This window comes from Peromyscus maniculatus, chromosome 18 (assembly GCF_049852395.1).
Source record: "Peromyscus maniculatus bairdii isolate BWxNUB_F1_BW_parent chromosome 18, HU_Pman_BW_mat_3.1, whole genome shotgun sequence".
Classification (NCBI taxonomy): domain Eukaryota; kingdom Metazoa; phylum Chordata; class Mammalia; order Rodentia; family Cricetidae; genus Peromyscus; species Peromyscus maniculatus.
Window position 1 is genome coordinate 21,166,960 of NC_134869.1, and position 72,089 is coordinate 21,239,048.

General features: G+C 44.6%; 1 long non-coding RNA gene across 2 annotated transcripts; it reads left to right on the forward strand.

Moving 5' to 3' along the window:
- The first annotated feature begins 5,332 nt into the window (after window positions 1-5,332).
- LOC143269424 (uncharacterized) lies at window positions 5,333-45,975 on the forward strand. Of its 2 annotated transcripts, XR_013045846.1 has the most exons (4): window positions 5,333-5,971; window positions 38,364-38,865; window positions 39,349-39,488; window positions 44,715-45,975. It is a non-coding gene; the product is annotated as an uncharacterized LOC143269424 (long non-coding RNA). The 2 variants fall into 2 exon arrangements; XR_013045845.1 differs by having other exon boundaries at window positions 5,336-5,971; window positions 39,349-45,975.
- Window positions 45,976-72,089: the final 26,114 nt, after the last annotated feature.

Genomic DNA, 72,089 nt, shown 5'->3' on the forward strand with positions numbered 1-72,089 from the left:
TGGGCCCTCAGACCCCAGTCAGCTCAGAATGTACAAGGAATGTGTGATTCCCAAAACCTGTCTGGAAAGGATTGTGCAACATCTCTTCTTCTTCCCCAAAGATCCTGGATGTTGAAAATTGCAGGGCTAGCCAGGGGCAGCGGTAGATGTTGGGGGCTCTTACATCTACGCTGATGCTTTTTGTATTTCCAGAAGGTCTTCTCTGTGGGAGAGTCCAACGGAGACATCCCTAGGAAGGCAGAAGATGCCCTTGGGGTGTTCCACATCCGTTCAGTGTGCAGAACTTTTGTAATAACTGGCTGCGGACGCGGTGTTAAAAAGCCGTGAGCAATTCGCAGAGTAGGATAATTACTCTTCCATAGGACTCACAGTCCGAGGGGGAAGTACTTAGTCCCAGGAGCTCTGTGGTGTGAGGCAGCGTTAGGAACTGTGTATGTGCCACAGGAGGACTGTGGGGGGGGGGCGGGGGAAAGGCCTGGTTCACACTAGAATGACTTGATACTATCTACCTAGGGAACAGAGAAAAAGAAATAAATGAATCAAATGTTTCTCTATGTTCTTCCAAATGGACATTGAACAGGTCATTCAGTCTAAGGAATACTTGGCTAGTTGATGATTGGCATATGAACACCAAGATCTGATTTAAATCCTGCAGAACCCACATTTTAAAAAAAAAAAAGAGCCCGGCATGCTGACGCACATTGTTATCCCAGCACTGGGGAGGTGGGGACAGGTAGATCCCTGGGCCTTGCTGGCCCGCCAGCCTAGCTAGACTACCTGGTGAGATGCCGGCAAATGAAAGGTGGTCAGCACATGAGGATCTACATCTGAGCTTGTTGACCTCTGGCCTCTACATGCATTCCTGTGAACCTGCACATACTGGTATGCATATCTGAGCACACACAAAAACACGTAAACATACATACCCATTTAAAAAAAAATCTACTTTAAAGATTATCAAAGAGCAAAGAACCGCTTGCTACATCTCATTGAAAATTTTTGATTTTAAAATAAAACCCCAAATGTTAGGTGTGACTGGACAGGTGGACCCTGTAGAAACAGAAAGCCGGGGGGTGGGGTGGGGTGGGGGGTGGGGGGGGTGGGGGTGGGGGTGGGGCAGCAAGAAAAGGAGCCCAGTGGAAGGGCAGAGTTTTTATTTCTGGCTGGAGGGTTGTGTCTGTGGTTATGTGCATTGTGGTGTGTGTATGTGTATGTGTGTGTGCGTGTGCGTGTGCGTGTGCGTGTGCGTGTGTGTGTGTGTGTGTGTGTGTGTGTGTGTTTTGGGGGTACAGGCATCAGCCCCCTGTGTGGGTACCATCTTCTTCTACAGCATCCTTTTGAAATATGAAGAGACTCCACAGCGACAGACAAGTTATATTATAAATATATAATATATATTTAGACACTTGCACAGGGAAGAAAAATGGATGAAAAGATAGTTCTCTCAGATAATTCTTTTTTTTAGAGTTTTATATTTCTTGACTCAAAGAATCACGACTCAGATGATGGGTCAAGAACAAACTGAAGATTTATAGAGAGTCCATTAACTCCGGGAAGACGTTATTTATAATAGGCAGTCTGGATGCCAAAAATACACTTTTATAGCTTGATGCCAGCCCACGGAGTCTACCCACAGGAGCACAAATATTTGTAAAAGGTTGTAGGAAAATAAATGGGCAGCATACAAATTAGACTAACCGAGTCTTCCTTAATGATGGTGATCTAGTTAGCGCTTTACCGTTTACAGAACGCTTTCTCCATCGCTCAGCTTTGCACTGGCCACGGGCCTGAGGGGGAAGCGTTTGTGAGAACCTGATACTCACTTCCCAGATGCACGAAGACAGCTGATGTGCTGAGAAAACTGCACCCAACAAGTGCTGGAATTTGGACCTCACCTCTGGACTCTCCCGACAAGGTTCTTCCAACATAGTGCCTTGAGATCAATGAACCAAATCCTCTCATTATTATTATTTTTTTTTTTTTCAGGAAAAGGTTCAGACAGGTGACATGATTCAGCCAAGATCTCAGGTAAGGGCTATGCCACGCCTCCTCCGTCCAACTTCTGGTCTTGGGCTCTCTGTTTAATACCAAGTCAGAAAAGTATGCAAGTGCAAACTAAAAGTGTGGTAAAACTCCTCCAGAGACTACCAAGAACACAAAGCTGGAAACTGATAGCCTAGTTACAACTTAGGTAGGAAGACCAGTGTATGCAGTCAGTTATGCATACAAGTGTTTGTGACTCCAGACAAGGGCTGAAACGGAGCTACATTTGCTTAGGAAATGCTTTAACCACTGAACAAGTTCAAAGTAGCATTATAGGGCAAACGCTCAGGTCAACTGAGGCAATGAATAATAACCATCCCACTGTGTCCGCCATGCCATTCAGTAACTAAGTGCGTGCACCTACTCTTTGTCCCCAAGACCGTAGCAGTCTTGAAGCTGACGTGTCCTGACATCTTTGAAAACCCAGTCTAACTTGTACGAAATTATCCTGTAGACTGGGGGTTCAGATGGTGTGAGAGGGGAAGAAGCCTATCAGTGCAGGCATTCTCTCTCTCTCTCTCTGTCTCTCTCTCTCTCTCTCTCTCTCTCTCTCTCTCTCTCTCTCTCTCTCTCTCTCTCTCTCTGTCTGTCTCTCTCCTCTCTCCTTTCTCTCCTCTCTCTCTATTTCTCTTTCTCTCTCTCCCCCTTTCTCTCTGTCTCTCTCTATTTCTTTCTCTCTCTGTCTCTCTATTTCTTTCTCTCTGTCTCTGTCTCTCTCTCCACATCTCTCTCTCTGTCTCTCTCTCTCCTTTCTCTCCTCTCTCTCTATTTCTTTCTCTCTCTGTCTCTGTCTCTCTCTCCACATCTCTCTCTCTCTCTGTCTCTCTCTCTCTCCACTCCACCTCTCCTTCCTCGTCACCACATCATCAGTCACTCTGCTTTGCTTCCCCTTCTCACCACAACGGACTAACACCCCAGAACCCACGAGCCGAAAGAGATCTCTCCTCTCTTATTTGTGTCAGCTCTTTGGTCGCAGTCGTGGGAAGGATAGCCAACACGACATCCATTCCTCCGGCCGACATTAGCCTTTACCCCTAATTACATAACAGTCACGTCTGGCACTGTTTCAGAGAAGTCCATGGGGCTTGTTCCGAGCCTTGAAGAGGTTCTGCCTCTTATGGAGGATCTTTGCTAATTAAACTGGGAGCACGCGGTGGATAAGCCAGACCTCCAGGGTCTCCATCCAGTTGTGTTTTCCTATGGTACACCATCTTTCCACACCGCTGCTTGAGAGAGGTTTGTCTTCCTAAGACCTGCAGCTTTTGGAAGCTCATCACTTAAGAGTCCCTGAGGAGATGCAAAGGAGCAGCCGGTTAGATCAAGCCGTAAGGTGCCAGCCCTTTCAGTGGTTTTATCCCCATTCTCCTCAAGTGCAGACTCTAGCATCAATGCCAGCAGTTCCTGAACGCCACGAAGCCTGGAGTCATGTTTTCTCTGTGCTTCCCACCTCCCAGTACTGGAAATGAAACCCAGGGCCTCATGCATTCGAGGCAAGCACTCCACTACTGAGCTATGTTCCCAGCCCGAAGTTTTTGTGTGGTTTGACTTTATAATTTACCAAAACTGATTCTGAAAGGTTGAAAGACACCAGATTTTCTAGCTACATTCGCCTTATCTTCCAAAGCAAATGGACATGAATAACACCGTTGGGTTACTGATTGTGAGGTCCTTGATGTGGGTCAGCACTGTGATCTCGCTGCTCCTGATAACAACCGCGGAGAGCAGCGATTCCTATCTTGATTCCTATGACGACAGCCGTCCGCATGACATAGGTATTTGGATTTAGACCTGAGACCACCTGTGTCAATATGACTTAATTCCTTGAGCCATGAAAATCTGCTTAAGAAAGATAAGACTACCTCTGTTTGCGCCTGGAAATTCCTGCTGATCCAGTCTCTGAGATAGTCTGTCCCAGCCCCAGTTCTGAATGTGTTTTCTCTTTAACTCATTAGACACTAAAACAGTCCCTGCGAGCAGGGCAGTGTTAGCATAGTCATGTGTTTTTCCTGCGAGGATGAAGGGTACTCTGCTAATGTGTGCGTAAGTGCCAACCCAGTCACCTTCAGAAGGGCAAGCAGACCCTGGATGAAGGGAGAGAGTATGGTCAGTCCCTCTGACGCCCCCATCCCCTACCATCCCCCCAGTGATGATTTCCAACACCAATAATTTCAACCTTCTTTCTAACTCCATTCACCAACGTCACACAGCACGGGTTATTTTGTTGGTAACCTCTCTGTTCAACATTAGATCTGTAGCAAAAAAAAACTTATTTCTAAAGTTGTGGAAATATTGTGTGTGTGTGTATATGTGTGTGTGTGTGTGTGTGTGTGTGTGTGTGTGTGTGTGTGTGTGTGTGATAAAGTTGTGACATAGACATGTCACAAAGACATCTATATGTATCACAAATATTTCACAAAACCTACTATTTCCATTTTAACATTTATGACTCAGTGTATTAAGCACATAACTGTTATGTGACGATCACAATTGTTCATTGCGAGAACTTTACCAACATTCCAAACAGAAACGTTCTGCTCATTAAGCAACCATGGCCCGTTTCCTCCTCCATTCCCTGGCCCCTGTAACCTCTATTCTACTTCCTATCTCTGAGACCTTGTCATTTCTGAGCTGCTTATATACATGAGATCGTATGGTATTCGTCCGTTATGCGTGGACACTCACTCTCATTCTATCGGCGAGCAAACAGGTAAAGAAACGTGGAGGAAACAGACGAGCCAGGCTTTGAGCGCAGGCAGCCTGACTCCAGAGCTGAGCGTTTTAGAGCTCTCCACCAACAGACCTCACATTTAGTCAATGATAATTGTTCAATGTTCGGGCCAGGGGATGACCTCACCTACTTCTCAAGGGTCTCCCTGCCCAGAGCATGACTTGAAATCACGTTTCTTTTCCATGTTGCAAAAGAAGACTCTCCTTTGCCTTTGGTTTTGAGATGGTAGGACAGACTTTCCCTTTCAACAGCCACCCCGAGAGCTGCAGTTGGTTCTTTCTGGTGGTTGCTCCTCTCCCAGACCCAACACTGACTGCTGGCAGCCTCCCCAGAGCTGCCATGGGGCTGTCTCACAGTCCCTGTTGGTAAAGTGCATCACTCTGTGGCTCCTGACTCTGGACAGTTTGCTCAAGTTATCAGCTTCCTGCAGAGCCTTGCTGTCACTGTGCAAACCAGAACAAACCCTTCTGGAGCCAGAGATGTTGCCGTGACTCCCGGAGGGGGAGGGGCACCTGGACGGCACACCCAGCACGATGGTCTCATCTATAATGAATCCAGGACAGACACACCGTCCTGGCGTCTGTCTTTCAGCAGCCAAGTCACACAGGGCTGTGTATAAACAGTTCATATATGTTTGGCTTATCTTGGGCTAAAATCCTGAATTTAAGCATCCCAAGAAACTGGATACCGAGAAAAGGCAGGCCACTGTGGCTATCTTGATGGGCATGACTTCACAGTACTGGCTATTCTGTGAATATCAATATCATGAGATCCCAGGACCAAGACGGGAACATTTTAAATTTTAATTTGGTAATGAGAAATAAAATACAAATACAAAAAAGGGGATACAAAGCCTGAAGCCCTCTTGTACCTATCACCCAGTTTAAGAAAATCACCAGCCCTCTGCCAGCAGGCTTCTCTCTCCACACAACACACTGCCTCATGTTTCTGACTGCATTGATCCACACAACCACGAATAGCCGATGTGTACTTCTCCTGAGTAAGACTAGGCTGGACCTGCTAACTAGAACACGCCCTTTCTCGTTAAATATTTCTCAGCTCCTACCATTTTCCAAACATGATGCTGGATATTGAAAGAATGAAGATGAGTTCAATACAGTCCATGACCCCAAGCAGCCGGCAGTGAAGAGGAAGAAAGAGATACGCCTTTACTAAGTTGAGCATGACAGATGCACACAGGTATCACAAGAAAGCGGAGTGAGTAGGGGCTGGGAACGGGAGCGGCGGTAGACAGGCTGATTAAAGACCAGTCGGGTGACACGTATTTCAAGGAGATGGGCATGAATGGAGATGGCAGAGAAAAGAAGTTCATGGGGATTTACATGTAGTGTAAGAAGGAGGAGGTACAAGGAGGGAATTTTGACTGAGATGTTTTATTAGTGTGATTCTGTTGGAAAGTCCGATACTCAGCAGGCCCAGTGATAACAAAGCCTCACATGCAATTAGAGCTCTATTGTCAGTTAAGACCCGGCTCATGGGACCACAACGCCTTTAATGCTCCCGGGAAAAATAGTACCAGGACTCAGCTTTGACGGTTTACTTTCTTTAAACCATGACGAGTGATTCAAATGGCGCATGCGTGACTCCTCTTAAAGGCAACCACACTGCCACTCCAGAGATAGACAATTCCATGATTTTCACTCTCCATGTGCTTAGCAATTCTGGTTTGTCTGCTTGTTTTTCTTTCGATAGGAACTTTTTGCTTTGCTTTTCAGAGAGTTCCAATGCTTGGCCAACAAAAGGCTTAATTAAATTCTACTTCTATGGGGCTGGGAGATGCCTCGGTGGGTAAAGTTTTTGCTGTGCCAGTCTGAGGACCTGAGTTTGGATCTGCTTTAATTCATGTAAAAGCTCGGTGTATCTGCTGTTCCAGTGCTGGGATGATGGGGTTGGGTGAAGACAGGATCTGTAGAGCTCACCGGCTAGCCAGACTAGTCAACCAGTGAGTTCCAGGTTCAATAAGGAACCCTGCCAGGAAAAATAAGGTGAAGAGTGATAAAGAAAGGCACTGGATGTCACCTGGCCTCCACATGTGCATATCATGTGTGCTGCACATGCACACGTATATATGTGCACACACACTCTACCTCTATGGATATTAAACTAAATCACTAAAGATTGTCGATATTCATTATTCTGTACCTAAAGGATAACATTCTCACAGGTTTCTGCCTAATACAGCCACAAGTGGAAGTTGCATTTCTTGAGTCTAATTCCATATGCCCTGCAGTAACATATAATCTGCGTCCTTGTCACGTGTCCTTATAGGAGCTACAAGGGTCCCTGTTCCTCAACTGCAGGCTTGACTGTGGAATTTGCTTTGGACAATCATGTACTGATAGATAGGATCAAAACAGAGGCTTCAAGTGTACTGTGTTGTTGGATTTTTGTTGGTTTGTTTTTGCATTTCTATATTGTGTGTGTGTGTGTGTGTGTGTGTGTGTGTGTGTGTGTGTGTGTGTGTGTGTTTCCAGGTAGCCACTCTCTCAGGAGTCTGGCATAATAGATGATCTATCTTGTCTGAATTTCCAAGGCAGGGAATTCCTTTTCTACCTGTGATGTTATTGTGTGTTTGTGAGTTCTGTCTCGGGCAGACATCAGGGGATCTTTACAAAAGCCTGCCTTAAAAAGACAAGTCATTGTACAGGGAATGGTGGAGAGGCAAGCTGTGAGAACTGTGTGTCCTGGTCATGTCACAGAGATACTCAGGTCACTAGCTCTGAGGCACCCTGTCCATACTGTATGAGACAGTAAATCTCATTTTAAAGCTACTTTGAGTTTTCTATTACTAGCAATCGGTTCTGTCTGGATGCATTAAGCAGAAATCATACATTCTGTGGCTTTTAATAGAGATGTTTAAGGCCGTGGAAAGTTCTGAGAATTTTGTTTTCTCTTTGAGACCGAGTCTCAGGTAACTCAGACTTGCTTTGTGCTCACTATGTAGCAGGATGATGTTGAACCCTTGATTTTCCTGCCTCTACCTCCTGAGTGCTGAGGCAGAAGCCACCACCCCTGGTGTACGTGGTACTCAGGATTAAACCCAAAGCATGCCAGACAACATGCCCATTTCAACATTAGCAGTTATAAGGTAAAGTTTTACAGTTTTGTTGGCCTTGGCCAGGAGATGCTGAAAAGGCCGCTTTTGAGGATCTGATGACATTTGACTTCTTTTGACCTGAATTGGTCATTCCGGTTCGTCATCAAACTTCACCTCCTATTAGCAACATTTTTTGCAGTGCTGTTTCCTTGATGGAAGGAAACAGATAGAAATGTATCAAAGTTGTGTTTTGTATATTTCTTTTTAAAAAATAATTTATTTATTTTTATTTCATGTGCATTGGTGTTTGGCCTACATGTATGGCTGTGTGAAGGTGTCAGATCCCCTGGAACAGGAGTTACTGACATTGTGAGCTGTCATGTGGGTGCTGGGAATTGAACCCGGGTCCATATGGAAGAACAGCCAGTGCTCTTAACCACTGAGCCATCTTGGCAGCCCCAGTGTGTTGTATATTTCATTGGGATTAACTAGTGAGACTAATTCATGCTTAATGTTCACGAACAGCTTGCTCCTCTGCTATCATTGTAGGCAAAAGGTAACACAATGTGATTGAAGAGGCACATGTTGTAGAGTATTATTATTTTAAGGTGTGTTACTTTTGTTTATGTTGCATTTGTTTAACTCTGTGAAGCTGTGTGACTGTGCCTGTCTAAAACACCTGATGGTCTAATAAAGAGCTGAATGGCCAATAGTGAGGCAGGAGAAAGGAAAGGCAGGGCTGGCAGGCAGAGAGGATATATAGAAGGAGAAATTGGGGAGGAGAAAAAAGCAGCCAGAGAAGGAGGAGGACTCCAGGGGCCAGCCACTCAGCTACACAGCAAGCCATGGAGTAAGAGTAAGATGTACAGAAGTAAGAGAAAAGGAAAAGCCCAGAGGCAAAAGGTAGATGGGATAATTTAAAGTTAAGGAAAGCTGGTGAGAAACTAAGCCAAGCTAAGGCTGACCATTTATAAGTAAGAATAAGCCTCCATGTGTGACTTATTTGGGAGCTGGGTAGTAGACCCCAAAAGAGCAAAAAAAACAGGCAACGATTTTGGGCAAAATCAGTGATGAGTCCAAGTCCTAAATATCCAAGGGGCTTTGAGCAAGTCACCCTTCAGCCTTAGTCTCCTACTGTATGAAATAAGGATAATGGTATGGACTTTATGTTTGGAGATGGAGAGGAATGTGATGTATTGAGTGTCTGGCACATAATAGTTCATCGTCATCCTCCTTCCCAACTCCCAGAAGAAAATTCATCCACCGGTATGAGGAGGACCGGGTTAAAAATTTACAAGTGGGAAAGTTCACATGTGAACACGTAAATTCAGTAACAGTCATTTTCAAAAAATCAGGAACAAGGTGGAAGGAACTACGTGGTCTTAGGAAGACAGACAGGATATTAATAGCAGGCAGTATTATAGCTCTTTTCACCTCTATCCTCCAACTTATACGTTTTTTAAAATGTGAAATAACAAGACAAGCAAGCCAACTTTGGATATGCCAAGGTATTTTTAGATTCTTCTGCCACTCAAATTCAGGAACTATATCCCCCTCCCCACCCCATGACTATTCTAAATGCCAGACTTTCCCATGATGTCTCTCCCAGTTAAGGTTGTTTGGGATTTGGGATATCAGTTTTCTCAGTGTATGTGTGCACATTGTTTACATTCACAGATTTCTCTCTGTCTCTGTCTCTCTCTGTTTCTACACACACACATACATATTCTCTCTCTCTCTCTCTCTCTCTCTCTCTCTCTCTCTCTCTCTCTCTCTCTCTCTCTCTCTCTCCTCTCTTCTGCCAACAATGAAAATCCAAGGCTTTCTCTAGGAGTCTCAGCTGCGTGGAGCAAATTGAAATTTCCTGTATCTTGTGGAATGTCTCACATGAGCTCACTGGGTTCTTTGGACCTTTTCTTTCATTTTCCCCAAATCAGAGATGGCTGTTGGAAGGCATGAGCTAATGCTTTGGCAGACCAGGTAAGTAGTTCATGATGTCAGGTACACAGTCCAAAAGCTAAAATGTGGCCTTGGGATAAAAAGTCAACCTGATATAGAATCATTAATTCATTGACCATTTGAAATGGGAAAGATTGGGCACAGAAATGCCCCCCCCACATTCATTGTATGTTGATTACCATTCTAGGCAATCGGGGGACACAGCCATGATCAAAATCCTAACTTCAAGAAAGAACTTGAATTGGGAATGTGCTTGAGGGAAAGCCAGGAGGCTAGTGAACTATGGTAGCATGAGAAGGGGGTGTTCAGATAGCATCAGGGAAGGAAGGGGTCCCCAGAGGATACAGGTGCTCGCAGTGTGTAAGGACTTGAGCTCTTATTCTACATAAAGTGGGAACCTGTTGGTGATTTTGATCCACAAGGTGACAGGATTTGACATGGTAAAAAGGATCCATCCATCACTGTGGTAAGAACAGACTTCCAACGGGCAAGTAGACACGAAGGCGTTACCTATACAGCCCCAGTGAGACATGCGGGTAGTCTGGACCAGGACAGTGGCTGCAGAAGTCAGAAGAGTTACCACTCTGGATTCCATTCTGCAGGTAGACTTAAGACAGCATCTTGGGAGACTGAGTCAGGATGAGATAGGGGAGTCAAATATGACTCCAAGGTCTTAATCAAGCAGCTGGAAGATTGAAACTGCCATAAACCAGAATGGGGGAGACCGTGGCTGGGATGGGATTTCTGGAGGAGGGACAGCAGCCCAGTTTGGGATGACTGAGAGGTCATTGTGCGTCTTAGTGGGGATGTTAGGTGGACAGCTATTTAAAGGGTTTAGGTTCAAAGGCCCTGAATATAAAACGACAAGTCCAGTGCTCAGAACAAACTGACAGCACAACCAATTCATATTCCTGACTGCTTTACTTTGTTCATAAACATCCCACAGCAGAGGAGACTCTGGAGTCGGTCCTAACCCCTAATAGTGAGTGTCTTCCTATATGTACATGGGTCTGCCAAAGCATTAGCTCATGCCTTCCAACAGCAATCTCTGATTTGGGGAAAATGAAAGAAAATGTCCAAAGAACCCAGTGAGCTCATGTGAGACATTCCACAAGATACAAATGAAATATATTGATTGAAGAACCAAGTTGACCTTTTCAGCCCCAGCTCATAAAGAGGATAATATAGTTATGAATGCAATTTCTCCCCCACCTTCCAAACCAGTAGCCAGGAAATGACCAACAGCCTTCATCAATTACTGCCGTCTATGTGTTCCTCGCTAGCCCCAAACTCCCCTTGGGGCTCCCCACAAATGGCTCTTCTTCCCTTTCTGGTCCTCTCTGCCCCTCAATGGCTTCCTTCTCTCCTGTCCCGGAAGAATCTTCCTTTCCTGCCATCTCCTCCAGCCCCTCTCCCATCCTTGCATGCCATTTCCACAGTCTTCTATGACGATGAAGTCCTGGTTCCCTTAGATAAGATGCAAAGGAATTGTGAAGATCTGTGGAACTCTGGCGAGCTGTTGGAAGAGCCTCGGATGGTCCCAGGTCCTCTGGATGTTCAAATGAGGGAGGCAGTGGTAAGGGGTCCTTGTGTTCCTATCCCAAGGGAAATATTCTCCTTCAGCCCTTTAAGTTTGTAGAAGGCAGCCATGGACCTACAGGTGTCTATCATCCTGTTTGATTAGTAGCATCCTGTCAGCATTTAGTTGGGGGTGGAACCTTTTGTCAGCCATAGTTCCTGGATTCCTGAAGTTTGGAGGTGAGAATACCTACCTGGTGGAGGGGAGGAGGTGAGTGAGGTTGTAGCAAAGCCTTGTCACTTTTTGACTCCTGCGTGTGTGACAGGGCAGAGCGTTAGCAAGGGCCCTCGGCCTCTCCCTCTGCTTTTATGGTTGAGCTCATGAAGGACCTTCCTTTCTAGGGGTAGCTAGAAGCTCTTGATATTTCCTGCATGGCTCATTGCTTTTACATGGCAGGAGTGTCTCAGAGACAGGGATGGCAGCTCAGTGGATGAGTCTCTTGCTTAGAGGGGTTCTTCACTCAGAGTTTTCTGCTGTTGTAGCTGATTGGCAGATCTGTGCTTGTTAGTGTCTGTGTCTTAGGGTTTCTATTGCTGTGAAGAGACACCATGACCACAGCAACTCTTCTAAGGGAAACATTAAATTGAAGGGGGCTTACTTACAGTTTCAGAGGTTCAGTCCATTATCATCATGGTGGGGAGCATGGCGGCATGCACGCAGATGTGGTGGTACTGTAGGAGTAGCAGAGAGTCCTCCATCTTGCAAGCAACAGGAAGTTAACTGACACACTGGGAGGTATCCTGAGCATAGGAAAGCTCAAAGCCCGCCCCACAGTGACACACTTCCTCCAACAAGGCCACACCCACTCCAACAAAGCCACACCTCCTAATAGCGCCACTTTCTATGATCTCATAGAAATGGGACCACTTACACTCAGACTACCACAGTCTGGAAAACCACTGAGCATGGAAATAACCCTTTCTTCGTTCAATAACACTAACAGACACACAGGCGAAGCGAGCCAGGAGCATGACCATTTCCCTTGAGTGTAGGCAGAGGCCACGGCAGCCAGAGAGACAGGAGATGGGCACAGGAAGCGCAGTCGTCAGTGACTCCAGCTAGCCTGGCATCTTCAGAATCTGGCATGGCTCCGGGTCTCTGACCCTTGTCTTATTCCATCCTTCCTGAGGATTCATGAAGAGTGTACAGGGGAATGCAGAAGGCTTTTTATAGGCATCCTGGTTCACCCTCTGAAGGGTTGCTGAGAGAGAGAGAAAAAAAAAATCTCAGTGGAAAGATCTTTAGAAATGTCCTTGCCAAATGTTTTATTTAGTTCTTCATCACGGGACATATTTGAGCAGGGAGTTTTTCCTAACACTTTCCAAGCTCTGGGGGATGTGGGGCTCTTGAGAGGTCTCTCCATCAAGATGGGAGGAGCAGGGTTGGGGGTGGGGAGGGGGCCTTGGCTTTGACACTTTGAACCTGGCTAGATTTCTGGAATCGCCAAGCCATTTGCATCCACTGTCCCCAGCTCCGATCCTGCAGAGGGTGAATAAGGAATCTTTAAAACCCATGTTTTTTCCCATCCCTCCGTGGAAGTGAAATTTCCGATGGCAAGCAAAAAGCGACCCACGGACATCACCCCTGTAAAGGACGGAGGACTCGCTTTCACCCCTGCTTTTCTTGAGCTGGGGCCAGCCTTCCCTGCTGTCTCTCTTATGGAATACGGAGCCAAAGGAACACCCCTAAAGGGGAAGAGAGACTTCCTTTCCTTTCCGTTTGCAGAGGGAGCTTAAGGCAGCAAGTTTGGACTAGCCGCTTCCCCACGAAAGACCCCACACCGAGCTCATTTTGAAGGGCACCCCTGTGTTTTCTTTCCTGTTTTCTGCTGGGACTGTCTGGACTTCTAAATTACATGGGGGAACAGCTGGGGAACAGAAAAGCTTCTCTCGTCTGCTCTCTGGCCTGCCTCAGACTCCAGGAGCTGTGAGTAGCTGGAGGTTTCCAGGGTGGCCTGTGGGATCCGGCTGAGCTGAATAATCCGTCTGAGATCAGGAGAAAGGGCACAGACGCAGGAGCATTTATGAGCAGAGAAGAGTCTTGATCCCTTTCAGGTTCATTGGAACGTCACTGCCCATAAATCAGCCACCTCCTCTTTTTTTTTTAACCTCAGCACCACACACACACACACACACACACACACACACACACACGCACACATGCACACACGCACACACGCACACACGCACACACACACACACACAGACAGACAGACAGACAGAGACACAGAGACAGAGACAACAGAGAGGGATACACACACAGTGACAGAGACAAACAGAGACAGACAGACACAGACACAGAGAGAGACACAAAGACAGAGATGACAGGCACACACACAGAGAGACAGAGACAAAGACACCAGAGAGAGATACATAGAGAGAGAGACAGATAGACACATAGAGAGACAGACAGACAGACAGAGAGACACAGGGACAGAAATGACAGAGAGGGACACACACACACACACACACACACACACACACACACACACACGGGCAGAGAGAGAGAGAGAGAGAGAGAGAGAGAGAGAGAGAGAGAGAGAGAGAGAGAGAGAGAGAGAGAGATGGACCAAGACCCACAGTGAGGGTCAGACCTGGCAGAGTTCTGGTCCTGATTCTGTGACTGTGAGCTGGCAGCCTGGGATAAACAATTACCTTTCCTTGGCTTTTCATCTATCAGGTGGGAGAAGAGGAGATACTGAATGACCATTTTAACCTTTATTTTTTTTTTAAATTGTGATATATATATATATATATATATGTGTATATATATATATATATATATATCTCATAAAATCTGTCACCTTCAACCTATTTCTGTTGTCGCTTTGTGCTTTGAGACAGGGGTAAACAGCCCAGAACCTCCTGGGAATTCACATTCCCCTTGTGCTCAGCCTCCTTGATGCTAAGCTTACAGGAACATGTGACCTCTCTTGAGCGTGTGGTCCAGTGGCGTTGTGTGCACCCCCACTGTGGAGAAACTGATTTCCAGAACACTCTCATACTACAATCTGGTGTACTAGACCCATGAAACAGCGTCCCCTTCCCGCAAGCCTCGGGTAACCACATCATTCCTTCTGTGAACTTGATGTCACGTAATGCATAGAAAAGAATCATCCAGCACTTGTCTGTCTGTAACCAGCTGATTGCCTTCCTTTCTAAGGCTGAATAAATTCCCACTACTTGCCTGTTGCCTTCTCTTTATCTGTTCATCCAGAGGTGACACTGTTTCTACATCTTGGCTTTTGTGGCAAACTCTAGTATAGAAATGCACATACAAATACCTGTTCAAACCCCTGCTTTTGATTTATATTTACATACATGTACACATGCACATCTATAAAACAGATTGCCCAATCATGGGGTAATCTTATTTTTGATTTTTTTAATGATCTGTCATATTGAAGTTTTTTATTATTGTTTTTTGGTTTGGTTTGGTTGGTTTGAGGTGATTCTGTTTGTTTTAAATATTTATCGTATGTGGAGGATGATTGTCTTGGCTGCATGAACGTATGTGTACCATGCGCGTGCCTGGTGCCAGGGAAATCGGAACACAGTGTCAAATCTCTTGACGCTGGGGTTTAGACGTTTGTGAGCCACCAAAGTGGGTGCTGAGGAATAAACCTGGGGCCCCTGTGAGAGCAACTCTTAACTGCTGAGCCGGCGCTCCAGCCCCTGTTTTTTTTGTTTGTTTGTTTGTTTGTTTGTTTGCTTGTTTGTTGTTTTTTAGACAAGTTCTCATGTAGCCCAACATGGTTTTGAACCGACTGAGTAACTGAGGCTGGCCTCAACTGCCTCTACCTTAGACTCAGTAAGAAATCAAATCTACAAGTGACTCTGACAGAACTTTTACTTTGCAGGTTGGACTTCAGCTCTCTGTGTTGAAAGATGATGGTATGTTCTTTAGGGTTTGATAGAACTGGACATGTGTGACTTTGGGGGAAGTGTGGCATGGTACTGTTTTCCCCTCTCATGTTGACACTTCTTCAGAGCTGACTACATGTCAATCATTTTCCTAAATGGCCTTCATGTATTATTAACAGCATTCTTAGGATTAAGCACCAGCATCAAAGGCCTCTTTGGAGGGCCTCAGGATGTGTTCTCGCCCCTTCTGCCTCCCCGCAGTCTACAGCATTCAGTCGTGCCCTTCAGAACCCCATGCCTGTATCTTTACCATTCCTACCAACCTTCCCCTTTCTGCCATCAGGTGGGCCTTAGTCTCTTGAGATTCCTGCTTCTTCCTACTCTTAGAGAGGACTTATCCCCCCAACCCCCGAGACAGACTTTCTCTGTGCAGCCCTGGCTGTCCGGGAACTCACTCTGTAGACCAGGCTGGCCTCGAACTCACAGAGATCCTTTGCCTCTGCCTTCCACATGCTGGGATTAAAGGTGTATGCTACTACCACCCCGCAAGCACTCATTCTTTAAAACATAAGACAACAGAAAGCAAAACCTTTTAAAACATGTGCTTGTTTATGGGAGGGTGCGGTGAGCATGCATGTCCCACAGCATGTGTGTGGGGACCGGAAGACAACCCTCGGGGGTCGGCTCTCTCCTTCCTCCGTGTGGGTTCCAGGGATTGAACTCAAGTTGTCACGGGTCAGCAGCAAGCACCTGTGCTTGGTGAGACTTCTTCCTGCCCACCCTCTGCCCTTTGGGGCTGCGTGTCGGGAGTTGATGTCACCCTTACCCTTTAAAACTATGCCCAGGCCGTATTCTTTCCTTCTCACATAAATTTCCCTCACACCTCATCCTCTGTCAAACCTATCACGTATCGTCAGCCACCCATCTCGAGAACTCACGGAGGCTTTTGACAGCACACGTGTGTCCTCTCTCTCCCCTGGCTTTGGCCAGATGTCAGCTGGACGCCTCTGGTGCTAACCCGCTGGCTCCGGGTCTTCAGCTGGGGCCGCTATCCTGCCATGCTGGCATTTCAACATCACTACCCAGCTGTGGCACAAACTCAGGATCACCCTATCTGAAATCTCTAACCCTGGTGTCCTTCCAAATCATCCATTCCCTCATCTCTGAGGCTCCGTTAGCCGATGGTGTCCGGATCCTCCATCCTTCACGTTTACCCACCCTCCATCCCCTCCTGCTCAGCCTCTGTCTTCACCGTTATCAGAACTGTTTCCTCACTCGTGTCCTCACAGCATAGCAAGCATCCCTTCTCTTTCCCCTGTTTGGACCGTGAAGCATCTTGTCTTTCCTTCTGAATCGGTGCTTCACCCTGTGTCCTTGCTACTCAGAGAGGCCTTGTCTGTCAACCGTTTGGCCTCTGCTGTATGTATTTGCCCTCATCCGCTCTCCCTACAAATGCGTTCAGCTCTCCTCATTCTCCATCCTTCTCTGGACCCTGCATCCCTACCCATCTCTTCTACCCAACCTTGACCCTTCCCTTCCAACAGACACATACACACACACACACACACACACACACACACACACACACACACACACGAGACTCTGGATCTCCTTTGCACTCTTTGGTCCTCTAAAATTTAGCTCCTATCTACAAAATGTTTAGGGAGAGGTGAGCTCGGGTTAGAATTTGGAGTCGTGAATGAATACCTCGTTACTTCCACTGAACTCGGTGGAAGAAACTCCTTTATCCAGTGAGGATGTAACGTGGGGGTCATGTGGATTTGAGAACCACAGTCTGGCTGGGGACGAGAGTGGCGGAAGATCACTGAGGGCCACTCTGGACATCACAATTGAAGGCTGGCTTGTGTGGTAACTAGGGCATAGAAGAAGAAGTGGAATTTCCCCATTTCTCCACGCCTGCCCTTTGGAGAGTGAGATTGGACCAAATAAACCATCAGCGAATCGCTTCCAGCTCTAACCATCTTTATATAATAGAGTTTCCCCTAACAATGCCTTGAGTTTGTAATCACCTTGGAGACAAGCCTTTCAAACGGGCTTACAAAAGGCCCCGTGTTCCTTCTACAGAGCCTTCTAAGCAAATATCAAAAAAAAAAAAAAAAAAAAAGAAAAGAAAAAGCTTTCAAAGGGCATTGAATTCATCTCATAATAGCCTGTTCCTCACTGTACCTCCCCTTAAGGAAGCCAAACCAGTGTATATGTGTGTGTGTGTGTGTGTGTGTGTGTGTGTGTGTGTGTGTGTGTGTGGTGGGGCAGTGTTAGAGCTAGGTAATGTGATTTCCATCCAAGGGAGCCATGTGCATTCCCAAAGGCTCTTCAGGCTGTAGTATGTCAACTTTGAGGGGTGACTTCCACTCAATTCAATTTAGACCAAAGATAGGCTGACGGTTGTTAGACAGATGGGATCTTCTGGCTGGAGCTGGACAAAAAGAATATGAGAAGAATGCAGAAATCAGTCAGGCAGTAAAGAGATTACTTGAATCCAGCCTAGGCTGATGGCTGCTGAATTCCATCTACCCAAATTAAGCTGCTCTGAAAGGGCCAGTATTTGCTATTTCCAGAGGGCTGGGCTGGTTCTGACTCCAGGAGATGTCTGTCTTCATGTCGGTATAAACTGTGTAACTTATTTTAACCTTGCCGGTGTTAAGTCGAAAGGTTACCAAGACTTTGATTAACTTTGTAAGCAGAGCTAGGAGAGTTAAGAGAATTCTTTTTTCTGGTGGCTTGAGGTTTATTTGATTAAAGATCCCAAGAGAGAGCTCTTTAAATGCTAGAGACGTTATTGCTTGTTTCCATTATAAATTTGTCCTGTCGAGCATCTGAATTTATATTACATTTATAAACGCACTTGAAACTTGAGACCATTTAACTGATGAAACAGATAGCTGAGATTTGAGTGTTTCAACAGTCAAATGTGTCCACTGGAGTTTCTGGAAACTCGTTAGAGAAACTTAGAGAATCTTTTTCTTATTTTATTCATTTTTCACTCAGTCATGGTTTGAATGACAAGTAATTAAAATCAGCTTGCTTCCTTTCAATGTGTAATCTTGAAAACACAAATGTTCATTTAAAAGTTAACTGAGGTTGGAGAGAGAGAGCTTTTGGTGGGCACAGTGCTCGCCCGGCAAGCCTGAGGAGCTGAAACTCAATCCTTAGAACATGCATTTTAAAACAAACAAACAAACAAACAAAACCGGGGGCCAGAGGGCTCAACAAGTCGGGGCACCTGCACCAAGACTGATAGAACCCACAGGCTGGAATGAGCACCGGCTCACCCTGGCTGTTCTCGGACCTCCATGTTTGTGGCACACAAAGCAAGTAATTGGTTTTCTAAAGCTGGATATGGTAGTGGAGATAGAGAGATCCCTGGGTCTTATGGGCCAGGCAGCCTCACGCACTTGATACATTCTAGGCTGGTGAGAGACCCTATCTTTCCCTCAAAGGAAAAGTAGGCAATGCCTGGATAGTTGTGAGACTACTCAAGTTCATATCTTTCCTTTTGGTATGTCCTCACTGCACAGGTGACAGATCAGGATTAAGCTAGGACAAGGCAGCCCCCACTTTGGATAATATACCGAGTCCGTGGGAAGTATTGATCTGTTTCTCAGACTGAAGTGCCATGTGGGTTCACTGTGAAGTCTTGACACTTCTAGAAACTGGGAACCAAATGTGATTAAGGTAACAACAAGCAAGAGTTCTAAAAATAACCAGGAGAGCAAATAAAATTCACATTCACTCCCAGCTCCCTCAACTAGCCAAATAGGAAGCCAGATGAAAAGCATCATGTTTGAGATGCCCTGGGTCCTCATTCTCCATCAAAAGTGACCCCTCTATCTCCTCCACTCGGGCTATTACTTGACACCCCACGTGAATGTAAGTGGCATGGATTGTTTTTCTCCGAGTCTTGAATTTAGCTGTGCAATGGAAGGAGTGGTCCAAGGTTATCCCCATGGGGGTTCTTACTAATAATGATTATTCTTAAGTGAGTTGTTACCATCTTCTTGGAAAGTGTCATCAGGAGAGGTGGGGTTATAGGCAGGACAGCACACAACTTCATTCTTTTTTGTTATTTTCCAGATTACATATATTAAATGTTTATTTGTTTTTATTTTAGGTGCATGAGTGTTTTTGCCTGAATGTATGTCTGTGCACCGTGTGCCTGCAGTACTCACGGAGGCCAGAGGAGGGTGTCAGGTCCCATGGAACTGGAGTTACAGAAGATGGGAGTCATTGCGTAGGGGCTGGGAATTGAACCTGAGTGTTCCTAAGTACTTAACCATCCCTTCAGCCCCCTATATATTTGCTTATCCTTTCAATTTTTTTTTTTAAAATGTGTATATGTGTGTGTGCTTTTGTGAATTTGTATGTCCACATGCACATAGGATCCTAAGAGAGCACTGGAACTTCAAAACTGGAGTTACAGATAGTGATGAGCTGCCATGTGGGTGCTGGGGATTGAATGTGGGTCCTTTGCAAGATCAGTCGGTGCTCTTAGCCACGGAACCATCTCCCCAGCCTCTGTTGTTTTTCTGTGTGAGAGAGAGAGGGGTCTCACTATGTAACTCTGGCTGTCCTGGAACTCACTGTGTAGAGCAGGCTGGCCTCAAACTCAGAGATCACCCAGCCTCTGCCTCCCGAGCACTGGGATTAAAGGTGTGCGCCACCACGTCTAACTTCAGGCTTATTAAGAGAGTTTTACAAGAGAGAGAGAGACACACACACAGTAGTAATAATTACCCTTGGACTAGTGGGATAGACAGCTGCTCAAAACATGGCTAGTCCTTATAAGCCCTTATAGAGATGCTTTGGGGATGTGGCCAGCACATCTAGAATAGCTATTAGAAGATGAGGGGTTAATCTGCTACTCTGCCTGCACACGTAGTCACAGACAAACAGGGAACAACAGCCCACCAACTGCTTTTGTTACAGCAACTGCATGGGTTTGCTGCCTGTGTTAGGGCCCCGGAGGAGTTCCACAAAAGGCCACCATCCACATATGCAATCAGCAAGAACATTTATTATTCCAGTATACTGGGGTCTGCCATCCCACACAAGGGCAAGATGGTAAAGACCCTGAGAGGAACAGGTGGGCTCCTTTTCAGCAGAAGGAGAGTTCCTAGGGCAGTTAGGTCACTTTAGATATTGATTGGCTTAAGCAAGTGGCAATCATATTAGTGTGTTCTAATTGGCCAGGGCTAATTAGGCGTTGGTCAGGGCTACAGATATTCCATTTGGGGGCAGGCCTGGACAAGTCCGAGGTTTTGTCCTTATTTGTTATTGCTTTGAGCTGTTTATGGCTTAGGCCACCAGGCCTCCTTGTCCTTGCTGATGGGGGTGTTGAAGACTGTCCTTTGTTTGTGACTCTTCCTCAGAAACTGATTGCTGGGTTCCAAAAAGCAGGGAACAAGGGCCTAGTTCTTAACTGAGTTATTAGGGCAGGCTGTCATGGTATTTGTCTGGCCCTCTTGCCTGTGTATTTAAGGGTACACAGTTGTAAGACCGAAGTGTAAGACTGAAGCCCTCAACTGTTAGGGTCCACAGATCACCCCACAAAGATCACCACTCACACAAGCAATCCATAAGAGTGTTCATTTCTCCAGAGCAAATTCCTCCATGCGGGGTGTCGGCCACACAACAAAATGGTGGTAACCCCAAGAGAAGCTCGCAGGCTCCTTTTATACACTGCTAAGAATTCCAGGGACAGTTAGGTCGTCTCCAGCACACACGAGTGGCTAAGCAAGCAACAGTTCCGCTAGTTTAAATTTGATTGCCTGTGGCACCTTTGGACATGTCAGGGTAGGCCCGGGTATGCATCACAAAAAAGAGAGGTGGGTGGGGTTTGCAGGATCTGCCCTTTTCTGATTGGCCGGCTTTAGCCTGCCGAGACCGGGCAGGCTGTGCTGGGTTCAGGAGCTGACTGGGGAGGAGGCCGCTGTCCTGGCCTCGCCAAAGAATGGTAAAGTGGCAAACCGGAAGTGGAGTTGGGGGCCATGCCAAAGGTCGAGCCAAGCAAACAGGAGCTGCCGGCCAGGGTCGGGCTCCCAGTTCGGTCCCCATACTCACCTATGCCGCTGGCTGTCACATGCCCCTCACTTGAGTAATGGGTCATCTCAAATCTCGGAGATGATTCTTCCAGGTCTATGGGTTATCAATTGAAGGATGGAGATCCTTTGACAAACCTAACTAATGCATTAACTATGTAAGGCCCACAAGTTAAGTTCAACAGGAGGACTAAGAGGCCAGCCAGAGCAGACAAGAGAGTGGTCAACCAGGGAGACCAGTTAACCAGGGACTCATACCATCCCTCATTATGTGGCCTCTTGAGTTTCCTGTCATGTAACCTCTTTCTGAGCAGGATCCTGGAATCTCTAATGACTCCCCGAGTGGTTGGCATAAAAACGACACTGTTCCCCTAGGGCCAAGCATAGGCCTCCTTGTTGAAAGAATAGTTAAGTCCAGCCCTCTTCTGTTCTGGAGGACTACTTCAGCTAAGGAGGAGGGGGATTCTTCTAAATGGGTGATAGATTTTTCTAGGGTGGCTATATCTGCATCATGGCCACGCTCAATTCCTCTCATTCTGGTCTTGGAGAATGAGGGCTGAAATCCCAATACCTATGCCCCCAGCTAAACCTAGGCCTAGGAGGCAGGACACCATATGGCTGTGAAAACTTCCCATTTGGCCTGCTCTGGTAGTTCCAGCCAGTGGAGAATTTCTTTTTCAGGGTAATAGGCTATTCTAGGGACCAAGAATAGCCCAATTGTACTAAGACTCAGAAACCCTGAGGGTTATTTAAAACTTGAGCGTGTACACAGGGGTCAAACCTGTAGTGCAAGCCTACCAGGCATCGTCTGGGGTTATTAAGTATCCCATCCCCGGTGGACTCTGAGTCTCTTTGCAGAGACTGGCATAATTTGTCGGGGGCCGGCCGATGCAGAGGTTGATGTCACAGACCGTAAGGCAAGCCTCCCTCTGCCTGACTGTTGCCATCGGCGTAGCTGGGAGTCAGAGGAGTTGGTATAGCCTCCCATTATTGCAGTCCCTTCGTAATCAGGCAGTGTTATATCTAGGCAAAGTTAGCAGATTCTAGTGAGAAATGCTTTCATGCGTTTCAAACCAAATAGGTAGCTTTTTAGAAGGCTTAAGGGTCCTGGATAGGAGGGTAGGTCTGTGGGGGCAATTTTGTCTGTGAATGGCAACATTTTAGTTTTTGTGGGCCTTGGAGTGGGGCAGGCATGGGTCTAGTTGGGCTTCTTATCTTATTGGGACCCAGGGGCTGCCATGGTTGTAGGGGCTGGATGTCTAATTGTAGGGTGAATAATGCTGTCGGATCTGTGGGTGCCATTGTCTGTCATACATTTTTAGAGCCCAGGTTTTCCCTGACATCCGATCTGAGGCTTTTTGCCTGCATTGGTGAATTGAGTCAATGCTGGATTGCATGACCCCTTTCCAGCATACCCAGGGTGACAGGCCGGTTCATATGCCCTTTTTACTCTGATGAAGTCCCCGGACTTTGGGGCCTTCCACCAGGTGTGGCCTGTAGAGACATGACTCCACAAGGCACAGAAATAGTTTCTTGCTCCCCCATGGGTCATCTCCTGGGCCTCAGTTCTACCATGTCCAGGGCAAACACAAAAATAGAGTCCTATTGTGTCCTCAGCTCACCCTGTCTCTTCTCTTACCTTCCTAATCTCCTTCCCTTGATGATGTTATGTGCCTCTCTCATCCGAGGCCTCAGGCTCTTTCCTGGGCTTTCTATCCATACTGATTTTTATTCTTTGGGCTTATTAAAAGTGGACACACCCCTTAGTGTTGAGAGCGGGTGATCATTCGTCTTCTCTGCCTGGATGTTGGTTGCAGCCCACATTGTTTGGTTCCTTCACCCATCATTCTCAGTACAACCTTAGAGGCAGGCGCTTGACTGAGTCAGGAGTAGTACCCGAAACGACTTCGCTTGAAACTAATGTTTGCTTTCTTGGTACTATCCAACATTGAGTGCTAATCGCAGGCAGAACATTGAGACCAGCATAGGCTGCCCTGAGCCTGCTAATTAGCTCATGTTGCTCTTCCTTGGTACACCCTGTCTCAGGGCATTGATTAAAAATGGCATACTGAAATAAAACCTGAGGATTTCAGATCATATCTTGCTTTAAATAGACATATTCTTTCCCACCAGATCACAAGTACTGCAATGAACAATCACGACCAAGTGTTTTGTGCATATCCGATCTGCTGCTTTTCCTAACCTCGAGACATATCACCATGGAAGCATTACACTTCACAAACACCCTTGCCACTCACTCTGGGATTATATGGTGTTTTCTACTTTTCAGAAGTGGTTGTAGCATTATAGTGCTTGCTCGGTTCTGTTACTTAAGTGACCTTACATTTTTTTCTTTAGACAGTCCTGGACTGTTGGTTATTTTGTTTCCAGTCTGGCCTTTAAAAACAAGGCCATGTTACTTCTCTGGTTGTCTTTCACATATCAAGACATGTATGCAAGGAGTGGGAATACTTTCTGAGAAACCCATTGGACAATGAGTGTGCCCAGCCAGGAGGGGCTGGGAACAGGAGCCACAGGCGTTGGTGGAGAGCCCTGACAGTTTTGGTTCTACATGGAAGAGTGAGACAAAGGGATAACATATATATAAGAGCAGTGCATGTTACACATCCTGTTAAGTTAGAAATAACACTAGCAAAACAGTGGAGAGGAGAAAGAGGAAATGTAATTCAAATAGTAACTGGTACGTAGATAGTGAGTAAAATAAAAAAAGATTTCCGTCTCAGCTAGGGATTCTGCTGCTGTGATAAGACACCAGAGCCAAAGGTAACTTGAAGAGGAAAGGATTTATTTCATCTCACACTTTTAGGTACCAGTCCATCACCAAGGGAAATGGAGGGAAGTCCTCTGCAAATGTGGTCATGGTGGTTATCACAGCAATAGAAAGCAACCTAAAGCAGAAGGTTAGGGTGAAAAAAAAATACAGTTCATCCATCGGTGGAAACATCACTGAGAGTGGAGTGAACAGGTCTAGTGTATTTTCTGATGTGATGTAACAGGAAATACACAGAGTCCTATGAAGTAATCATATTACTAAGCCCAAGAGTAGTAATCAGAATGAAACAAGATTCCGAATTCAGCTGAGGCATTAGCTCCAAACACTAGTTTCGGGGGGTGAAGGAACATTGATTGAATAACGTGAGCATAACCTACCAAATCCAAAGCATGAGTAATAAATATCTACGGCATTCAATGTCTTGATTCCTTCGACAATAAATGGAATAACACATAGGAGAGAAATGGTTCCATATTTTGGAGACAAGATAAATACTCATGGAAAAAATATTGATGAATCTGGCCTGTAGAACTTTTGGATCCATATGTGAACAACTTATAAGAAGACTTTTTTTTTTTAGCACTCTAAGATTACACGTGAATATGTATTTGGATGATATTAAGGAATCATTGATGTACTGGGGAAATGGTTCCGCTGATAAGAGCTCTTGCTGCAGAAGCATGAGGCATTGAGTTCCGATCCTCAGCACCCACCATAGTACTGTGGGAGACAGAGACAGGAAGACAGCCGGGGTTTGCTGGCCAGAACCCCAGGTTTAGTAACATAGCCTGCCTCAGGGGAACAGGGTGGAGAGTAAGAAAGCAGGACACCCCGTCCTTTCTTCTGGTTTCCACACACAAGATGCACACCCCACACCACCATGCCCCTACACAAAGGAATTGCTGCTCATTTGGATGTCTAAGTGAACGGCATTCATGTAATACTAATTAAAAAAAATCATTCCTGAATTTCACCATAAATCTGAATAGAAGCAGAAAAAAAAATCCTTTCCCCCAGAGGTTTAAACTGAGGTACTTCTGAGTTGAATGCCAAGACAACATTTATTTTAGGCTGTTTTAATGAAAAAAAAAAAAAGGTGAAAAAATAACGGGAAGTAAACGAAGAAAGAACTGGGAAAAATGTTCATCAACAAAGCTAGGTGTGGGTACCTGGTGGCTGATCATTTTCTTCTCACATATGTGTATGTTTGATAATTTGCATTATACAACATTTAAACCTATAACAACGTTTCAAGTAGGTGTGCATTGGTACATTAATTAGGAATAAATCCTTGGAAGTGAAATTGCAAAATCAAAGATCACACCCATTTTGAGAACTCTTTATAGCTATTTGAATAAATAAAATTTAAATCAAAATTATTTTCAGTAATATGGAATTCCTGTTATATTTCTAACGTAGTGAGTGAGCACATGGGAAAATTTTTTGTTTTTTTTGTTATTTGCCCAGGGATAACTGCTGCTGTCTCTTTGAATGACTGTCCTTATTCCTACAGACTATTAGTTGTTCCATTTCCAGCCCGTTAGATCCCCAGCAGGATCTAACGTGTGAGAACGTGTGAGAAGGTGTCTTTGTTAAATAACGCTTCTGACCGTGTTTGGAAGAAGAGCTGGAGCGGGTTTTCCGGGTTTTACTTTTGTAATGAAGAGAAGTTAGGGTTTATGTCTTTGGCCACACGGTGAGTCAGAGAGATTTCATTCCACAGAATGAAGCGTGATGCTATCTATTGCCAGGGTGGGAATCAGGGGCAGTGCAGAAGGTGTTTATGCCTGGAGGGGAGAAAGTGGTGAAAAGCATCAGGATTGAAAGGGGTGAGGGGAAGGGTATAGTTCTGAAGAGCCCCAGCAACATGCGATTGGCAGAGCTTTAAAATTAAACTGTGACAGGTGAGCAGAGAGTCAGCTCAGAGAGTTACCAGTGTTTCTCAACCTTCCTAAGGCTGAGACCCTTTAATACAGTTCCTCATAACCACAAAGTTATTTTGTTGCTACTTCATAATTGCAATTTTGCTACTGTTATGAATCATGATGTAAATACCTGCTATGTGATCCCCAAAGGGGCTTTGACCCACACATTGAGAACTGCTGGATTAGACACTTGCAACCAAAATGAAAGTTCTGAGTTGGAGCCTCAAACCCTGCATGGTGGAAGGAGAGAACCGGCCGGAAGCTGTCCTCTGACCTCCAATGACATGAGGGTCATTGAACATTCCCGTGCTCACACAGAGTAAATAAATAAATGTAAAAAAAAAAATTAAGAAAGAAATTAAAAACAACAGAGAGAAGAAAGAAATCCTTCATCTCCTGTGTTAATGATTTGCCAGTTTTCATCAACATAAGAGATACGGAGGCTGCTGGAAACAAGTTTCTCAACAATGTCCCTGCCTCCCTTTTCAGCCATGGCTTTGCCCCTGACTCTTAGCTGGGGCTCCTCTTCTACCCAAGACAGAAATGAAGCTTTTTGGTAGTATCTTGGGTATGTGGGGGATTGTTCAGATTCTGGTATGCGAGACTATGCCCGAGTACCATCCACATGATTTGTTAGGGACTGTGGGGTAAAAAAAAATAAGGAAAACACATGGGTATTGAGAAATAGTTTTGCCACAAAGTTTAAGTGCAAAGGTCCATGTGAGTACTCTGTGACAAACGTGATTTCGAAAAGTGCTTTTTAAAAGGGTGGTAAAAACAGGACCAATGTCCAAAAAGCTACTTCTGCCTTGGGCGGTCAGTGTTATCATTTGAATGTGCTTACTTACTGTTCTAGATCATCGTTTTTATTTTCCAAGTTTGTACTAAGCACCTGTGGTGAACATGGCTTATGAGTCAGATGCTGTGGCGACTCAGGGTCAGACATATCCTATTGATTTGGAAAACATGGGGACTAAATGCATGAAAAATAGCACTCTAAGAGTTCAGTAGAAAGGACGTGAGTGAAAAACGAACTCAAGTCTGTTTGCAGAGGGTATGGCTGAAAAGAGGGATCCTGCCATATCTTAAGAGACATCAACACAATGTTTCATTTCATACAGGGTCCTCTGCTGCAACATTGATGAGAGACATGGGGTCTGCCAGGATCTGACTGAGTAAATTCAGAATGCTTTGTGAGGCTGAGAGCATCATATGGCTACACAGTGTACATTTTTAGTCTGTTCTCACTTGTAATGCAACATAGTTTCTGAACAGCTGTGTTACTTCTGGGCATCCATTACTCATGATGCCTATCAATATTTGGAGGCTTGTGATTGATTTCTCCCCTACTCCAAACAGTTGACTGTCTTCAACCATAAATCTTCTAATACTCTTTGATGGTTACTTAGGAAACCTGTAAGGTTTCTCCTGACTTCACTCTCTTCATTTAAATGTGTTTTCTTCATCCTTCTTCTGTGAGGGAGCACCCAGTAGACAGTAGATGAGGCTGAGGTCTAAAAGCTACAGAGGGACTATGATGAGATGTTCCCTCGGGGGTGCTTGGAATAATACCTTGCTTTTATAAACAGTGAGTCTGGGATGCCCAGAAAATTAGCTTCGTTTTGTTTTAAATCAGATTTCTATCCAAATGAGATCCAGCCCTATTGGGTCAAGATATAGATTATAGACTACTCGTGTCTAAACTAAGTAAGACTATCAAATGAAGGATAAGGTGGTGTTGCACACCTGTTATCTCCTTATTTGGGAGGTAGAGGCAGAATGATTATATGGGAGAAGAAATGAGAAGAGAGGAGAGAAGAAGAGAGAAGAAAGGCTATTGAGTCAGAATCTCTGGTTGCGGAGTCTGATAATCCACTTTTTAATGGAACTCTGTAATGCTTCTTATACACATTGGCATTTCAGAGCTGTCTATTTGATGGTTATTAGCTTAGATTTTTTTCCAATTTCCAGCTGTGGCACAAAGGCAAATCATTTAATGTCCCTGGACCGAGGTCTCTTCAAGATAAAGACAATAATTCTTCAGAGGATATTTACTAAAATAGTGATATTTTTAGTCCACCGTTTTGGTTGCGTATCCAGCCACCATTTCCTAGCACAGCAGGAGCATCCGGTGGAAACCAGTTCTATTTTGCTGGGGTGGTTACATTCCAAATGTCCCAGGAAGGTGAAGCAGGGGTCAGTTATGATGGGTCTGAGGTGATCCTTGCGGCCTCATTCTCCTTGTTATGAACTAACTTATATATCCACACTGGATTTGATCCTAGAAAGGAAACGTTCAGGGGAACCTGTAGGGTGACCTTTTGGGTCAACATTTCCGAACCTGTGGGAAGGGTCATGGGGGAGGACTGCCCTGCTAGCTGTCAGAATGTCTGTGTACACCCCGAATCATGCCGCCATTATGCAAGTTCAAGTGGAGATGTCGGCCTTACCCTGAGCATGGCGGAGATGGAGGGTGGATTCCCCATCATGTTATTATGGTGTATATTAGTTACTTTTCTGTTGCTGGGATAAAAGTCCATGACCAAGGCAACGTGTAGAAGAAGGTTTGTTCGGGCTTGTGACTCCAGAGAGATTAGAGTCAATCATGGCGGGGAAACGCGGCAGCCATTGGCAGGCGTCTTGGCCCGAGTGGGATGCTGAGTGGTCATGCCTTCCAAGGCAAACAGGAAGCAGAGGAAGTGAGGAAGTGGCATGGGAATTTAAGCTCTCTAAGCCCTCTCCTAGTAGCATACTTCCTCCAGCAAGGCTCCATCTCCTTGAAGTTCAGCTTCTTTCTCAAACAGGGCCATCACCTGGGAACCCGGTGTTTAAATACAGAGCCTATAGGAAGACATTTCTCAAACCACTACATGGTGCTCATTCAATCAACTCAAAAAAAGCCACTCATTGGCCAATAGTTACATGAGATAGGAAACACCTATTATTTAAGCCATTGAATGAGTATTAATAGGTATGCTATGTAAATCCCTCACTGTAATGTTAAACACATACTATTTACACTACTTTCACTTTATTATTATTTAACAAAAATATTAAACGTTTTTTGTTTAATTCAGGGCAGGAATTATATGACTAGAAAATACATCCACTCAAAAATACTTGGTGAAATATGCAGTTTCTACTTTTTGTTGCAACCTACTGAAAGTACGGCAGTTCCGTTATACAGTGAGTTATCAGCCTTCCTCATAGTCCTTGACTTTGCTGTAGGTACGATAGCTATTTAAAGCTTCACTTAAATTTGGCCTTCCTTAAAGAGTGGTTATAATTTGAAAAAAAAAAAAAAGAGGGCTTCCAAGTTTGAAGTGAAAACTCTGTAACCGAGAATTATTCAAAGAAAAAGCCTAATTTTATGATTTTCTGTGGGTGGCAGAAATGTACGGGCACTTGGAGGGCAGTTGGAAATTGGTAGGCCAGGGAACTTTTTGTGTGTCATGAGGTATCGGAGGGAATGAGTTGAAGTTAGGTGCCCTGCCCAAGGTTATTCAAGGACAGTACGAACAAAGAGGGATTAGAATTCACACTCACACTGCTTAGAATTCCTGTGCGTGACTGGACTTTGCTACGTGATGTTACTTGGGGGCAGCGTTAATTATTGTGGCAACAGTATCTCCAGAGTACAAGGGGAGGGACAATGGTGTCCTTGACTTGTGGAGTGGCTGGACAGGAAGAGGTCGCGGAGATCATCTGGTCCAACACCCTCTTCTTCTAGGGGATGAAACTGACACCTGAGGCTGATTGACACAGTCAAGGACATCTGGCCCCAAAGTAGGATGGACTTGAGAACAATATCAATGCTTGATTTTTTTTTTAAACTCTCTTTCTAGAATTCTATGACATGAAAAGTTGCAAACATTTGGAGAAACTCTGGGTTGTACTCCTGACGTTCCTTTACTAGATTTGTTTAGATTTCATTTACTCCATCATCTAGTTTCCACAGACTTCCTGTATAGCCCTTGAATCCTCAGATGTGCTCGGCCAGCATTAACTTCATGGCTGGTTCATCAAGCCCTATTTGGACGCAGGTCCATAATGTACCTGCCTCTTCTACAGCTCCACGAGCTACTGGTGATTCTTCTCCAAACTGCATATATGGAAATCAGAGGGCCATTGCTCACGGCTCAACCATCATTGTAGCACATTAATCATGTTAATAATTGGTCTTAGCGCAGCACAGTGGACTTATTTTTATCTTCTTTTTTTTCTAACTAGGGGGTGGGGAGAATAAATCTCATTCCTTGCAAGCTTGAGGAACCGAGTTTGACCCAGAATCCACTTAAAAATCCCCAGTGTGATGGTGTACATTTATAGTACTAGGGCTGGGGAAGAGGAAACAGGAGGACCCTTCATGTCCCCCTGGTGAACCACTCCAGACCATGGATAAGCTCCCAATCAATGGCAGACTGCTTCAAAGAGAGTTGGATGGCATTCTTGAGGATGACACTCAGGACTGTCTTCCAGCATCAACATGAAGGAACATGTTTACAAACCCACACAGAAGTGCACCTGCACGTGTGCCCATGCGCATGCATGCACGCACGCACGCACGCATGCACGTGCACACACACACTCACAGCTGAGAAAGTCAGAGTTACAATAGCCATCTTCTGGATGAGGAAATCGGGGCTCAAGGCCATAGCTTACACAGCTGTGCAGCTGGAATCTGAAACAAGTCCATTGGAATGAAAATTCTGGTGTGTTTAGAAACACAGAGAAATAATATAGCCCTAAACACAGACCACAGAGAACAGTGAAGACAGAGTGACCAGAGAATATTGAAGATAGAGTGACCTGGGTCATTAACAGAAGTCCTGAGAACACTGAATTCTAGGAAAAGCAATCTCTGGACTCTAAGAGGGCTGCCTATTTCCCAATGTTTTCTGGACTGGAACCTTCTAAAAACCTACCCCAAAATATGTTTGGTTTGGAAGGAATGCGGCCCCATCTGCCAGCCAATAGGAGGTGCCAATTAGGAGTTGAGGTTTTTCCGATGGACACATTGTTTGCAGAGGGAACTGTACTCTTGGATTCTGGGTCGTGGGAGAGAAATTGCCTCGTTCCACTTTGACAGATGGTCTAGAGCAAGTAGTGGAGTGTGGATTTAGACTTCGTGGAGTCTGTATACACTCTATGACCTTGGCCCATTGTCTTTCACCTCTAAATTTTCTCTGAAGTGGGATGATAACGGTACTCACGGTCATAAGGGTCCAGTGAAGAGGATTTTACGACAGCGGCCACAGTTGGGCAGTCTGTACATCAATTTCAATGCAATTGTCATCCATGTGTCGCCTGAGCAATTGGAAGAGCCCTCCAAGAAAGGGCTCTGCTGTTCACGTCCTTTATAGGTTTGTGTTCCCGCCCTCCTCGGCAGGGCACACACTTCTAGATGTTGGTGTCCCTATAAATGTCAACCCAACTCTTATATTTCTGGTTGGGAGCCTAGCCTTTAACGGCTGAGCTATTCCTCCAGCCCAGCAGGCAGTGGTGGCGCACGCCTTTAATCCCAGCACTCCGGAGGCAGAGGCAGGTGGATCTCTGTGAGTTTGAGGCCCGCCTGGGCTACCAAGTGAGTTCCAGGAAAGGCGCAAAGCTACACAGAGAAACCCTGTCTTGAAAAACCAAAAAAAAAAAAAAAAAAACAACTAAATGTCAACCCAAGAGTATGCTTCCACGTGTACCATTATGCTGTGTGGCAATAAGAAGGCTCATATATGGAATGTCTGGTTCTCATCCTCAGCTACAGATGGGTCGCTTAGGATGTTCTGATGAAATGGGTTGCCTCTGAACCAGACTTGAAACCTACGGAAGTGACTGAGTGGCAACATGGAGAAGCTAATGTTATTGGAAGAAGAATTTATTACTTATATTTTCTGAGAAGAGGAGGAATGCCCGTCATTCTGGGCCACACGGATTTTGTCAGGAGCCAGAAAAGAATGAGGGAAGTCATAAACCACAGCTGTTTTCTTTTTCTATGGGGCAGGGAGTAGCAGGGCGGAGTGAGCCGTTGAACAGTTCAGCATTGGCTGGCTAAGAATTTCTGGGGAGCTTTGGGCTGCAGAGGCAGAGCCTGCCCACCCTGCCCCACACTTGGCCCTGGGGTGATGCAGGGCACAGTCAATATTGATTAGTGTCTGAGGGTTAGACGAAATGCATGTGGTGATGTGAGCTTGAAATTAGGTGGTTTCTACACATTGCACACTCACAGAAATTCACTAGTTCAGGGAAGAGTTTCTTCTTCCATGTTCGGAAGACCCCCAGCATGTTAGACCATCACAGAACACAACAAAGAAAAAGATACGGTTAATATTCTCGCTTGCCTGTTTCTACCCTCTTTCTTTGGCGCCTCCAGCCCTCCAGATCCTCTGAAAATAGATGATGTCATAGGTGTCGAGGTTAAATGCTCAGGACAAGCACTTTGGGGTAAAGGGAGAACTGGAATATTATTCCGAAAGGAGATTTGAAGTTATTCTTCAGCTTCTGCGTCATCTCAGACATCACAATCTGTTTACAACCCACATAGGGGGTTAAAAACAAACAAACAAACAAACAAAAACAACCCCCCAAAACAAAGATGACATATACTGACAGAAATAAGTCATTAATTAGAAACTACCACGACTCCTGGTGCCCCTTAGTGCCACAGCTACATGACCAGAACATTCCCATTCGCTCTGCAACTGTCAGTGGCTTAAAATGCTCAGGCTGACATTCTAGGCAGAAGAAGTCTATATTCTAGCTGCAGGTTTCGCAGTATCAAAGCAAATAGCACCCAACTCCCGCCCACACCAGGGCACTTGTGTGAATTATTCACCGCATCCGATTTTCTTTTATGGCAGCTATTTTTGTAGGCAGCGTGAGGAGATCTAAACGGTTGGATTGACTCTCATGGCACAGTGTTTTACAGCTCCTTCAGGAAACTTTGTGTTATTGGTGCACACACGCTTGAAGCAAGAACAGATTGTAGAGTTATTGTCTGTGCTTATCCGCACTGTAGCCAAATAAGATGGAAGCTCAGACTCAGCTCTTTATGGCGGCGGTGTGTGTGTGTGTGTGTGTGTGTGTGTGTGTGTGTGTGTGTGTGTGTGTGTGTGTGTACAACTCTGATAAAGGTCACTGGGCTTTAGTTACAGTGAAGGAAATCTTAAGGCCACAGGGTTGGAAGGACTGCATTTACTATTGACACTACACAAGAGCATTGTATTCTCTGTCATGAAGTCAATCACACACATGGCTTTGATCTCAAATATTTGGTCCCTCATAGCACTTACTGAGTTCTCGTATTCTATATGTTCTTTCAAGATCTGTTTATGATTCCTCATTTCACTGTACATGTGTGTAGGGGGGCAGCATACAATCTTGGGTATTGTTCCTTAGAAGCTGTCCTTTTTTTTTTTTTTTTTTTTTTAAAGACAGGGCCATTTTCCAGCTTCTCCCTCTCTCTGCCTCATGCTTCTCCAGCATCTGCCCACGGCGGCCATATTTCCCACCATGATGGTCAGAGAATCACCCTCTAAAACTGCAAGCAAGCCCCAAATGGAATGCTTTCTTTTATGAGTTGCCTTGGTCAGAGCGTTTTGTTTATGGCAATAGAAAAGTAGCTAAGTTACCCACTAAGATAGCTTGCTCATATGGAATGCAGCAAACAGTTGTATATAGGAAGTATGTATGTGGGATATTTAGGAAGTAGTGCCTTCATTATCACACAGGCATGCACAAATCACCCACATCTGTATATCACATATTTTATCTTGAATCGATCATGGCTCATTTTTATCATTCTTATTTGATTTAGGCAGTATTTTCAAATGTTTACTTTTGCAACCCATGAATGGATTTTAAAGTTGGAAAGTAGAATTGGGTGAAATATGTAAACTATAGGATCTCTTGTCCTGCCTCGGATGTTTCAAAGCATCCAGAAAGCCATTGCTCTGGATCAGTTTCTCCTGTTGTGGTTGAGATGATCCACTGTGAGGTATAATGCTAACACTTTCTTGCTACTAATAATTGAAATATCGCTTGTGAGTGATTTCCATTCCTATGTGAGCTAAGGAAGACTCACAGTTAGTCCTGGAATCGTGCCCTCCTTCCTTTCCCCACATACTACCTGCAAATGCAATACCGCATCCTGCTCTTCAGTCTAGCTGATGCTTGCTGTCTCCCCTCTATACTTGTCTTGGATCAGACACCCAGGTCAAGGACCATGTCCAGGGCACACAGTGGGCAGGTGGAGGGTTAGGACACAGACTTGGATCATTCATCTTCATGTTCTATCCCATTTCTATATTTTCATAAAACAGGCAGAATTTGGTGATTAACGAAATTGGTTTGTTTGCTTTGAAAGATCACATTGAACAGTCATCTACACCAATTTTTTTTTCCTTAATTATTTCTATGGCCTTTTCTTTCTAATCCACTAGTGCCATGAATCTTATGAGTAAGGGGACTCAGAATACAGTCCCTGAGCAATGCACCATCAGCTTAAGCATTTCCTCCTGCTATAAGGGGAGCAAGTTAACTATAGAAGGAATAAATCAAAATGATGGCCAATGTCAATATTGACAACACTCATCAAGTCAAGCCCTTCAAATTCCCCAGGGATGTTTTCTTAGCCATTGGCCTTAATGATGCTGTGAAGGATTTATTGTTTTGTTTAAGATAGTGTCTCACTGTTTCAGGGGTGTGTTGTCTTGGCTGGCCTTGAACTCCTGATCCTTCTGTCTCAACTTCTCAAGTGCTGAGAATACCATTGTACAGCCCATACCCAACCTTTGATCAATGTTAACACAGAAGAACATGCTGGGCCTTTTCTGGGAACTCTAAGGGAAACGGAACCTGTCTTTTGCCTGGCACTCGCTTGTGGGGTGGAATATAAACATGAATGGAAGGATGTCACCTTGTCATAATAAGGGACCCCACAACCTGAATCTGAGCCAGCAGGGCTAGAGTTGCCTACACCCGGAGCCGGGATGCTTGTCTCCGGACTTTTTAGGTATTTTCCCCCCTAAATAAAAAAAAAAAATGTTTAGAGGACTAGAGAGATGTCTCAGTGGTTACGAGTGCTTTGCTACCCTTCCGGAAGACCCCACTTCGGTTCCCAGCACCCATGTTAGGCAGCTCACAATGCGGGTAACTCCAGTTCCAGGGGATCTAACGCCCTCTGCTGGCCTCTCAGGGTCGGCCCCTGCCCACAGGACACATTTACACAATATACATACCTATAATAAATGCAAAAACAAAGCATTTAAAAAATGTTTAGGGTCGTCATTTCTGCACTAAGAGAGTCCTTCTGGCTGCTTGCTGGTGCCCCCCAGTAGGGCAGAACAACACAGAAAAGTGAGAAGGGGCGTTTGATCCTCAGGTTGCCAAGAGAAAGAACAGTAAGGTGGGGAGATGAAAGACTGTGTACACAGTCCCTAGAACTCCATGGCAAAGCCTCTGACATCCTGATTTTCAAATTGGCAACGAACTCATACTCACATATCTGCAGAGAAAATGCACAGAGGGCCATAAGTCACTCAAGCCATGCTTGGCAACACTAAACATTAAGGAAATAAGGATCAAAACCACAGCAATATATGAGTTTATACACACTACTATGGCTATCAACAAAAGCAAATATGGACAACAATAAAAAAAAAACCTGAGGTAAGTAAAGGTGAGGCTGTGGGCCCATTAGAAACCCAGCACAGTGTTGACAGGTGTAAAATGTAGCCACACTATGATGGCTTCCCAAAACAGATAAAGGTAATTACCACATAACCCAACAATTTCACTTCTGGGTATAACTCCCAAAGAATTGAAAACTGAGACTGAAACAAGTATTTGGACACCCGTGTTTAGACCAGCATTATTGATAACAGCCAAGGGTTGACACTTGAATAGATTTAAAACAGGGTGGGTGTGTGACCCCGTGGAATACATTCAACCTTCTGGAAGGAAGGACTCAGGCCGCACCACGGATGATGCTTGGGAACACTAAGCTAAGTGAAACAAGCCAGCCGCAAAGGCAAGTTCTGTGTAATTCCGTGTCTGCGAGGGTCTTGGAGCAGCCAGCTCCACGCAGAAGGAAAGGCAGAATGGTGGGATGGTGGTGTAGGGCTTGTGGAAGGAAGAAATGGAGAGCTCTTGTTTAATGGGTATCGTTTCCATGTAGGATGGTGGAGAGTTTAGGGAGTTAGATACCAGTGATACTTGCACAGGAGTGTGCCTGCACTAAGCGCCACCACGTTGTAAACTTTAGAACGGTTTAGAGGGCTAGGCATGGGGGTACAGCTTTGTCACCTCAGCACTGGGGAGGGGGAGATAGCAGAATTAGGAGTTTAAAGTCATCCACTGTTACGCGTGGTGAGTCTGAGGCAAGCCTGAGCTACCAGTGTGTTCTCCTGTTTCAAAACAACAACAATAAAGTTAAATTAGAATTGTTTTTTGTTTTATTTTTATAAAAATAAAAATAACTTTATTTTTGTAAAATAAAAATATATCATAAATAATGATAATAAATTTTTCTATCTTTCAGAAGAATGTTCTGTTTGGGCAAACAGAAAAGGCCCCCAGTCTTTTCTTTCTTTCTTTTTTTTTCAAGACAGGGTTTCTCTGTGTAGCTTTGGTGCCTGTCCTGGAACTCGCTCTGTAGACCAGGCTGGCCTCGAACTCACAGAGATCTGCCTGCTTCTGCCTCTCTAGTGATGAGATTAAAGGTCTATGCCACCACTGCCTGGCAAAGCCCCAGTCTTAATCAGATGATTGTTAGCCTAGAAAAATGAAAGGGGATAGAGCGGCAGGTGAGGATGATCTGGGTTCATTAACAAAGCCAGGATTCTTAAATTCAACAGAATAAAAACATGGCATCATTTGCAAGTGTGGGATCTCAGTGAAGTCTGAGAAGAAATGATGGGCCCCAGTGAACCAATGAGCCTGACTGTTGGTGTCTTCATCAGTTGTAGAATAAAACAAAAAGTCTGCCTTCATCTTTAAAATCACTGTAGCTGGAGTTTTCTCCAGTCCTGCCTGGGCCCCCAGCCACTCAGACCCAAGTAAACACACAGAGATTTATATTACTTATAAACTGTATGGCTGTAGCAGGCTTCTTGCTATCTAGTTCTTATATCTTAAATTAACCCATTTCTATTAATCTATAATTCGCCACGTGGCTTGTGACTTACCAGTACTTTTACATCTCGCTTCCTCTGTGTCTGGCTGGCGACTCCTGACTCAGCCTTCCTCTTCCCAGAATTCTCTTCTCTTCTTGTCCTGCCTATACTATACTTCCTGCCTGGCTACTGGCCAATCAGTGTTTTACTTATCCACCAAATCAAAGCAACACATTCACAGCATCCCCACCACATCACAATAGTTCTGTGAGTGTTGCTCAGTTTAACGGTCAACACTGTTCATTTCCTAACATTATCCAGTAGGCATAATGGGCAGTGGTTCTGTGCACCTATTCACATTATTCTGTGATCCTTCCAGCCAGATGGTTTGTCTTTTGCCCTTGTATATTGTTCTCTACTCCAGACAAAAATGACTCTGGGCAGCATCCCCTGGGCTCCACCGTCTCCAGATTCTTGTTGCGTGGAGCCATTACAAGGTAGCAACAGGAAATCAACCAATGAGAGGGGAATAGTTTAGGAAATCTTGCTGCTTCTGCCTCACCACGATTTGGCTATGATTCATCATTCAAGCCCAGGGTGGCTGGGATTCCCTTGACTCACTACACCCTGGAAACACCATTTCTCCCACTTACTCCAGCCTGTGGGAGGCAACCACTCTGCACTGTCTGGAGTCTCTGGGTCCTCTTGATCTCTTGTGGGCTTCCTTGATCCACTAAATCCTTGCATTGTCTTTTGGTCTATTGTTGGAGCTTGTCACTTATTTATTCCAAGACTGATTTGTCCAGTGACTCACTTGTCACCAAGGTAAGGGCTGTCCTGATAACCTGACTTTTCTAATGAATAATGTCCTGCTCACAGAGAAGAGCTGGAATGGTCAGGCTGTTATTAACACTTTAATAACCCCATCTCCCAAAAGCACTGAGTAATGTTCATCCATCATAGTGCCTGGCCCAAAGTAAGCCCTCAGTAACACTTATGACCACTGTTTTGTTGTCTTTGAAGCCAGAGAACACCACTGTTATCCTTCCTTACTCATTTAAAAGATCCACCTATTTATTTGCTGTATTTTATTTTGTTACTGAAGTCTTAATGCACATTGGGCCATTGAGTGACTGGGTGTCATTTAATCATACCTCAGAACAGTGCTAGGAGGTGAGGATTACAAAATTATTGTTTCTGTCCTTCAGATGGGAGGACTAATGTGTTTTTTGTTTGTTTTTCCCCAGGATCACACAGAGAGTGGACGATTTGGACACAGACTGCAGCCATTGGGGCTCATGTTCTTCCCAAGAAACCCACCGCCTGGCAGGCTAAGCAGACGTGGTCCCCCTCTGTTCTTGAAGCTGGAAACAAGCGATGGGCAAGTGACAAAAGATGACAGATAATGTGCATCTTCCCAGGCAACCTAATCTCATCCAGAGAAAATGGCCTCAAGCTGAGAACCAAGGGAATGAGCCACGCACAGGGATGCTGCCCCAGCCCTTCACCTGCAGGCTTGAGAACAAGTTGAGGCAGGGCCATGTCTCATCTTGGATTTGCCTCTGAAGTGACTACCAGGTTGCACTCGTGAAATCCCCCCTAAGCAAGCGTTTCCTTGGCTATGACATACCGATCCCATTCTCTCCTGATCGATGGCTGTTTCTGGTAGAAATCTCCCTTAGTCACTGTTTCTAAGTCAATCTTCAGAGCACCTTGTAAGCTCCTGGGACCACGTCTTCCCCGTTACCTGTAAGTGACACCCATTCATTTCAATAGGAGGGACATGTAATTACTTGAAGGGACAATTTGGCCGATGGGCTTATTGACAGTGCCCGGCCCTCCAAATGCGCATTTACATCCTGCAACCACTATTTAGGAAGATTGCATGCCGCATGAATTAGGGGGTTGCACACCGAAGCCACCTCTGTCTTTACTCATGCGTTCCTTATCTTTCTCTCTAAGTATTCTCCTCTCGGATTCATACCAGGTTATCTCCTCCCGCCCCCCCCCCCCCCCGACATCCACTTCTCCAGAATGTCTACTCTCTGTTTTCCTAAAGATAAGGGCCTTTCCTAAATTCGGTTGCGAGGGGGAAAATTGCCGACCGTTGGTCCCTAGTGATGTTGGGAATTGGAGGCACTGTGATTCCTGGCCAGTTCTGCCGGCATTGTCGTCTCCCGACCTCTGGATCCGTTCTGGCTTGCGCATCTGTCCTTTATTTTGTTTTTTTAGCACTGTGTCAGGAAGGAAAAGAAAGATCGTCCCCTGCCAAGGTTGTAGTTTGGGGCCCGCGAATCACTGGTATCCCTCGGCATTCTGCACAAAGAACAGACATGTGCAAGTTGTGCGTGTTCCGAAGTTGGAAGCTACAGGTAATGGGCTGAGTGGTTTCGAAACAAGAGCCTTTCAGAGAACTTTCCAGAAGGGCTCTTATCTGTTTCCTACCTCCATTCCTCTCCACCCTTGCTTTTCCTTCCTTCTGTCTACTGCTTTCGGATGTGTTGTGAAAAAAGATAAAATAGAGACATTTAGAAACTGAAGTTCTCAGACGCAGCCTGCTCTCGACTTTGGTATTAGAGATAAGCCACCGCGTGTCTCTTGGACCTGGTTACTCCCTTTGTGGACTAGGTAACTGTTGAAAGAAAACCTACCAGAAGCCTGATCGCGCTTGGGGCTGAGAGGTGAAGAGACCATGTGGCCTCTGCTCTCATGAGCTGATATGACCATAGGGAAATGAGCGGTGACCACAGAGAGAGAGCCCAGCCTCACGGTATGAAGTCGGGAGCGTCTGTCTAGGTGTCTACACATTTTGTGCTATGAAACTGGCACAGGATTAGCCCTCCCAGACACTAAAGCGTCCTTTAAAACGCAGCCCAGGCAAAGAACGACTTTCTAAAAGAACAAAGGTGTGGACCAGCACACCCTGATCTTCAGGCTTACTGTAAAAGCTGTAATCGCTTGACAATGTGGCAGTCATAAAGATAGGCGTGTAGATCTACGTGACAGAGTTTAGAGTTCAGAAAGAGACTCCTATCTCTGTGGCCAATTGAGTCATGATAAACTGTGGTGATCAAAAGTACAGACTTTGATATGTAACTAGATATCTATATTAAGGAAGGTGCCTCGACCTTTTCCTCACGATGTATTGAAAATTCAATTCAAAAACAGATCCTAGAGCTAAATCTGAAAGCTAGTATCGTAAAGATTCTAGAATAATGTATGCGAGGATGATCCTTGGGATGTTGGGTTGTCTGAAATTTCTTATTTAGAACACAGAAACATGAGACTTAAAAAAGACATTTATTTTAAAACTTTACAAAGCTAGATAGTGTGGTGCATGAATATAATTTTAGCACTTAGGAGGCAGATGTAGGAAGGTCACTAGATGTTTGAGGCTAGCCTGCTCTACATAATAAATCCCAGCCTATCCTGGGCTACAGAGTGTGATCCTGTCTCAAAAAACAATCAAAACAAACAAAAAAAACAAATAAACAAACACACAAAAAAAGAAAAATAGACTTCATAAAGTTTAAAAACATTAGCTTGTCAAAAATGTAATTGAGAAGATTAAAAAGCAAGCCATTAACCAAGAGGAAATAATTGTGTGGTATATAATTGACAAAGGACTCATATTTAGATAACATAAATATATCTCTCAACTCAATAAAAGGGTAACAATCCAATAGTGTAGTATGGTGAGGAAAATATTTTTTTTTTTAATTTTACGTGCATTGTTATTTTGCATGTATGTCTGTGTGAGGGTGTCAGCTCCTGAGTTACAGACAGTTGTGAGCTGCCATGTGGGTGGTGGGAATTGAACCTGGGTCCTCTGGAAGAGCAACCAGTGCTCTCGACTGCTGAGCCAACTCTCCACACCCCCATCCCCCCGATAATATTTTCATAAGCACTTCGCAAGAGAGCATCTACAGTCAAAAAGCACATGCCTGGAGAGATGCTTAGCATGATGGGAAATTCAAGTTGATGCTCAGATGCTGTAAAACCCACACTAGCACAGCTAAGACTAAAAAGCCTGACAACAAGGGTGGAGACTGTGGTGCGAACCGGAAGTCTGATTTACTGCCGCTGGGAATGCAAAAGCAGTACAGCCATTTTGAAAATGAAGTTCTTGGAAGGTTAAACATACACTTATCATATGACCCAGTAATTAATTATATTACAGGGTATTACCCTAGATAAACAAAAATATATGTCAACTAAAGATATGTACATATTTATAGTGTCATTATATTATGAGTACTGAACTGAGTCAATCCAATTGCCCAACAACTGATGTATAGATAAAAAGAGACTGGTGAGGAGCATTGGAATGTTTACAATTAAAAGGAGCTGAGTCCTGACCTATGACCCAGAGGAATCTTAAAAACATCATGGTGCCGGGCGGTGGTGGTGCACGTCTTTAATCCCAGCACTTGGGAGGCAGAGGCAGGTGGATCTCTGTGAGTTCGAGGCCAGCCTGGTCTACAAAGTGAGTTCTAGGATAGGTGCAAAGCTACACAGAGAAACTCCATCCCGAAAAACCATTAAAAAAAAAAAAACATCATGGTAAGCAAAAGATTGCCAGACACAAAACACCTCATAGTACATTGTATTCCTCCATTAACATGAAATCTTATATGAAGACTATATATATACACATACACACACTGCATACACACATCTACACACACACACACACACACACACACACACACACGATAAAAAGCCACCAGGAAAACAATCAGATTGGTAGTTCTGGGAGTCGTAGTTAAGAATGATAATTAACTGAAAAGGAGCCCCCCAAAACTTGGGGGTGAAAGGTAGGGTGGTAGAAATTTTCCAAAACAGGTTTGTGATCACTCACACTTCAAATTGGTGAATTTTATTGTGTATAAGTTATACCTTAATAGAGCTATCAAAAACGTTATTTAGCTCTGAGCGGTAGGGCGCTTGTCTAGCCTGCAAGAAGGCCCGGTATCAATATCTAGCTCTGAAAAATACATATAACCCAGAATACATGCTTGGTGTTTATGGAGAGCATCACCGCTAAGCCCAGCCTCAGTAGCTATGAAGAAGTTTGCAGACAACAGGAGAAATTTTGAGTTTTTTTTCTAGGAGAAACTTTCACTCACATCTGAACCACTTAGAACACCACATCCGGCAGGGCATCTGAAGTGCTGAGCATCAGAAATAGCTCTCTTATCATCCACATAGGAACTTCTGTCAGAAGCCATCAGAGGTGGTGAGCTGTGGCTTCGTGCTTTATCTGGAGAGATAAACGCTGAGGGGGTTCTCCTCAGCTGCTCCCTGGAGCCATCTGGGTGAGAGGGGAAGCCCTGCGTGGTGGCCCAGCTCTTGCTGGGTTTGACTTATCCTTAGGTCTTACGGTCTCCTAACTTTGAAATCTGTAGCTGTCTAGTCATGGTAACTCAATGCTTCTTCCTAGAGTTTTGAGTTTATTTTGAGGGCGCTGTATCTTTATCCTGTAGCCAAGACTTGGATGTTCCTGGGAAGCTGGTTCCTCGAGACAGAGGTTCTCAACCTGTGGTTCATGACCCCTTGGGTGGGGGGGAGTCACCTGCTCAAGACCATCTGCATATCAAACATCTGCATTATGATTCACAACAGTAGGGAAATTACAGTTAGGAAGTCTCAATGAAAATAATGTTATGACTGTGCGTCTCTACAACATGAGGAATTGTATTCAAGGCAGCATTAGGAAGGTTGAGAACCACTGCTCTAAGGCAACCCAAGCGGTGGAAAAATCAGGGTACACTTCTGTTGAGAAACCGAACCCAAACCCATCTTCCCTCTCCAACTCCACACTCCATTGCTTATCAGCTTCTACCTAGCTGTGGCTTCTCCCAGGAGCCATCAGGGAAATGTAACTTCTCCCTCAAACTCGCCTTGTCTCAACAAGTGTCTCACATGCCCACTCAAGATTTCTTTCCATATCCTTAGAATCGTGTGATAAATCAATGGAATCTGAATGCTGCAGACCATCTAGAGCCATGTTTTCCAAGATGTCTTCCCCCAAATGAAAGATACGAGTTTGTGTTCAGTGGGAAATAGGTGCCCTGGCTAAGTGCATTTAGAAAATGCCAATTGAACAGGGTTCTGTGCACTACGTACTCTGAGCAGGCTTGGCATACACACTTGGATAATAAGCATGGATGACATGGGGTGGGGATTGCTAAAGTGTGGGATGAGATGGAGGTATTTGATCAGAAAAATGGAGGAGAAATGAGAATTTATTAAATAGAAATATGCCACCCACCCTCAGTATTTTAATTACGGGTTCTATTGCTGTGAAGAGACACCATGGCCATGGCAACTCTTATAAAGGAAAACATTTAATTAGGGCTAGCTTACAGTTTCAGAGGTTTAGTTCATTATCTTCATGATGGTGTGCAGGCAGACATGGTGCTGGAGAAGGAGCTGAGAGGTTTCTACATCTTGATCTGTAGGCAGCAGAAGCAACTGTGTGGCACACTGGGCCTAGCTTGAGCATCTGAGACCTCAAAGCTTGCCTCTACAGGGACAGACTTCCTCCATCAAGGCCACACCTCCTCCAACAAGGCCACACCTCCTCCAATAAGACCACACCTGCTAGTAGTGCCACTCCCTGTGGGCCAGGCATTCAAACACATGAGTCTATGCCGGCCATACCTATTCAAACCACCACAATCAGTTTTCTTTTTTGGACAGGATCTCATACTATAGCCCAAGCTGACCTGGAGCTCATGGCAATCCTCCTGACTCTGACCCTTGAGTACTAGGATTACAAGGGTGAGTCATCATGCCTGGCTTGGCATATCTTTAGTTGCATATGCAAATTTCAAGGTTCTAGCAACTACAGGTAAAAAGGTAAAACAAAAGAAAGAACAAGTGAACTTAATATGTATATAAATTTTATTTATTGATTTAATTAATTTATTTATAAACAGCCTTCTTTTTTTGTTTTTTGGTTTCTTAGGCAGGTTCTCATTATATAGCCCAGGTTGGCCTCAAACTAGCAATGTAGTTCAGGCTGGCCTGGAGCTCATGATCTTCCTGCCTCTGTCCCAGAATGCTGCCATTATAAGTATGTTCTACAATGGTTGACTTAAACATTCTTTCTTTCAAAGCAGTTTTAGGTTTTTGTAGCAAAACTGAACAAAGGTACTGCAGTCCACACATAGCCTCTGCCTCAAATCTGCTTCCCCTACTATCCTCATTCGGATGATATATTTTATTTAGCCCAGTAGATAAAACTACCATTATTTAAAAATTAGTCATTACCGAAGTATTTAAGGGATGCGTTGCGTGTTTGTTCTGCCTTTTCTACATGTTGTTTTGGTCTTCTCATTTAAAAATGTGGTCCTAGCACCACTCCAAGGACTCATCAGCCACGTGTGGCCAGTGGTTCCCGAGTGAGTGCAGGTCTGGAGGCTGGGGAATGCTGATTCAGCCTCACTCTGCAGTCACACAAATGCATTTCAGGGCCCTGAACGTTGGAGGCCATTTTCCTGAGATACAGGCCCAATTAATGCCATAGGGCACCAATGTCTTCACCCTAGGGAGCCACACCAGGATTCAAGCACAAACTTTTTCCTTCATAGCAGGGAGAATTCCGGCTTCCTTCCTTTGCCCTTTGGGAGTACCAGCTTTGATTCCTTGTCTACTGAATCAGAATGGGGCTTTGTCTAAGAACCCAGAAGACTGAGTTTGCCTGACTGCCTCAGCCTGCCATTCTTCCTGGAGCTTCTGAGAATCCTGCACTGTGTTCCTTAAGATTTGCATGGCTTCCCAGACTGTCTTTCTTATTCACAACAGAGTCTGTCAGGCAGAGTGAATGAGGATCCCTGACCACAGAACCATTGTGATAGCCTTTGGACACTAACAGAGTCTTTGATTTACTATGTGTATTAGTTACTATTCTACTATTGTGAAGAAAGACGATGAAAAGGGCAATTCTTATAAAATAAAGCATTTGACAAGGGGCTGCTGGTTCCACAAGGTAGTGGAGTTCACGGCCATCATGGTGGGAAGCAGACAGGCATGGTGCTGGAGCAGCAGCTGAGCACTTTACACCCTGATCCACAGGCAACAGGTAGAGAGAAAGCAAAACTGGGCTGGTGTGGGCTATTGAAACCTCAAAGCCTCACGCCTAGTCACACACCTCCTCCAACAAGGCCACACCCACTCCCATGAGGCCACACCTCCTAATCCTTCCTAAACAGTTCCACTGGCTGGGAACCAAGCATTCAAATAGGTGAGCCTATGGGGGCCATTCTCATCCAAACCACCATACCATGTATTCACAAACAAATGCTTATTGAACACCTGCGAAGTGACAGACCCTGTTATTGGTGCTGGAACAAACTTTGTGTGTTCTATGGATGCTGGGACACAGATTCTAATGACAAGAGACAGATAAACTGCATATTTGTAATCATGAGGCTCGATGGGAATAGAGTTGTTGAAAGAAGATAAGTCAAAAGTAAGGAGTAGACTGAAGAGAAATCAATTAATTTATTCTCTAGTTGTGGCTGTAATTGGAGGAAAGGGGGAACTGATTTGAGGGAAATATTCCTCTTAGCCTGTGTCCATTACCCATTGATATAAAATGATATAGTATATCCATTGATATTGATGTAAAGTAGTATAGTCTATTCATTGATATTGATGTAAAATGATTTATCCTACCATGTACCTTGACACATGTCTAGATCATACATAATCTCTAACCCAATATAAATGTTACATAAATAGTTGTTAAGTTTATTGTTTGGGGAAAAATGACATGTCAATACAGTAAATATAATAAATATATATATATATATATATATATATATATATATATATAGAGAGAGAGAGAGAGAGAGAGAGAGAGAGAGAGAGAGAGAGGGAGAGAGAGAGAGAAGGATGGGAAAAATGGGGAATCTCACTTTGTAATCTTGCCTAGTCTGGAACTCACTATATAGGCCAGTCTGGCCTCAGATTCACAGAGATTCACCTGCTTCTGTTTTCTGGGTGCAGGAATCAAAAGCGTACATCACCCCTCTCAGCTCAGATGATTTCTTTCTTTCTTTTTTTTTTTTTTTTTTTTTTTAAAGATTTTCTATATAGTGTTGAATTTGTGAGCCCAGAACTTATGGCTATAGAGAGTGAATGGTACATATTTATATGTAAGCATAAATAGACACAATGCTGTTTTCTTATCTATCCCCACATGTTCCGGTGCTTTCAATATCGTCAATACCACAATTCAGTGCCTTTTGTGACCATGTGGGTCTTTTTATGTAAACAATGAGGACAGTGATTGGCAACTAAAGTGTACGCTGTTCACCCAGCACTAAGCTGAGTACATGGCATGACTTCAACCATTTCAGGAGGAAGAAGGCCTTTGCTCTCTGAGTGTTCATCTTCCAAGAGGTGTCAGGAGCAAAATGTATCGTAATGGGCTGGCTGTTCACTAAAAGCAACCCTTGCTTAAACCTCTCACCATCTCGCTCTGGTTTCTACCCTGGCCAGCAAGCAGACACTCTGCTGAGCATGGCCTGGTTGACTGTCAGAGGCCGCAGAAGCCTGAACAATGGAAAGTGGGTTACAAAGGGGGGGATTTGCCATCATTTCTGGGTTTCATGGAGTTGGCGAAAGTAATAGAGAAAAACCACTGAGATTATCTGTAAAGCCACTGACAACTGATAGTTGGACAGTCGTCACCCCGTCCACAATGAGGAAAAGGATGATAGGAAAATGACAGAGATTTTAAAGGGAAGGACTCGATCTTAAGGAAACAGGAAAGGTGCTTAGAAACTTGAAGCCTCAGAATAGTTTCTCAAAATGCGTGTCCTATTAAAACATTGAGTCCGTGTGAAATGAAGACCATTATGTAAGCTGTATCGTGGCATGTACCTGCAGCCCCAAAATTCAGTCGTCTGAGATAATAAGATTTTAAAGTTAGCCTAGGCTTCACAGTGCAAACTTTTCTCAAACCAAAACAACAACAACAAAAGGCCAGGTAGAGCTCAGTTGGCAAAATGCTCGCCCAGCGTGTACGATGTACATGGAGCATGCACAGTGCTCGAGTTTGGCCCAGCACTGTGTAAAGCTGGGTTTGGTGGTGCACGTTATTAATCCCAACCCTCAGGGAGGAGATAGGAATCGGATGTTCCTGGCCCTCCTTAGCTGCACAGCAAATCTGAGATGAATCTGGGTTGGAGGAGACCCTGAAAACAACAACCAACAAACAAAAACAAAGAATAAAGGGGGGGGGGAGAAAACAAAATCCAGAGCAGCAATAACAGCAACAAAAACTAAAATCAAACAGAAAAAGAAAGGATATGCTGGGTGGTGGTGGCACATGTCTTTAATCCCAGCACTCCAGAGGCAGAGGCAGGCAGATCTCTGAGTTCGAGGCCAGCCTGGTCTACAGATCGAGTTCCAAGACAGCCAGAGCTACACGAAAAACCCTGTCTCAAAAAACCAATTATTTGAAAAATTTAACAAAAACCTCTTTTAAATTTTGTTTTTCCTTAAGAAAAACCATATAATAGAAGCTTTAAACCAAATTTGATGAAATACAAATAATTTTATAATTTATACAATTCTTTGCCAACTTTTCAATAAGCTATTCTGGTAACACACTTATTTCTCAAGTCTTGTTTGATGGATTTAAGTGACCAGGTATTTACACTGGAAAGATAGGAACTACCCTGTAGGTAATATTACCGTTCCTACTTTTCAATTGGGGAGAGAGAGAGAGACAGACAGACAGACAGACAGAGACAGAGACAGACAGAGAGACAGAGACAGAGAGATTTACAACAGTTTTCAAGGTCACACAGCTAGAGGTGAAGGATATTATGATCCTCAGCAACCAGCATCCAGACCACATCTCCACTACACAACACTGCCCCCTAGAGGACGCATGTGCACCAACTCCTGACAAAGCTCAGGTTGAGTCTGTAAAAAGCTGTTTAACGCCCATTTTTTTTTTTTTTTTTTTTTTTTTTTTTTTTTTTTGCAGACCTCACAGAAATGATTCTTCACTAAACATTTCATCTCAGGGTACTTTCGAGCAGCAGATGAGTTTGCTATCCACTGTCTTGCCACTGTATATTATACAGACTAAAGGTTTGGAAGTCTGAATCTCTTAACTGCTAGTTACAGTCTATTATCTTTTTTTTTTCTTTCTGTCTACAGGACATAGCAGGAAAATGAAACACATCTGATAAATGTTCAGTGTCTAAATACCTTACCTTGCAGTTCATCTGGGAGGCAGACACTAAATAAAAAAAATAAAATAAGATAAAATAAAACCTTGCTGCTCGCAATGATATGCTGCTCCCTTTGTGCGTCTTTCAAGCAGGGGAAAGATAATGCATGATTGTAGGCAAGAATGCTGATTTGCAGTCTCTTCAGGAAATTGTAGTGCTTCCGAAGACAATATTCCTAGTCAAAATAGATTAAGTGGAAGCCAAGGCCAAAGCTAATGATACTGTGTGTTTGGTTGGAAATAACTGGAAGACAACTAAGTTATCATAGAAGATGGTCCACCCTATAATCCTCCTTTGTTCTTAGGCCTCTATCACCCACGGGATGGAAAAAATAACATTTTCTCTGTGAGCACTTCGAATTTGGCAGATGGGTCGTAAAAAAAAAAATAACCATGCCCTATAATCAAATGAAATCTGGGGGAAAGACTGGGCCTTCACTCTGAAGTTTTCAAAGAACGTAAGAAAATCGGACAGCATTCTCTAGGCTGCCGTAGAGGGGTGGGGGAGGCCAAGCAGCCTTAGAGAAGAGAGAGGGAGGCTTCTATAATAAGGATGGGGCTGTCAAGACTAGTAGACTACCAGAAATGAGTACTTCATATTAAAATGAGTTATAAGCAGGGATTCAAAGAAAGACGTATACATTCGTGTTTGTAGACAAACTACTCACCCTAAGTGTCCGCGAACAGAGAATGAATAATAAAAACACAGCGGTGCATTTATACTCTGGGGCACAAATCAACCCTAGCAAGAAAGGGCATCCTCACCGTGATGCGCTATGGATGGGTCTTGACCTTCTACTGAGCTGAGGAGGTCAGTCACAGAAGGATCAACACCGTATGATTTCACTTCTCTAGGATGCCTAGAATAGTCAAGTCCTCAGAGATGGAAAAGTAGAATGCAGTTTTCCAAGAGTCACAGGAGGGGAGGGGGGAGGGAGCCGAGGCGTTAGTGTTTAGTGGGCACAGGGTTGCGGGGTTGGGGGGGTGGGGGGTGGGGGGGCGGTGACAACCGTTCAGGAGATGGAAGGTACCCGTGGTCACACAACAGAGTGTAGCGACGGCCACCGAACTTCTCACTTATAGGGAGGGATTACAGTGGTGAATGAACGATCTGCTGGGAAAAACAAAAATCTTAGAATCTGGACGAGGTGGTGCATATCCATCATGCCAGCGCCGTAGAGGTAGAGGTGGGAGGATCACTGCAAGTTCAAGGTTAACCTGGTCTACATAGTGAATTCCAGGCTAGCAAGAGCTACCCAGTGAGACCCTGTTTTAAAAATTCCCCAAAAGAGCCGGGCGGTGGTGGCACACGCCTTTAATCCCAGTCCTCGGGAGACAGAGGCAGGTGCAGGATCTTTGTGAGTTTGATCCCAGCTTGGGCTACAGAGTGAGTTCCAGGAAAGGCGCAAAGCTACACAGAGAAACCCTGTCTTGAAAAGCCAGAAAAAAAAATTCCCCCAAAGAAAGCCAAACATGTTAGGAAGGGGGCACAGGAGGTGCCGGTGGGGGAAAGGGACAAACAGGAACAGAGCCACAGAGCTCTTGGCGAGGTTTTCCAACCAGATCACTCCAGTTAAAAAAGATATGAGGGTGAAGGGAATTCTTGTCAAGTGGTAACTTATCAACTATGTACTCATTGCCAAGGATGTGAGTAGGGCTTTTACATACAGAATTCATTGATCCCTCACAGTAACCTGTAAGTGTGACTACAGCTCATTGCCAAGGATGTGAGTAGGGCTTTTACATACAGAATTCATTGATCCCTCACAGTAACCTGTAAGTGTGACTACAGCTCATTGCCAAGGATGTGAGTAGGGCTTTTACATACAGAATTCATTGATCCCTCACAGTAACCTGTAAGTGTGACTACAGCTGGCTCCCATTTGAGATACAGCAAGATTAAGTGTCTGGTTAAGGCATGGAGTTGAGGAATTCCACCATCGCCTTGAAGGAGAGGAAGAACATTTGATAGGCACAATGATCATCTCCTTTGCTTTTAAAAAAAAGGTCTTTTCTTTTGTTTTGAGACAAGATCTTGCTATGTGTCCCTAACAAGATTTATGGCAATCCTCCTGCCTCAGTTATCCCAGATGCTGGGACTGTAGGTGTGCACCACCATGCTGGATGAACTTGGTGGTTCCAAACATTCCTGTACATCAGAATTCCCTGGAAGACTTGTTAAACCAGTTGGCTGGGTACTCTCCTTATCAGTCCTGACAGGATCACAGAGCTGCCCTTCTAGAAAGTTCCCTGATGCGGCTGATGATGCCTGTTGGAAGCCATACTCCGAGAATCAATGAACTAACCCATGCTCTTATGTACTACCAGGTGATATAGAAGAAGGACTTGTTCTGCCCAAGGAAACTTGTGGGAACCATAGGGTAATGTGGCATGTTGAAAAGCCAGAGGGTGGAGGCGTGATGGACAGGTTCACTACCCTTTACTCTAGCAAAGGGACAGTTACTGACCTCTGCTAATTGGGTGTGACCATTGAAGGTGTTTTCTGCTGGAACATACCGACAAAGACTGGAAGCATCATGATTTCTCATTAGCTTCTTTCCTCTGGTCTATCCAAATACTTTGTGAGTCCCCATTTAAGGGGTCCCATGATCTCGTGGGTCTTATAACTTAAGTTAGATTTAAACTCGGGGTTACACAGATCAGCATTTGAATATGCCCTAATTTGATGAATGAAGTAACAAATGGATTTGGATATGGTTGGAGTGTGTCTCACACAGTTTTGTGTGTTTGGGAAGTTGGTCCCTAGCCTGTTGATGCTAAGGGGTGGTCAGACCTTTAAGGGGTGGGATCTAGTGGGAAGTTGAAAGACTGACTGGCCCTTTCTCTTTGCTTGGCCTCCGGCTCAGTAAAGTGATTTATTTTCACACATTCAGTTGCCATGATCAATGATGTCCTCACCAGACCTGAGCAAACCACACCCTTGAATCTCCAGAAACATGAGATAAATAAATCTTTTCTTTATAATGACATCCTGCCTCAGGTGTTTTGCTAACAAAAAATGAAGCCATGAGGGGTGGTATGGGTCTGTAATCCCAGCACTTGGGAGAAGGAGTCCAATGCTGGAGGGGGTTACATGATAAGATTCTGCCTCAAATTTAAAACATCAAAACCAAACCAAACCAAAACAACAGCAGAAGAAGAAAAGGAAGAAGAAGAAGAGCAAAATTAATAAAAAAGAAAAGAAGTGATTATTCTTAGAAATGAAATAGTCGAAATCCCATTGGAAGCCCCAGATGATACACAGCAAAACTCTTTGAAATTTGCTTGGAAAAATAGCAGGATGGTATATATGCATGTTCAAGGATAAAACATTTATGAAGCTATCCAAGCTTCAATACATTATACTTGTAGGATCTCACAGTGCGTTTTCTCAGCAATCCTACAACAGAATATGAATAGTTCCATCTTCCTGCTACCCATCTCTCTCTCTCTCTCTCTCTCTCTCTCTCTCTCTCTCTCTCTCTCTCTCTCTCTCTCTCAATTCCTTAATTTCTTCAGCATCATTCAACACCTTAGTCAAATCAGGACACCAGTTTTAAGTAGATGTGATGCTTGTGTTTCCGAAGGCTTTTATGGAGATATTCTACACAGGAAGAAGTTACTGAACAGAGAGGTGACAAAGCTCGTTAGCATCTCATTCTCTTCAGTAAGACATTCATTTGCTCTCCTAAAAATCCCTACTTGTCCTTTGCTTTGTGCTGGTTATCTTACCATCACTAGGTGTTACAAGTCCAAGTTTGACACAATGACTTTTCCTTGTCCTCCCTGAAGTTGTGTGGGCCACTGACTTGCTTTGGCCCATGGGCTATGGACAGAGACACTCCATCCTCCCTCAAGCATGCTATTATGAAGTTTGGAGATCTACAAGGACCCCAGACTGCAAAATCGGGTTTCATAGATGAAGACAAAGGAGAAGTTGGGCTAGAGAGCCCTGTTAGAGTCACCCAGGAGGTCAGACAGACCAACAGTTTTGTATGATGCCTGAAGCCCCACGCTCCAAGGCCTCGGAAGGGGCAGCCCATCTCTGGCAATTCAGTTTTCTGTGTTTAGAACACACAGTAAAAAACAAATCTTGTTTGAGGCACCCCAGGCTCTTACCTGGATACCAAAGTGATCATTTATCAAACACTTCTACACCAAGCATTTCCCAAGTGCTTATTGATTTCATCTAATTTACTTCTCACAATAATCACAAAGGGAGATATTGTTATTCCTATCTTAAAGACAGGGGCTGAGACCGAGTTTGTCAAAGACTGAGCTGGGAATCGGGGCTTTAAAGCCATGGTTGTATGGTGTCAACTTCTCATGCCATTAGCCACTAGAGAAAAGAGCTAGATGTATTTTACCTTTGTGTTAGGGTGTATGTTTGTAAAATATCTCTTTTCACTTTACCAAAAGCTGATTCTGTGACTTTTCAGCCATTGCAGAGGTCTCGGGTCTTTCGCACTGTCTATTGGAGGGAGGATAAAAGAAAATGGCGTGACCCCAGGGGGGTCTAGAGTATGCCCCATGATCTCAGCTTCCAGACATTCACCACTGTGCACTGCTCCCCAGGGTGGGTAGGTAGAACCCATGACTCACCTCTAACCACAGGAATGGGGTGTAACTCTAGCGACTGGATAAAATCATGTGGTACCCTGTCTTCATAGTGGACCCATTGGGAGGTCTCCAAGGCAACAGCAGATTCCAAAGTGAATCTACACGCTGTGAATCTAATAGCAAGGAAAGAAAATCAGTAACTTGAGGAATTACAGGCAAGTCCTTCTCAGCTGAGAACTCCACCTCCAGCAACTGCGTCGTCATTTGCGTTGTGTTAAGGCCGGCGGAGGAGGACCCATAATAGTTACGACATAATCGAAAAGAGTTTTTTCAAGTGGCCATTGTGGAAGCTTGCTATACAACAGCAAACAAAAGCAGGGCCCTAGGGAGGTAGCTCAGCTGGCAAAAATGCTGGCTTCACAAGTGTGAGGATCTGAGTTCAAGTCCAGGAAGCAACCTGAAATCATTAAGTCTGGTGGTGTGCACTTGTGGTGAGTGTTGGGGAGGCAGAGACAGGAGGATTCCTGGAGCGTGCTGGCCAGCCAGTCTAGCCCAATTGGTGAGCTTCAGGACAGACACTTTCTCAAGAGTTCCTGAGGTTATCCTCTGACCTCTACACTCGCGTGCACGCACACACAAGCACACACATTCACACCCGTTCACACACATACACAACACAGTACGTGCACATAATACATGCATTCAAAAAGGAAAGCAAAACCCAGACCATTAGTTTAAATACACACACACACACACACACACACACACACACACACACACACACACACACATCTTACTTGATAAATTAGGTGGAAACTAGGGTTCTGAGGAGGATGCAGAACTGATAAAATTAGTTCATGAGATTCCCTCCTCCGTGGGTGATGGGGAGATTGTTTCCCCTCTGTTCTACCCCCTTTCTTTTCTGTCCAGCTCAGCTGGTCCCATAAATCCTGGTTCTCAAAATTTCAGTAGAACTCAGCAGTGGAGGGAGTGAGTACCTTAGTCTCTTGGATCTAACAAACTCTATTACACACACACACACACACACACACACACACACACACACACACCCCAAAACACCAAGAACCAGGTGCCTTCCATGCGGGCCTGTTAAGAGACTCAGAGGATAAAGGCCACCAAGCCTGACAACCTAAATTGAACCCCTCAGCACTGGGTGGTGGATGGAGAGAAATGACTCCCGAAAGTTGTCCCCACCTTCACAGGCACATGGTGGCATGTGTGCACCCACGATGCATACATGCATGTAAGATGAATACATCACAATGCAACACTCCCTCCGGAACATGTTTCTCACGGTTCAGAGGGCTGGGGTGTCCGAGATCAGTATCCCGGGAGACGCACTGATGAGAGCCCGTGGCCTCCTAGGTGATGCGCACACTTGACTTCCCTCAGTAGAAGCCTGGCTCTGTGCTTTCTGACAGGGGTCTTGTTCATGAAGGTGGAATCCTCCTCATGACATCCTCACGACTTACTGACTTCCAGAAAGCCTCCTCTAAAGTACCTCCACCCGGAGAGGGATATTAGGATTTCAATGTAGATGGGCAGGGGCACAGACATTTCGTCCATTAGGAAGGGTTTGGGTCTTTTCACTGTGATCTTTAGAGGGAGATGAAGGAACAGAGCATGGTTCCATGCCTAAGCAAGAGAAACCCATGTCTTTTTTTGAAATAAGTATCTGGCTGTTAGAGTCTTTCTGTCTTCTCCTTTGTGATATTCCCTGAGCCTTGGAGACATTGAAGCAGGAGAAGGGATTGTTGGATGGATGAGAGAGGGAATGAAAATGATGAAAATTCACTTTATGACTGTATGAAACTTCCAAACAATGCATAAAGAATTTTTAGGAGCAGATGGAAGAAGGAAATAATAAGAAAATAACAAAGCAGATTGGGAAATATAAAACACAACCAACCAACCAAACAAACAACCAAAGAAACAAACAAACAAAAAAGCAGAAACAAAACCCCCTTGGACCCTTCATTTGCATGTTCTGTGCGTTACTGCATTGGGAGATTCTGTTTGTGTCATATTTTACTGGGGGGCCCTTTGCTTTATTTTAGTTGGAGTGAATCAGGGTCCAAAAGACACTGCCGCGGTTTGCCTCATCTCCAGAAATGAGAGAAAGGAAGAAAATTCCTCTTATCAGAAACGAAGGTTTCCTGCTGCTAGGGGTGGGAAACTGTGGGTTAAAGGCTAAATTCCTCTGGTTGTGATGTAACAATGAAGCTTTTTATAAAAGATAAAGAACAATGTTTGCACTTAAGTGAATTGCATGGGCTGATTGCAAGCCCTGTCCGCCTTGCTGGGCCGTGTTTGTGCTGGCTGAAGCCTGAAGAGCTCCAGGGCTGGGTCTCCTGGGGCCTGGGGTGGAGAGGGCAGAGGACAGACAGACAGACAGACAGACAGCATTCCAGTTCCCTCCCCACAAAGCCAACAGCCCTCCTGCTGCCCCGTCCTTCCCGGCTCTGCGGAAGGGTAGGAGGGTGCGCAGCCCGGAAGGAGGCCAAGGTGGCCTTCCTGTATTTTTGTTCGATGACTTTGCGTGAGCGGCTTCACCTGTCAAAACACAATGAAAAGGTGGAACGGGACCAAAGGAGAAAGAGGCTGGAGCCAGTGGGACAAGGGCGTGAACTGAACGAACCAGGCCCTAAACCTAGTCTGAAATGTCTGAGTGCATTTCAATGTATGGCTGCTGTTCTCGTGTGTGTGTGTGTGTGTGTGTGTGTGTGTGTGTGTGTGTGTGTGTGGTATGTGTATGTGATGTGTTTGTGTGTGTGTGTGTGTGTGTGTGTGTGTGTGTGTGGAGTGTATGGTATGTATATGTGGTGTGTGTGGCATGTGTGTGTGCATGTGTGTGTGCATGTGTGTGTGGGTGTGGTATGTGTGTATATGTGTGCACGTGTGTGTGAGGTGTGTGTGTGCCTCTGTGTGGGTGTGGTGTGTGGTGTGTGTGAGTGTGGTATGTGGTGTGTATATGTGGTGTATATGTGTGGTGTGTGTGTGATGTGTGTGCCTGTGTGGGTGCACCTGTGTGGTGTGTGTGCATGTTTATATTTATCTTCTTTTTTTTTTTTTTTTTTTTTTTTTTTTTGGTTTTTTTTGAGACAGGGTTTCTCTGTGTAGCTTTGCGCCTTTCCTGGAACTCACTTGGTAGCCCAGGCTGGCCTCGAACTCACAAAGATCCGCCTGCCTCTGCCTCCCGAGTGCTGGGATTAAAGGCGTGCGCCACCACCGCCCGGCTATTATATTTATCTTCTACAGCTAACAAAGAAATGTGCTATGTAAATTAATGTGTATACCTTGTATAGATACAATCAGCAGTGACTAACTTCTACACATTAGAGATAAAACACATTGGTGTAGATTGAATGTGTCTCCTAAAAGCCCACATCTTAGAAGCATAACCTCCCCAGATTCACATATCAATGGTGTCTGGAGGTGGGGCCTTCGGGAAATAGTGAACTCATGGTATGAGGCCCTGTGAGGAAACCGCACTGTAAAGAGAGAGTTCTGAGTCAGCAGGCTTGTTCTCTCTGACCCTGTGATGGCCTCCACATCAGGATGCAGCAAGAGGGCTCCCCGCACCCCCCCCCCCCATATGCCAGGTCCCTGCCTGGGGCCACAGTCTCCCAAGCTAAGAGCCAAATAAAACTTTTTTTTTTTTTTTTATAAAGTAGTCTTGTCTGCAGTTTCCACTTATAGCAACAGAAAGTGGCCCAAGGTATATGCTAACTTGCTTTAAGTGGTATCTTTCATTACTATATTTAGCTAATGATTTCTAGCTTCTTAAGATACAGTTTTGGACCAGTAAGATGGCTCGGTCGGTAGAGGTATTTGCTGCACAAGCCTGGAGACTTGAGTTCAATCCTGGGGTCGTTTGAATGTAACTGGCCCCCATAATCTATAGGGAGTGCCACTATTGGATGGTGTGGCTTTGTTGGAGGAAGTGTGTCACTGTGGGGGTGGGCTTTGAGGTTTCCTATGCTCAGGATACTGCCCCATGTCTCGGTTGACTTCCTGTTGCCTGCAAGATGTAGGACTCTCAGCCATGACTCCAGCACCACGTCTGCCTGCATGCTGCCATGCTCCCCACCATGATGATAATGGACTGAACCTCTGAAGCCGTAAGCTGCTACCTCAATTAAATGTTTTCCTTTATAAGAGTTGCTGTGGTCATGGTGTCTCTTCACAGCAATAGAAGCCCTAACTAAGACAACATCCTTAGAGACAGAGTAAAGGGGCAAACAGAGAACCAACTCCACACATGTGCCATGGAGAATGCACCCACTCCCACCCACATCTCTCTCTCTCTCTCTCTCTCTCTCTCTCTCTCTCTCTCTCTCTCTCTCTCTCTCTCTCTCACACACACACACACACACACACACACCCATACCCGCATCACACATATACATACAATCATAAAATTTAAAATATAGCTGTATAAATGAAATACTTTTTCAGAGCTTTCTCATCTAGTAGCCTGCATATTTGTCTATTTCTTCTTCTCTCTGGGAAACTTCAGAATTTTCACTTTTTTAAATGTTATTTTATTTAAGACAAGGCTTAATGTGCATGTATCCCAAGCTGGCCTGAAACTCACCATGTAGCCCAGGCTGGCCTTGAACTTGCAATCATCCTGTCTCTATCTTCCCGGAGCTGGGATTACTAGTCATGTGCCATTATGAGAAGCTAGGGAGAAGTTTGTACTTGACTTTAGAAGCCCTGTTGTAGGGAAGCCCAGCTTCCCTCTAGAAGGCAAAGGAGCCATCCTGGTACTGTCTTGAAATACAACAAGGGGACTTCAAGGGATGCTGTGGGCTTGTTTTCTGACCTGCCCCTGCTTACCTTCCTGCCTGTCAAATAAAGAAGGCTTGGCGACATCTTGTCCCTTAGTTCCCTAGCTTGTCTTGACTGTTTCAAATGTCTTAGAACAGTCAAGGCTTTCTCATAGTTCAGTAAGTAGGGCATCAGCCCCATACACACTGTCAAGACCAGCATTTTCACTCTTGCTCAGATCTAATTTGAAACATTTTTTTTTTATTGTGCACATGTGTATATTCAAGAGTGAGCATGTTTGGGGAGATGCATGCATACATGTCAATATTAGGTGTCTTCCTCAATTACTGTCTATATTTTTTAAATTTGTATTTAATTATATCTTACTTGCCTTATTTATTTTATTTTTAAACATGCCCTTAGCTGGAATGGAGTTCACTCTGTAGACCAGCCTGGTTTTAAACTCATCAAGATCCAACCCTGCCTGTGACTCCAGAGTGCTGGGATTAAAGGCCTGCCACTACCACATCCAGCTATTTTTTTCCACTTTTAAACTAACATACAAACTATTAGATATTGTTGTGGTATTTTTGAATGAATTGTGTTTTTATATATTCTCCCCCTCACCGTCACTCTTAACCCTCCTGTCATTCCTACCCCCCATGTGTTCTCCCCAATCTCCTTTTCTCGTTCATGGTCATGGATCCAACTCTGGTCCAGATGCTGCATAGCGGGCACCACACCCCTGAGACATCCTCCCAGGCCCTGGGACAGATAAGACTGAAACATCAGAGCAAGCTGCACTTTTGATCTATGAGAGTTCAAATGCGAATGCCCAATGCACACTGTAATATAAAAATTAAGGGGAAGCTTATACCAAAAAGATGTAATACAGACTGTGTTGTTAAATGCAATTTAGGGTGGCAAACTTTTCTGTGTTTGTATGAAACTATAAAGATATTATTTTGAGTTCTCGGTGGTTAACAAATGTATTTCTTGGGAAGAGCTCTCTTTTGTTTTGAAGTTAGGAACTTCCCTTTTTGTTGGTGTTGAAATATCCTTTCCTCTCTGAAATGGTAGCCTTTTTGTTATTGTTATTGTTGGCAAAATGAATAGTTTGGCAACTCTGGGGGCTCCCTCAAGTGCTCTGGGAATTTTTACTGTCCCCAAAAAGTTAAGCCTGGGAACCAGTAGCCTAAGAATGCAGTCATTCCAAAATACGGAATAAAGAATTAAATTCTATATACATCACAAACTCAGAAACTTTGACTGTTAATATTCATCTGTGTTTCACATACGCAACATATATAATTTTGTTTTCTTCAACTACTTCCTTGCTAAGTTACTTTATAAGCAAGCACCAAATCTCAAAAGAACAAGAATTGTGGAAATTTGAATACATCGTTGCTTGGTAGCACCAAATATCAAAATGCTTTAGAACATAGTTTTTTATTGAGCTATATGCTATGGAGTTCTTGGTTGTAGTTGTTTTCCATTGGGTTGTTGGTCTGTGCCTGTGTTAGTGCTGACAATTTTGCTCATGCTGTCTCTTGAACCCTTTATATTAGTGGAAACTGCAAGTAGTCTGTAGTAGTTCAGATGTGTTGTGGGGTAATCTTTTTGCACACTATGAAGATGTATCTGCCAAGGCACCTTCTGATTGGTTTAACAAAGAGCTGAACGGCCAATAGCTAGGCAGGACAGCATAGGCAGTACTTTTGGGGAGAGAGAGGAACTCGGGAGAAGAATCTGAGAGGCAAGGATTGGCCAGCCAGACACAGATGAAGTGGGATGTCCTGCACTGGTGAGAGGTAACAAGCCACGTGGCAGAGCACAGATGAGTATAAATGGCCTAAGTTAAGTTATAAGAGCTAGTTGGGAACAAGCCTAAGCTATGGCCAAGCTTTCATACTTAATAAGAAGTCTCTATGTCATTATCTGGGAGCTGGAGGTCCAAGAAAGCTTGACTATACAGACCGTTCTTACATTTTGTATCAAACGTGCTTCTTATATAGTTATAGTTTTCCTGTACATTATGTTATGAAAGGGAGCCATTCCATTGATGTGTGAAATAATGTCCTGGTGAATTGAGTATCCTATGTGGAAATTTTTGAGCATATGTACAATTTAGCTCGGCTCAAGAGCTTTCCAAGATGTAAAATAGACACAGATTGGATCTTCCTCTCCTCTCAGCCCCTGTCCCAATTTGGGTATATCTGATTTAGTCTCGTTAGAAAGCAGATCTCTTTTCTTGGTCCATGCTGTCTCCTCTGTTTTAATAAGCTGTAGCAGAAAAACACTCCCGTGACTCCCAGAGATTCAGCCGTAGCAGAGGGGTTTGTATCAATGTGTTAGCAGCAAAAGTGTGTGAGTATTCTGCACTTAGCCTGTAATTTGGAAGGCACGGTGTTGAGTACGTATTGAAACTTCTTTCCCTATGAACAGCCCACGTTTACTAAATCAGAGATTTTACTGGTGATATTTGGAGGTAAACTACTGAGCAATTGCTATAACTTAACTGTTGGGGTTTAAGTTTTGTTGGTTTGTTGACTTGTTTGTGTGAGACAGGTGGTGTGGGACAGAGAAAAACCAATATTTTTATTTAAAACAGGTTGATTATAAATGCCATCTCTTTCTAAAAAAGAAAAGGGGATATGATATAAATATATAGGATATAGAGATAAGATAAAAGGGTAGATTAATGAACCTACTTTTAAAGAACAACTTGTTTAAAATGTTTTACATTGGTATCGATTTTAGTTTATTGATACAAACTTAAAGTTAATTTTGTTATACTATATATATATATATATATATATATATATATTCTTGTTTGAGGTATTATGTTTATGTAACTCATTTAAAATTGTAATGGATAATTAAAAAAAAGATTAATAATTAGTCATCTATGATAATCATATTTATAGCCATGTTAAATAAGTCTTCTAGGTATACATAGGTATATTTCAGATAGATAGGTAGTCTTTAAACACTTCAAAGACCTACAGAATATGACATGTAAAATGTTTAAAAAATTTAGACATTCTGGACAGTGAGATATGTCTGCTCCTGACAGCACTGGATTTACTTCAGAGAGGAGGATGGACATCGAAGACACTCCATATGGAGTTTATCTTCACCTTGACAAAGATAGCCATTTGGGCAAGAAACTGTTCTTGCCTGGACTGCTTGATCGACTAAACATGCAAGACCCATGGAAGAATGACCAGTGAACTTTGCTTGACAAGATGGTCCTTCAGGTTCCTGCTTTGCAGAGAAAACTGCCAGACATTCTACGGGACACTTAAAAAAAAAATGACGGAGAGACTCTAGCCCTGTAAACTAAGGACAGATGCCACAACTTTACAAAGGAACATTAGGTGACTGTCCAGGCTGTCAGCTGTCTCTGTCTACCCCACAAGACTCCCAAAAGTTACATACATCCTTCTCCCATTTCTCAGGTAATATTATATCCTTCTGAGGTCTTTGATGTGATTAAAGACTAGATAGTTGTAATTTCCTCAGTTATGATAAAAGATAAGTTAGATATAAAACCTTAAACTCACAAATACAAGATAGATAGGACATCTTCTTTAATAACGTAACTGCAATTCTTGCTCAATAATTATTTTGTTATATGTAATTTTACCATGTTAAAGTTAAAACCTTCCTTTTTTAAAAAAAAAGGGGGGGGGAAAGTGCTGTAAATATCGCTCTATATAAATAAAACACGGATGGCCAGTGACCAGACAAAAAGTATAGGGGAGACAAGGAGAGAAGAGAATTGAAAAAACAAAAAGAAGGAGGGAGAGACACTACAGTGACCGCCAGGACAAGCAGCATGTGAAGACCCCGGTAAGCCACAAGTGACGTGGCAAGGTATAGGTTTATAGAAATGGGTTAATTTAAGATATAAGAACAGTTAGCAAAAAGCCTGCCACAGCCATACAGTTTATAAGTGATATAAGCATCTAAATAATTATTTTATACGTGGATTGTGGGACTGCAGGGCTTGGTGGAACCTGGAGAGAAGCCCTCCAGCAACAGACAGGTCTCACCGTGTAGTCAAGGATAACCTCTAACTTGTGATCATTCCACTTTAGCCTCCTGAGTGCTAGGAGCATAGGTGTGCACCACCACAACTAGGCTGTTGCATTCTCTCTCTCTCTCTCTCTCTCTCTCTCTCTCTCTCTCTCTCTCTCCCTCTCTCCCTCTCTCCCTCTCTCCCTCTCTCCCTCTCTCCCTCTCTCCCTCTCTCCCTCTCTCCCTCTCTCCCTCTCTCTCTTGTAGGTGTATTTTTTTTTTTTTTTTTTGGTTTTTTCGAGACAGGGTTCCTCTGTGTAGTTTTGGTGCCTGTCCTGGGACTCACTTTGGAGACCAGGCTGGCCTCGAACTCACAGAGATCCACCTGGCTCTGCCTCCCGAGTGCTGGGATTAAAGGCGAGCGCCACCACTGCCCGGCTATTTTTTTATTTTTAAATTTTGAGATAGAGTCTCGCTAAGTTGACCATGCTGGCCTTAAACATTCTGTAGCCAGACAGGGCATGAAATAGAAATCCCCCTGCCTCAGATTCTCAAGTAATTGGGATTATAGGCCTATATCAAGTCTGGCTTTTTGAGGGAGAGAAGAAGGGAAGGACATGGGGAGAGAGAGAGAGAGAGAGAGAGAGAGAGAGAGAGAGAGAGAGAGAGAGAGAGAGAGAGAGTGAGCTGCTGTGTAGCTCTGGCTAACATGGGCCTTCCTACCACTATGTAGCTCAGGCTGCCATCAAACTCAAGGCAATTCTCTGGCCTCATCCTTGCCAATTCCGGGATCGTAGGCCCAAACTGGGGCCATGCCAAGATTTAGACTCAAATAATGAAACCCTTGTCATTAATTTCTTTGTAGGAAGTATGGACGTGTCAGTGAGGATAAAACAGTGGAAAAGGAGACAACCATAAGCAGAAAATGTAGCATCACAGACATTCAGAGAAGGAAGAGGGAATGGAGATGGGAAACAAATGTTTAGAAAGTATCTCTGCTTCAAACTTCCCCAGTACTTAAAGCCAAAGTTGCACTGAGTTCTTAATGAAGAGAAGAGGTTAATAATTTTTTCAGGAAGAAACCATTACCTAATCCACATATCACACTTTTATTTATTCTTCCATTGTGAAGGATACATATTTGTTAGCTTCAGTGAGGTCTCCGGCCTTCCACTTACATTTTTTTCTCTGTGGAAAAAATAATATTGACGAAGCCACTGATCCTGCCTGACATGAAATTGATACACACTCAGAATCATGGAAAATTCTGCTGGAAAGTACCTTTGGGTGGAATGTAGAGGCATTAAAACCAATTGTGACCTTCACATCAGTTATCATTTATGGGAAATGGTGATAAATGCATTGAAGAGAGAATGTGTAAACTGTTAAACAGATCGACAGAATGAACGGGGTCCCAGGGGACGTGCCCGAGATGGCAGTCTGGCTACAGGATTTTGCCCAGCTGAGGGAACTGAGACTGAAAAGGGATTTGCTGGCAGCACAGAGATTTTGCAGTCCTTTGGTAACACAGCCAAGTTCAGCACACACACACACACACACACACACACACACACACACACACACACACGATAAGTCTTCTGCAAACAGTACATCAAGGCCTCATTTCAGAGAAACAGATGTCTGCCATAGACCAGTAGGGCCCCAGAGGAAGGTGAGAAGAAGGACTGGAAAATACTGAGGTAAAGAATCCAGACCAGATCTGGCTCCACTTTGAAGGACTCCATGGAAGACCAGAATAGTAAAGAATGATGCCAGACAGCTATTTCACCCTCCTCCACCTCTGTGCAAAAGCGAGACGCTGATTTTTTTAGAGACAAAATCTGCCCCTTTCCATCCTCCAGTATGTATGCGCTACCAAAGAGAACAGAGCTTAACGTGAAGACGCCTTGAAGCTGGGTCTGCTGGCCCTCATTTGCAGTCTCAGCAGCTGCAACATCGTCCTCAGACGACACGTGGTTTTTAAGGCCAGCCTGAGCTACAGGAGACCCTGTCTTAAAAAAAAAAAAAAAAACAGAACCGGAAAAAAAGACAGCTTGAAGAAAGATATAAATTCATCAACTTTGCTAAGTTTATCCGGCATTTGTTGGCTTCCCCCATGAAGCTTCTCATAGATGTGCGAGATCCTTTTCCTCTGTGTTATCGTGCCGATGAAAATGTAGTGCTTGTTGTTAAAGATGCTGTAGAAGCTGGAATTCAAAGTCATCACTCTGAAAACCACTCACTCCCTAGGAGTCTTCCGTGCATACATGAAACAGGTGTGCAGGCCTATCATCCTAACACTCCAGCAACTGAGACAGGAGGATTGACGTGAGCTCAAGGCTAGCCTGGGCTACACAGTGACAGTGAGTTCCAGGCCAGCCGGTACTACATAGTCAGGACCTGTCGCTAAAAGAAAAGAACAGCAGCGAGCCAATAATCAGCAGCTGACACTTGAATTGAGCTTCATAGCTGTTATTCCCTGAATGCTAAAAATACAAATCACAATGGCTGCAGTTTGAATATGCTCCTAGTATTCATGTGTCTGAAACTCAATTCCTGTAGTGGTTTGAGTGAGGATGGTTCCCAGAGGCTAATATATTTGAATGTTTGGTCCCCAGTTGGTGGAACTGTTTAGGAAGGATTAGGAGGTGTGGCTCTATTGGAAGAAGTGTGTCTCTGGCGAGTGGGCTTGAGGTTTTCAAAGCTTCCTGCCATTCCCAGGGTTCTCTCTGTCTCCTACTTGTGGATTGAGATGTCAGCTCTCAGTGGCTTCTCCACACACCTGCTGCCAGGCCTTTGCTCTGCCATCATAAACCCTGACCCTCTGGAACAAAAATTAAACTCTTTTATAAGTTGTCTTGGCTATGGTGTTTTGTCACAGCAACAGAAACCTAACTAATACGGTGTGTGGTGCAGCAGTGTGAAAATGTGGGCTTGGCTCATTCACAGGTTTTTATGGCTTAGCGTGTTATTGTTGAAATGGCTTTGTGATTAAGTTGTGGTAGTTTGAATGTAATTGGCCCCCATAAGCTCATAGGGAGTGGCCCTATTAGTAGGTGTGACCTTGCTGAAGGAAGTGTGTCACTGTGGGAGCGGGCTTTGAGGTCTCCTTTGCTCAAGCTATGTACAGTATGGCAGAGAGTTCACTTCCCGTTGCCTCTCGCTCAAGGTGTATTAACTCTCAGCTCCTTCTCCAGCACCGTGTCTTGCCTGCAGGCTGCCATGTTTCCCACCATGATGATAATGGTCTAAACTTCTGAAACTGTAAGCCAGCCCCAATGAAGTGTTTTCCTTTATAAGAGTTGCTGTGGTCATGGTGTCTCTTCACTGCAATGGAAACTCTGACTAAGACAGAAGTCAAGCTCTGTCTTGCACACTTTCTCCATCACCATGCTACCATGCAGGGAAAGGGTCCTCACTAGAGGCTGGCACCAGACCCTTTGGCTTTCCAGCTTAAAAAACAAAACCAAACAGTCACATAAAACTTTGTTGATGTACTACCTGGCCTCACAGCTTTTGTCATGGTAACAGAAAACAGACCAAGACAACAGCAAACTTACAATGAGGAAAGACTTCCCCAACTTGGCCCTTGAGGGTTGATAAGATAGGCCAGTTCCTGAATCTGATTCTCATAGCTGCTCAGAGCTTAAAACCTTCTCCGGGGTCACTGTCACATCCAGGCTCTCAACATGGCCATCACAACCCTTCAGAACATGGTCTTTCTGTCCTGTCCACATAATTTCACCAGCCCTGGCTTGTTCTTATTGCCAGATCAGCAACTGACTCTCCTGGGCTGTTCTTCCTCCTTCATGCGGAGTGTGTCCTCCAACCTGCACCTCCACTCAGGTGCTTGCTCTGCCCTTTCTGGCACATGTGGCTTTTGCTTACCGGGAACAGTCCTTGGATGTCTCTAAGGAATCCTCGCCCTTCAAGTCTGCCTCCACAGATGATGATACAGTCTCTGGCTCCCTCTTATTGACTCTGAGCCTTGCCCCTATTGTGTCCAGTGCCTACCTTATAAAATCGGTCATTGTCATCAGTGAGTCCTTTGAGCTATGTCTCAGGGTCCGTGAGCTTTTTTTTTTTTTTTTTTTTGTGAAATTCCCCAAGTCTTGCTCTGAGTACTATGTAACACGTGTGTTGCTGTATGTTTCACTACTTGTTTAGGTTTTCTGCATGAGCAAGACAAAGGCTTATACATCTCCTTGGTCCCATAGCCTCAAACTCTCATCCGTGGAGGTACTTGACACATAGTAGTCAGGGATAAAGATGCTGAGTTCTGTCTTCCCTAGGTTCTGTCCTCTTCCCACCAAATCCCACTCATCCTTAAGGTCCACCTCTTCCATGGGGTCCTGAAGTGTTTGCTGTACATGTATACACATGTGTGCTTGTGCTTGTGTGTGTGCGCATGCATACACACACACACACACTCACATATACAGAGTCATGCCATTTAAACTGTTCTCTATATATACATTTTTTAGTATGTAAGTTTTTTTTTAATCAAAAAATTGTTTATGTTGGTGTGGCAGCTCATGCCTGCATTCCTAACAGCATTTGGGAGGCAGAGGCAGGAGCATTGCAGTGAGTCCAAGGCCAGCCTTGGCTGTATAGCAAGATTCTGACTCAGATGAGGAAAACAAAACAAAGCATCATTTGTGCCTCATATTCTTTTAAATACGCCCTTCCCCTGAGGAGTAAAGTCATCTCCATCTTAAGCGTATCGGGTTCGAACAGTATTGTCTGGACAGCGACAAGACAAAAACACTCTGCATCCGAATGTAAGGGAGAACTCCTCAAGTAATTATGATAGCTATTGTCTTAACGAAAAACCCTTCAGGAAACTGATATAACATTAGTCAAAGGTGGAACACAGAGCATCCCTTTGCCCGGTGAAGGCAGTGATGTGTGTGATGGTTATAACTGTGACGTCAAATCAGAGTCTCTTTCTTGTCACCCTAACCACTAAGGGAGCCAGGCAACACAGAATCCCGTCAAACTTCAGCTCTTGGAGCAAGGAGTCCGAGAACACTTATCACCTAGGATTACTGTCGTGGCGGCAAAGGTCAGAAGCTAGCCCGGCTAAATCAAGGCTGAGGTAAACTGGCAATCAATGATGATGATACAAAGCAAAAATTAAGATGCCTAAGGGTCAAGGGTCAAATTCCCCAGGACTGAATGGAAGTAATCCCCCTGCCCCACCCTTCTGACTGTTGTGATGGCAGGAGTGTGCCACTGCACTCAGCTGAATTTTTCTTTCAGTTCCTAATACTGGGCACGCCTAAAGAGATCCACCCGGTGGAACTGAGCTAGTAGCTTTCAGGTTAACTAAGGGTAGCCTCGTCAGTTCAGCTTGCAGTTTTCAACAAATGACTTTGGAATTGACCTTCCAACCTGCATCATTTCCTGAGCTTCACCTTCATTCCCTGTGGCCTGCTAGGCAGCTTTAGTGGAATGTCCTACCAACACTCAAAATTCAGTTATGCCTACACAGAAACACCCTGTCTTCTGGTGCTTCACCAGAGAGAGCACAGTGATGACCTGCTGGCCTAAGCTGTGGAGGCAGAGGCATGAAAAACCGTGTGTCTGAAGGCAGCCTGAGCTACATTAAGACTGTATCAAACACACAACACACACACACACACACACACACATACACACACACTATGGAATAATCTTTATGTACACTGTGAAGATGTATCTTTGCCAAGGCACCTTCTGATTGGTATAATAAAAGAGCTGATTGGCCGGTAGCTAGGCAGGAGGTATAGGCAGGACAGCTAGACACAGAGGACACTGGGAAAAAGAAAGGAGGAAATGCCACAAGAGGTGAGTAGATGAGGTAAGCAAGCCTCGGGGCAGCACATAGATTGATGGAAATGGGTTAATTTTAAATTATAGGAGCTAGCTAAAAACAAGCCTAAGCTATCAGCCAATCATTTATAATTAATAATAAGTCTCTGTGTGGTTATTTAGGAGCTGACTGCCGGGCCATAGAGAAACTCCACCTACACACACACACACACACACACACACACACACACACACACAAAACTGGGATCTAGACTTCAATCTCATTTCTGCTCTTTACTAAACAGATCCCATGAAAGCCCACTTTTCACAGTTATAAAATGCTGGGTGTTTGTACTTAACAGAATTACTAGGAAAGGTAGGGAATGCAGTAGTACTGAACATACAGCATAGTATCCTTTATATAGTACTTGTTATAAATTATTACACAGGGGGACCCCTGAGGGTCTCCTGTGCATGCAGGGAAACATGCTCGGCAGATGCAGCAGAGGGCTGGGCAGATGCATGCCATGCAGGCCTGGCGGCAGCAGCAGTGGTCAATAATTCACAACCCAGATGCTGCATCCACGTGGAGAGTTTATTGTAATAGAGAGACGAAGAGAAATATAGGAAAGAGACAGAAAGAAAAAGACGGGCGGGGGGGGGGGGGAGAAAGAGGTCAAGAGTGCACACCTTGTGGGAGGAAAAGCAGAAGAGAGAGAGAGAGAGGAAGGGCAGTTTTTCCTTAGAATGAGGCTTTTATGTCAGGACAAGGGCAGAGCCAAGGGGTGGGATTTCAAGGGCCGGGTCAGCATATTAACAGTCCTTAGTGTTATTAACAAAACTACTTAAGGTCATTTCCCATGCATTCCTCCTTTCTTTTTTCCTCCCCTTCCTTTCTTTCTGTCTGTCTTTTGAGATGGCATCATGTGGCCCAGGCTAGCCCCAACCTTGAATTGTAGCTGAGGATGACCCTGAATTTCTGATTCTCCTCTCTCCCTCCTCCATGCTGGGATTAGAGGTGTGGACCTCTGCATCTCTTCTTTCTTGCTCCTCAGATTCAACCAGTTGCTCATCTCTGAGGAACGTGGCACCACCCGTGGAGGATCCCTTGCCCTCAGCTGCTCCTCTCTCTGTCCTGACACCAAATAGAGGACAGTGGCTGATAATTTATGACCTCCAGGTGCAAATACCTCGACTGCCACAAAAATAGTTCCCCTCCCCTCCTCTCCCCTCCCGAGCTCTGAGGGAACAGGATTCCCTCTGGTGGAGCCATCTGGGTGGCATATCATTCAAATCGTTCCCCAGACAGCGCAGTGACGTATCTGCACATGATGAGGTGAGTCAAATCCACTTTTCTGCAAGATTCCTCCCTTTGCAGTGCTAACATCCACATTTAATTTGTTGCCTGATTTAACACAATCGTCTGCTTTCAGCCCAGCAAACTCAAAAGAGAACATTTCCGGGGGGGGGGGGGGGGGGAAAAAAACCGCCAGCTAAATTGGTTTTGCTTCCCCAATCCCATGTTGCACATCCATTTTTAGCTCATGTTTGCTTATTTGCGGAGGGCCTGCGGGTGGAAGATGTCCAGGATATTGTCCTGGTTATCAGCTCTCAGTTGCTAGGGTCCCTGTGATGCGATTTTCCACAACGGCGCTGTTCCGGGGAAAGGCTCCCAGATCAGCAACTCGACGATTTTGCCGCCTCGGCACTCGGTTCTCCATCTCCGCCGCAAGCAATTTCCTGGTGGAAAAAAAAGCACCGAGTCCAGCATTGAGGCTTTGAACAAACGGCTGGCAGCGAGTTTCGGAGATGATTTCATCTACCCTGGTTTTGGAAACAATCCTGTTTAGGCTATTTCAGATAAATAAAAAATGTATGCTGTTGGAGTGGCCTTAATCAGTGACAGTCTTCAAAAAAATATTCCAACCCTTTAGACGAAGGTTGAATGCTTCCCAAGAAACCTGTGTAGTATCTACCCAAGTCTCTACTCACATTTTCTGTATGGGAAAGATCTAAATTTAAGGACTTGCCCATCTTTCCCCTATATGGCTCAGAGATTGAATATGCATCTGTCTTAGCTTGCTGGTGATTGGCTGGCAGAGGGCAGTTTTATTTGTAGCTCTAATTTGGTGACACCATGGCTCGAACTCGGGCTTTGCACATGCTAGACAGATGCTTGAACACTGAACTGTATCCCCATCCTGGTTTGAGGGATTTCTGCCATAAAATATAGTGTGTGTGTGTGGGGGGGGGGGCAGGCAGGGAGGACTTCCGGAAAGGGTTCCTCACTCTTGAAAGACTTAGCCAAGTGTGGTGGTGCACACCTTTAATTCTAGTACTCAGGAGGCTGAGGCAGGTGAGCTCTGTGAGTTCAAGGGCAGCTTGATCTACCTAGTGAGTTCCTGGACACTCAGGGCCGGAGAGACCCTGTCACCAAACAAACAAGCAAACAAACAAAAACTCAACAGAAAAATTAGTACTTACTTTTACTTGGGCCCAATCCTAGAGACGAAGTAGCTTCCTTGAATCCAGGACATAGTTACTATGGTAACTAAAAGATTTTTTTTTTTATCCTGCTCCCCCCTGACCCCCAGTCGGTTTTTGTGTCTATGAAGTAAGCCAGATCTAACAGAATTGAAAAAGTATAACAACATTTATTTGAGCAAAGCCTTTCCTGGGCAGGGTCTCCAGTCCCAGAGAACAAGGCTGGAGAAGCCACACCCACAAATGAAAGCAGGGAGACTTTCTAGGCTGCAGACAAGGGGTGATGACGTGTCCACCACGAGCTGGGTTTGTGCCCAAGTATGGCCGGAAGCTGAGTGCTTTAGGTGGGAGGAAGGTACAGTAGCTGTGGAACTGGGCTTTTTGGTGCCTTCCCTTTGTTCAGAGATTCTGAGCCAGTGGGGTTTGGGGAGAGGGAGAGAAAGAGAGAGAGGGGGGGGGGGGATGGGCTTCCCAGACTGTGCAGGGGTGAGCCAGAGGTTCCAACTGAGCAGCCGAGGTTAGGATATAGATCTTTGATAATAACATTGAGCTGTGGAATCTGCCCACCTGAAGCCACCTCCTCCCATTTCCTGTTATATTATGTAGTAAAATTCTCTTATTTTTAATAGATTGGTGGCTACATTGGTGCGTTTTCATCCATTTTTCTTTTCTAAAGACTAACATTGAACATCTCCATAACCAGATAAAGCCATCCTGGGTAATGGAACGGTATCCCACAGGCAAGCACACGGTGCAAAGAAAACAGTAGCATTTGCTTTGTAATCAGTAACACCACCCACTCCAAGACACCCACATTTTATTCCAGAGGATTAGTAGATTCCATGTTAGGGGAAGTAGACATCAAATGTCAGGCGTGAGCCAACATCCGATTAAATCACTTGTGATGTTTTCAGTCAACAAGATGAGAAACTGTTGAAGAGAAGATGTAGGGATGAAGAAAAACAAGAAGCTGGGGGACGATGGAACTGGCTGACAAGTGTGGCATTTTAAAGGTTCTGTGACAACCTTGGGAAGAATTCTGTCGTTTGTGACAATGTGGATGAGACTGGAGACTGTGTGAGAAGTGAGAGAAGCCAGGGGTCTGAAAATGGTGTATGAGGAACCTAGCATCATCCACCGCATACAGAGAGGAGAGGGGTGCTTACAAGAGGCCAAGAGTTCAATGGGGAGAAAAAGATAAACATGCAAATAAGGCTTGTTCTTTGTTTTTACATCTGTAGCAGGGTAAGGCTACAGGAACCCTGGCATTGCCCATTGTCATGGTTTATCTTGGTTGTCAACTCAGCGGGGAGCCGGGATCAATTGAAAGGCATATTTCTGGGTGCGTGTGAGGGTATTTCCTGGAAGGATTAACTGAGAGAGGAAACACCCCTCCCCCGAGTGGAGTGGGCAGCCCCTCCCGGGGGGTGGGGGGGGGTGGGAGATGGGGTGGGGGCGGGGGTGGGGGTGGGGGTGGGGGGGCGGACAGTTCAGACAGGAAGGCAGCTGAGGGAACAGCTGTGGCTTTGGCTTGCCTGCCTTTCTCCCTTCTGGGGTTTGTAATCTACTCCATTCCTGACACCACCACTGCCACCACCAGATTTGGCTGTCATCAAAACCCAGCTCGTTCAGCCTTCCAGTGTGGACTGAATCCTCCAGGCCTCGGGCACCACAATGGGGGCTGCTGGAGCCTCAGGGACTGAGCACCGGTCAGTTCTTAGCCTCTCTGGTGTGTGGAGGGATGTTGTCATAGTACTCAGTGCATACGGTGTAAGCTCATCTGCTACATCTCCTCTGTAGTTCCGTCCTTCATTCCATCCACTCTGTTCTCTAGAGAACCTGACTAAATACACGTGTGATCCCAGCCCTTGTGGAAGCAGGAAGATCGAAAGTTCAAGGTCAGCCTTAGTTATACGGCAAGCTCAGCAAGGAAGAGGTCAGCACAAGACCCTGTCTCAAAAGTGAATGAATGAATGAATGAATGAATGAATGAATGAATGAATAAATAAACTGCTAGGTAAGAATAAATGCCAGATATTGTTCTCTAGAAAAAGAGTTA